Source organism: Ptychodera flava (assembly GCF_041260155.1).
Source record: "Ptychodera flava strain L36383 chromosome 3 unlocalized genomic scaffold, AS_Pfla_20210202 Scaffold_26__1_contigs__length_13983176_pilon, whole genome shotgun sequence".
In the NCBI taxonomy this organism is placed as follows: Eukaryota; Metazoa; Hemichordata; class Enteropneusta; family Ptychoderidae; genus Ptychodera; species Ptychodera flava.
The window spans coordinates 9751876-9823964 of NW_027248280.1; the positions used below are offsets into that span (position 1 = coordinate 9751876).

Sequence of the window (72089 nt, forward strand, 5' to 3'; positions counted from 1 at the left end):
TGACAATGGTCGTACTGTTACGGCATTACGATTACATTATCGATGTAGTAGCTGCAGGAATTAAATTCTATCTTACCGTACATCTGGCTTCTGAACCGTGTGTATTCGACACGAAGTCACAAGGCGAAGGCACGGCATGCAAGAGACTCAAAAATGTGTACAGGAGAAAACGCTTGTCTTAATGCCTCTTTCCCGACCCTTTCTTGTAATTTTGGCAAATACGGCTAATATGGCATCCTAAAATGCATGTTGAACTGGCAATGGCTGTGGTTAGTTCAGCCATCAAACGGGTAACTTCTCACAATGTTGGAGCCACAGAGGTAAGCACTCCATATGGCCGTGGTGAACACGCTCACTCGTACGTTGAATTAGTTACGTCATTTCCGGTGGCAATGCCCGCGAATTCCGAAACTACCCAAATGGCAGCCGTCTTCAAAATGGCACTACATATTGCATTTTTACAATATTTAACAAGTCGTTTCCTTGTGGTGATGATTTTATTCGATAAAGTGGGGATGGCAAAATCATATAGCATGGCTCATTTTAAGCAAAAATTACTTTGACTTTATGTATAGGATAAAGCCTGAGTACGAGGGCTCTTCTGGTATATAAAGCCCAACCCAACGATACAATGTCGAGGCCGCAGGCCGAGACATTTTATCGTAGGGTTGGACTTATATACCAGAAGAGCCCGAGTACGAGGGTTTTATCCGACTTAAAAACTATCGTCCCTAACTGATATATTTTCGTTTTCAATGTGTTTACATCAACCGTCCCCTTTGTCAATGTAACATGTTTAGGATATGAATTAAAACTTTTATTTGTGAAATAGCCTTCCAATGTAATGGAACATCCTATAAATGCCCTAGGGCACATTATATAAATGCCCTAGGGCACAGCAGATTTTGTGTTGCAGCTGGTTTCCGCTGTGTTACCAAATTTGAATATTAAAATGTACCAGATGTCTACAGAATATGACATGTTCACTTTTGATTGGACAGTACTTTACTACGGCGCTGTCATTCGTTTCTGGAATTTGGTGACCAAGGCTTTACAAGTAAATAAAACACCCTGAATTGAGCACTCTGATTGGTCAATCAACAGTAGATATTTTTTTAATTATGACTTAAACTTTAAAGCTGCAAGCAGCATTGATGGGGCCGAAGCAGTTGCCATAATTTCAAGTAATTGCATTGTTGATACATTGATGATACCAATTCTGAGTTGCACTGCGTTGAGGCTGCACTCCTCCCCTGCTCCGTCTTTTTACACATTTTATCAGGTTTCACTGTGCTTATTTATGTGCTTGCTTTTGTGGACTCCGTTTTGTGTGTAAGAATATCTCTGGATTTTACTAAGACTGCTTTGAAGGAATTTTGATCGTTTCTGTGAGTGCTTTTACCTGTTTTTACTGCTTCTGGTTATCAATTTTGGGCTAACTTCAGAAGTCATCGCCATGCTCCTCAATGCAACTACCAGTACATCTTTTCATGGCACATGCCTCGATTGTCATGTGACAGTGCTGTTTCGTATTAATCTTTACGGCCCTGATACGGCTTTTGCGGCCCGCTCTCGTACGGAGGAAGGGCCCGAGCGTGCGAGGGCCGTACGCCGTACGACCAAGGGCCGCAAAGGCCGTATCAGGGCCGTAAAGATTTTATCATATACCTTATTGAACGATAAATATGTAGTTTACATAATATTCATTATTGTCTAGGCGATAAAAATGCGTGCGATATCGAAATTTCATTGTAATTTGTGTCAGTTTTTTATAATATGATGGCCGCTTCCCGTCGCGGATTGACATACATAATGACGTCATTTGTTTACCTGCAGAATTCAAGAACGCACAAAGCAATATGCGTACTATTCCTTGTACCAACAGAGATCAAGGCTGAAATCGAGGTGTAAGAAGGATAAAAGCGTGATGTCATTTTCTTGTAATTTATACTGAACAGGCACGCACTTAGTATGCACGGAATTTCACTGCAACGGCTCCACTGTTGCCAAGTGCAACTACGATCTGAGCGAACAGACGTTTTCCTAATCTCGCGCTGGCTTTGTGTACGAATGGAACGTTTGCGAATAGCAACGCGTGTAGTTACCAGAATCGAGATAGTTCAGAAATGCACGCGATCGTTCATATTTGGGCACCGGGCCGGGACGTGATACGTAAAAAATTGCACGGATCTGAGGGCGCTTTCTCCCATAGCTTTACGCAGGCACTTGAATGTAGGTATATGAAAACAGATATTGTCATCAAGGACTGCTCATTGTCAAGAATCAACCTGAATATCTTGAATAGACTGAGAAGTAATAATATATGCAAGACTCCTGCAACACGAAGAGGCGGTGCCGGAGGTAAACAAACTAGGCGGTATAAAATACCTGTGAGGATCACACAGAATCGTCAGTTTGTGGCAAGCCAGCCTACTCCTTGCTACAAGAACTTTCCAATACGACATCAGAATCTAATCATCGTGTCTCTCTCCAAACGTTCGCAACCAACACGTCGAGTTGACACCATCACCTGCTGTCTTCTGAACTGTTGGTCAGTCAGGAATAAAACGAATGTCATCACTGATTTCGTTACTGAAAATGACCTAGACCTTCTTTTGGACAGAAACATGGTTATCGAGTGATGAATGTTACCACTTCACAATCAACGAAATTACTCAGGATGGCTACACATTCCTACACACCCCGAGATTAAAGCGTAAAGGTGGTGGAGTCGCAGTCCTTCATAAAAGCAGTGTGAAAGTGACTAAGGTTAAACAGCAACCATGTCATCCGTCATTTGAATCCAATGAATATGTAATCAACTCTACAAGTGATAATGTTCGGCTTTTTTGTGCTTGATCACCCTCCTACATCGCAAAAGAATAAATCAACAAACAGTACTTTTCTCGAGGATTTTGCAGACTTTTGTTCAAGACAATGTTTATCACAAGGTAAACTCTTATATCTGGCGATTTCAATTTACATCTTGATAATAGAATCAATGTAGACGTATGTAATTTTAATGATATCTCTGAGTCGGCTAATTTAGTTAAGCATGTGAATACCCCATTCATCGAAGCGGTCATGTGCTTGATTTGATTATCACTGGATCATCAGAATCATCACTGGTCAACAATATTAAGATCACTGACCCACTCATACCGGACCATTATGCAGGATTTTTAAGTTTGAGCTGGTTAAAGTATTCTCGGCTAAGGAAGAAATATACTTTCGTAAAATAGAAGACATCGACATTGACAATTTACGTCACAATTTAGAGATTTCAACACTCTTGACCAATCCTGGATCGTCACTCTTCGGAATAATTTTACAGTATTACAATGATATTATTCAATGATCTTGAACGGATTTTGAACCACCATGCACCCATACAGAATCGACCTGTCATCTTGAGACCTAATAAAAAGTGATACACAAATGAGATTCTAGCAGAAGAACAGCAGAGAAGACAAGCTGAACGAAGGTGGAGAATGACTACATTGACGATACACAGAGAATTGTATAAGACTCAGTGTGAATTGGTGAATCAGCTGATTTGAAGAGCTACGATCGAGTTATATTCGGACATCTTGAGAGACAACAGTGCAAATCAAAATAATCTGTTTAACATCGTGAATAAATTATTGAACATGTCACGGGAATCTCCACTTCCATCGCACTCTTGTCTTGATGATTTAGTCAACAAATTTCAAATTTCTTTGAGGATAAAATACAGAACATTTTGACAGATTTAATTACAGCAGCAACATGGCTATATAATCCCTTCAGTTGTTACACCTGTAATAAATTCGAACAGTGTTTCAACACAACTATCAGAATTTGAATCAGCCACGGAAGATGAATAGCGTAATATAATCATGCAGTCTCCAAACAAGCACTGTCATCTTGATCCACTGCCTACACCTGTTCTCAAGGAATGCATCAATGTCCTGCTACAAACCATTGTCAAAATTAACAACACGTCTTTGTCCATGGGTCAAGTTCATGACTCACTGAAAAACGCCATAATAACTCCTTTGTTACAGAAACCACAGTTGGAACGTGAACTAATGCAAAATTACAGAACTTTTTCAAATTTATCATTCTCATCTAAAATCCTTGAAAAGGTTGTAGCAGCTACAACCACCTTCAATCAAACAAACTAGATTAAATTCTGCAATCAAGAAATCACATAGCACTGAAGCTGCCCCAATTCGAGTTCAAAATGATTTACTCCTTGCCCCAGATGATCGTAAAGTAGTTATGTTAGTCTTGCTCGACCTTTCCGCGGCATTTTACACCGTCGACTACTATGTTCTCTTAACTCACATGTGTAGTAGATTGGGAATCACAGGTACAGCCTTGTTCTGGTTCAGATCATATCTTTCCAGTCGGAACCAATCGACGCAGATAGGTAATATTTCATCCACACCACACGTTCTTGAGTACGATGTTCCACAGGATCGGCCCTTGGACCGATTCTGTTAACTATACATACCACACCTCTTGGAGACATTACTCGGCAAAATAACACCGACCTTAAACGCCTCTACGGATGAGACACAATTGTACCTGAGTTTTAAGATGGCAAATATCGGTTACAGCTGTTCACACATGGGAACCTGAATTGCTCACGTTCATAGTTGGATGACAGATAATCTCTTGAAACTCAATGCGGATAAGACGACTGATATTGTTTAGGTCTCGTAAAAGTTGTCTGACTTGACCGTGTCATCTGTGCGTTTGCAGATTAATCGAAATGTAATTACACATCAAGCAACAACAGCAAGGGACTCTTGATATGCGAATGAACATGGAGAATCATGTGGTACAAGTCTGTAAATCAGCGTATTTTAACATATTAAACACTAGCAAAACAAGAACATATCTCACTGAGGATACAGTCAAGCTTTTGGTCCATGCATATGTTACATCAAGGCTTGACTATGGTAATAGTTCACTGTATGGCATTCCAATTAATATTTTTGTCAAAAACTTCAATGAGTACAATATACTGCGACTCGCTTGATCTCTAAAATCAGAAAGTACGATCATATAACAGAAATTTTACAGAATCTCCGTTGGCTTCCAATATCTGAACGGATTCAATACAAGTTACTACTTATTACATATAAAGCGATAAATGGACAGTCCCCTCCATATCTCAGTAAGTTGCGTCATCCATGCAAACCAACACGAAATGTCCGCTAAACTTCAAATTACTTTGTAAAGTTAGACCCAGGTTGTCCTACGGTGAACGTGCTTTTGCAAATGCTGCACCCTTATAACAGAATCAGCTCCCTCTCGATATTAGACGATGTCATAAACTGGTGACTTTTAGACACAACTGAAGACCTATCTTTTTAAGTTTTAGAGTTTAGTGTTTGAAATTTTGTATAAATGATTTTACTACATTTTTACGGGTATGTTTACTGTGATTTTTACTGTCACGTCAAGCGTCTATGAATAATTAAGGAAATGTGGCGCTCAATGAATATTTTAATAATTACTATTTATAATTATAATTATTATTATTATTATTATTATTATTATTATTATTATTATTATTATTATTATTATTACAAGTTTAGGGGCTATAAGTATTATATAGAAATCTAATAACAGTTCATTGAAGCTGTGTAGGAATTCTGAAAAAGAAGTGTTGTATATTTTAATTTTGTCAATAGGGGTGACTTCCAATTGTTTTACGTGCAGCGCAGAATTATGCATTATACTGTACGGAGAGAGGGGGATATCATTAAGCCAAGGGGTAATTAAATGCTTGTCGGAAAAGTGACACTTAGCAGTTTACGCGATACCAGCAGGCCTAGACTTTTAACTTTTGTGCGAACTTTACGGATACACGTTCAATCGGTTCAATTTAATTTTGTTTTTAGTTTTCTTCCATCAAAAGTCTCGACTATGAAAAAGATTTCCGATATAATTAACAATCTCTCTCTCTCTCTCTCTCTCTCTCTCTCTCTCTCTCTCTCTCTCTCTCTCTCTCTCTCTCTCTCTCTCTCTCTCTCTGCAGTGCTATGCTGCGACCACCGAACGAATATTCCGCCACCCCCACCCCAACTCTAACATAACGTATCCTGTACTAATTCTTTCATAAACGTATCAATGTACCAATGTACAATGGATTCATTCTGTTGTATAATTTAAAACTTATTCAGACTTACTTCGTAAGCGTCATATTGGCATTGCAGAATAAACATTTTTCTGCATTTCGCATGTTTCGCCCTGGCAGTGTAATCTGGCAGAGACCCTGCGATTCGCGTTCTTCTCTGTCGGAACACGCGCGCGCCCTTCAGAGACGCGACGCGAATCCCAGAGCATGCGCTATTGGGAGTGCGTGGCGTGACATTAGAACGTCTCCGATCTCGCGCTATCGTGTCGTTGGAATGTTGACAGAAACTGGAATTACTACAGAGAATACTTTTCAGGATATTACATGTGAGTGTCTAAGGTACCAAGAAGGACGTTTAGGAAATCCTTTCAGAAAGTTCACGCCGCCTGTAGCCATTTTGTGGAGTATAAGCTTATAAGCTTACGTAACTCAGCACTGCAGCGTATACAGTATTTCTACTGACGGTACTGTACATATTGCCGGAAGATATTCGATAGAATTTTGCGTTTCACGTCGTTCAATCATTCAGATGGAAATGCCGCCCTTCTCCAAACTTTGAAAAAACAAGGTGAAAGACTTTGGAATGCTACACTACAGTTTTCGAGAACTCATGGACCGTGGTTTTATTCAACAATCGAGAGGGCTAGGGTGAGTCGAACTTTTTCCTATGTCCATGTAGCACTTGTGCAAAAATATGCGAATCCACAGGCCTTTGGCGAATCAATAAATGCGTTTTTCACCAAGCTGAAAGGTTGAAAGATGCGTCCGTCACTTTGGGACGAGCTAGATAAATGCAGTCAAACCAGGCTGGGCACAAAAATTTGCCATAATATGACTTTGTTCTGGAAATTACGAAGACAACCGGCCGTGCGGTGGAACTTTGCAACAAAGTTTCAATATCTGAACTGGCATACTTGAATGACAGACACAGGAAACGATGGCCAATAAAAACGCATTCTCGTAGCATTTTGATAATAATGTATCAATCACAATGACACAGAAATTATGCCTCCTCCTGACAGAAGGGCCATGGCCTATTTGTAGCCCTGCTACACTATGTCTTAGTGCTGAAAAGGCCATGTTGTTGTCAGGTTGTCATGGCGACTTTTAAAATTTGCATACAACTCTGAGGGTTGAACGGGTTGTTAATGGGTCACAAAACTTTGGAGTCCCACTGTCGTCCATTATACCTGTTTCCTTGGGTATTAGAGGTGTGCAAGTATACACATCAAAAGACTAGAAAATTCACTTCATAGGCAGAATCTTGAAAATAGCCTTTTTTTTGTCTGGTTAACGAAAAAAATACCCCTGATCTAAAATATGCATGGGCTACAATCCACTGTCACTGGGCTACCAACTTCAGAAAATGGTAGCCCAAGTGGACTACCAGGGAAAAAAGTTAATTTCGAGCCCTGGGCAGTATTAAACATGAAACATTTAACTTGTAATATTTCCCCCTTGTCTTGGCCTGCTGGGTTTAAAAAATGTTTAAAGGTATACAGGCACCATGTTCAAATTTAGCCGTTGCTACCATGGAAAGGGGAGATCTAGCTAATCATAAAGTTTATGGCCAGGCCAGGTCACACAAAAAATAATGCAACACTACATGGTCATAATTTTACTTTAGTTAAACAATCAGAAATAATTTGTCTTCATTATTCTTCCTAGAATGAGGCAAAGAAATCAAATAAATTATTATAACATGAATATTAATACGTTTTTCATTATAATATATAAAATAAATAAGCACCAGTGAATTATGTTTTAAATAAAAAAACTGTGCGCTACTGTAACTGCCTGTGATAAATAATGGTACACTGGGTGATAAGGGGAATTGGGTTCATAAAATTAATTGAGATACTAGTAGAATTAATTTTAAGCACATAAAATTAATTTGAAGGCATAAACATAATTCGATGCATAATGAGTTAGTACTGTACTATATATCACTTAGCCTATTTGGGATGACTGCATTAAACAAAATAAAAAATACTTCAAAAATTATTTCTGGTCTATATAAAATTAATTCTAACACACTAAAATTAACGGAAAATATAATTTTGACCAGAATGGCCCCAATATACATTATGTTTACTATTCATCCTAGAATGAAGGCAAAGAAATTACAATTATTATTATTATAGAACAAATTTCTTAGTTGTTACTTAGAAATCCATTAAATAAATAAAAAACAGTGAATTATGTTTTAGCATAGATCCTCTCAAGGGTGTATGGTTTAAAAAAAAACAAACTGTGGTTCCAAAATGGTTACCAAGGCAACATAAAACAAAAATGAACATGGAGTTCATGCTGTGATAAATACACTAAGGAGAGCATTTGCATAGTAACTGGGATTACTTTTAATGGAATTTGGAAAAAAAAAATTGAAATTTTAAAATGCAAATAGGTTACTATGGAAACACAGGGCAGTAAAAATTGATATCATATTTTGTCTTTCTAACCCAAAATAACCCTTTGGTATAATATTTCTGTTGATTACTGGATTTTTACTCTGGATATTTGGTCTTTCTAACCCAAAATATCACTTTGATATTACACATTCTGTTGATTACTGGATTTTAGGTGAAATCTTTCAAAAACTGGTAATTTTTACTCCTGAATGGTTGCCATGGAAACATCTCACATTAAAATGAGTCTGATATTTTTTGGTGTGCAAACCAGAAAAACCCTTATGATCAAATTTTTACATCAATCGATCGTTCTTTAATAGGAATTAGGGAAAAAGTAACATTTTCAATCCCAAAATAGTTACCATGGCAACTCGAAACATTAAAATAATTCTGGTTTTTGTGTTCTCTGACCCGAACTCCCCCACTAGATAATTTTCATATAAAATCAAAGTAACTTTTCATGGGATATTAGAAAAACTGAAATTTTCAACCCCTAAAATGGTTACCATGGAAACATGGGGCAGTGAAATCGATATCATATTTGGTCTTTTCGACCCAAAATACCCTTATGGTGAAAATTTCACGGAAATTGAACCTATTATTATTCGCGTTATTATTTCTATATAATACTTATATTAATTATTATTATTATTACAAGTTTAGGGGCTATAAGTATTATATAGAAATCTAATAACAGTTCATTGAAGCTGTGGGAATTCTGAAAAAGAGGTGTTGTTTATTTTAATTTTGTCAATAGGGGTGACTTCTAATTGTCGTACGTATATTCTCTCCGCCCAGTTAGGTGTTCCTTTTGACATCACTACCCTTATGAATATTCATATACTTGCAAAAACTGACAGTCGCTGTGTCTGGCAGCGCGTGCTCACAGCTGCTGAGCTGCACAGCGTAGACTTCAAATGCAGGCCACTCGTGGCAGTCGTGGCTGTGTAGAAAACAAAGCACAGCGACTGCGGAGAGTCTATGCCAGTGTAATTGGCCTTGTAAACGTATCTTCAGTGTGGCATTTGTAGTTGTTGCGAAAACCATAAACCCTCTCCCTATGCTGACGTTGTTGGTTTAATTTTGTTCATGTGCATTAACTGTAAGCAATCAAGGAAATTTTGGGATGGAAATAGAGCAAAGGCATGAGTTTCCGCGAGATCTGTGCTAAAAATATAACTTTACGCATGCGCACCTCTTTTGCCAGTGTAGTCTGCAATATGAGCATGCGCAATTGAGTGAACGTGCGCGTGAATGTGTAGTCTGCATACTACGTCTTGTGCGATAATCATGTCGTTCAGCTTTGCATGTTGACAGAAACTGGAATTACTGCAGAGAATACTTTTCAGGACATCACATGTGAGTCTCTAAGGTAACAAGTAGGACGTTTAGGAAATCCTTTCAGAAAGTTCACGCCGCCTGTGGCCATTTTGTGGAGTATAAGCTTATAGTTATACGTACCTGGAGCGTACACTGTATTTCTACTGTACAGTGTACATATTGCCGGATAATATGCGATGGAATTTTGCGTTTCACGTCGTTCAATCATTCAGATGGAAATGCTGCCCTTCTCCAAACTTTGAAAAAAACAGGGAGGCAGATTTGGAAAGCTAACTCTTGTATATCAATAATGACGTAATTTAATGAGAATATATTTGTATTCGAACACGGCTACTGTTTTTGATTCGAGAAGTCTGATCATGGTGGACCGTGGTTGTATTCAACAATCGAGAGGGCAAGGGTGAGTCTAACTTTTTCCTATGTCCATGTAGCACTTGTGCAAAAATAAGCAAATCCACAGGCCTTGGCGAATCAATAAATGCGTTTTTCACCAAGCTGAAAGGTTGAAAGATCCGTTCGTCACTGTGGGACGAGGTAGATAAATGCAGTCAAACCCAACTTGGCACATAATGTGACTTTGTTCTGGAAATTACGAAGACGACCAGCCGTGCGGTGAAATTTTGCAACAAAGTTTCAATATCTGCACTAACGTACTTGAATGACAGGCACAGGAAACGATGGCCAATAAAAACGCATTCTCGTTGCATTTTGATAATAATGTATCAATCACAATGACACAGAAATTATGCCTCCTCCCAGCAGAAGGGCCATGGCCAATTTTTAGCCCTGCTACAGTATGTCTTAGTGCTGAAAAGGCCATGTTGTTGTCAGGTTGTCATGGCGACTTTTAAAATTTGCATACAACTCTGAGAGTGAAACGGGTTGTTAATAGGTCACAAAACTTTTGAGTCCCACTGTCGTCCATTATACCTGTTTCCTTGGGTATTAAAGGTGTGCAAGTATACACATCAAAAGACTAGAAAATTCACTTCATGGGCATAATCTCGTAATGTAGCCTTTTCTTGTCTGGTTAACGAGAAAAGATACCCTGATCCAAAATATGCATGGTTTTAAATAAAAAAAACTGTGGTTACCCAAATGGTTACTATGGCAACATGAAACAAAAATGAACATGGAGTTCATGATGTGAAAAATACACTTAGGGGAGCATTTGCATAGTATCTGGGATTACTTTTAATGGAATTTGGAAAAACTTTGAAATTTTAAGACGCAAATTGGTTACTATGAAAACACAGGGCAATAAAAATTGATATCATGTCTTATCTTTCTAACCCAAAATAACCCTTTAATATAATATTTCTGTTGGTTACTGGATTTTTACACTGGATATTCGGTCTTTGTAACCCAAAATATCCCTTTGATATAATATATTCTGTTGGTTACTGGGTTATAGGTGGAATCTTAGAAAAACTGGTAATTTTTACTCCTGAATGGTTACCATGGAAACATCTCACATTATAATGAGTGTGATTTTTTTGGTGTGCTAACAAGAAAAACCCTTATTATCAATTTTTTTACATCAATCAATAGTTCTTTAATAGGAATTAGGGAAAAGTAACGTTTTTAATCCGAAAATAGTTACCATGGCAACTCGAAACATTAAGATAAGTCTTGTTGTTGTGTTCTCTGACCCGAACTCCTCCACTAGGTAATTTTCATATCAATCAAAAGTAACATTTCATGGGATATTAGAAAAACTAAAATTTTCAACCCTTAGAATGGTTACCATGGAAACATGGGGCACTTAAATCGATATCATATTTGGTCTTTTCGACCCAACATACCTTTCTGGTGAAATTTTCATTGAAATTGAACCTGTTATTATTCGCGTTATTATTTCTATATAATACTTATATTATATTAATTCTTGTTATTATTATACTGTGGGCAAAATATGAACTTTAAAGGATCCTTTGGTTCTTGTTGTTAAGAATTTTGAACATCATATGGTTATTATTATTATACTGTGTGCAAAATATGAACTTTAAGGTGAAGCCCTACGAATTAACCTCAAAATTTATTGTGGTGTCAATTTCATGAACTTGGTATATATATTCTGTAATACAGCACCTTTCAAAAAATGAAATAAAAAATAGGGGTCACCACATCCGTTTCCATGGAAATGAAGCATGAAAAGTACTCCCTAAGAACCCGAAAAAATGTCAAGTATAGTTCATTGTAAAGTGTAAAATATCTACAATCTTCTTTATTGTTTTTAAAAATCAATCGATTGAATTTGATACTTTAAAAATATTTGCCTTTTTAGATATTTAACTGTCAATCAAAGAACAAAATGCTATTTGAAAGGGAGATGATGGAGAGTTTAGGAATCAACGATTTTAAATTTACAGCTGACTATTTTCTACTGGTGTCAAATTCATGAAAATTCATAAAATGAAACTTTACTGTATGCTAATCATAATACAAAATTAAAAATAGGGTGTCACCACGCTAGTTTTAAAGATATATTCCAATTTCTTACCGAGAATCACTGAATAAATCGCCTCTAATTGGATTTTGAATGCATGTGTCGAAAAAAACGAGTAACCTAGGGGGTCATATTCATAATGGGTCAAAGGTCAATGGGGTACTCTTTATACTAACATAGAAGTGAATCATCCACACAAAGGCACTCTCTTGAAATTTGGGGCCGAATAACTCCAAATTAGCCTAAATCTTCATTTTCCAAGGCCCCCTAGCATGGTAATTATTTGATGTGGGTTCATAGTACAGCTGCATACTATATCAGTTTTATACTGAATTTAATATGTGGTTGACTGTTGGTATCTTTACACATATTGAATGCCGTCTTTTCATGAAACATTGTCTTCTATTTAAAAAATACAGAGATATAGACACATGTACATCTTATTTTATTTTTTATTCATTTTTACTTTATATATTCACATTTCTACGCTCTAAATGATACAAAATCCAAATAATACAAAAGACACAAAAATGCCCCATCAACTGTCAAACATTACACTGATTGAACTCCTCCCTCGTCATCACAATAAAACACTCTTAGCAATAAAAACCTCCAGAAACTTAACATTTCTGATTCCCCTCTTTGAGGCAATCTCTGATAACAAGTTGTCAATCTAATTTGAAAAAAAAAGACCTAGTTTGTAGGCTTATGTACAACAAGCAACCTAACCGCTAATATAGCTCCGCTGTGTTTATGTAGAGAATAACTATTTTCGACACATGTTGATGAAGAAGCTGGAAATCTTTGATAGCTCATTTCAATTGCCAGAAAAAGTGTCTAAGATAGCTGCAAAAAATATACAATTGCCAATTTCATCATAATTTGAATATATCACATTGGATCATCCCTGAGAACATGTCAATCAAACCTATCTGACCAGTAGTTTTTTGAGAATGAAATTTTATGACCAAAAATGGCAAAAATTGCCCCAAAAGTGCAAAATTGCAGATTTCATCATAATTTCAATAAATATCATTTAGATCATCTGTAGAAACCAGTGTACCGAATTTCAAAGCTATCAGATGACTAGTTTTGGATATACACATTTTTTTGACCAAAAATGGCAAAAATTGCCCCAAAAATACAAAATTACAGATTTCATTTAATATATACTACTTACTTCATCTGTAGAATCCTGTATACCAAATTTCAAAGCTATTAGACCAGTACTTTTTGAGAAACACATTTTTTGACCAAAAATGGCAAAAATTCCCCCAAAAAATACAAAATTGCAAATTTCATCAGAAATTCAATACATATTACTTAGTTCATCTATAGAAACCTGTATACCAAATTTCAAAGCTATCAGACCAGTACTTTTTGAGAAACACATTTTTTGACCAAAAATGGCAAAAATTGCCTTAAAAATGCAAATTTGCATATTTCTGCACAATTTAAAGAAATCTGAAATAAATCATCCCTAGGGACCTATGTACCAAATATCAAAGCTATCTGACTGGTACTTTTGAAGAAGATGATTTTTAAAGATTTTTTTACAAAAAATGACAAAAATTGCCCCAAAATACAAATATGCAATTTTCACCACAATTTGAACAAACTTAAATGAGGTTAGCCTAAGTGAACTGCATATAAAATTTCAAAGCAATTTGATTTGTGGTTTCTGAGGAGAAGGCAATTGTTGACGGACGACGGCGGACAACGACGGAAAATCAACCTATTTGATAAGCTCCACGTCGCTGACAGCGGAGCTAAAAGGTGAACAAAACTACAGATAAGTTTCGGATATTTACAAATATTTACAAATCATTATGATTTTTACTAATAAAAATCTGACAGTAGTTTGTGTAAACTAATATACTTAACAACAAACTGATATAAATTATTTCTAAAGTCAATGCCTTGGTCAGCAAGCTATGCAATGACTGCTTTCATATTAGGTCATCATGGTACAGCTTCCAATTACTTTTTCTGTGAATTATATGCAATACAGAATATTATATATTGTGACTATGTATTTACATTACTTGTGACTCAATGACTGCTTTCATATTAGGTCATCATGGTACAGCTTCCAATTACTTTTACTGTGAATTATATGCAATACAGAATATTATATATTGTGACTATGTATTTACATTACTTGTGACTCTATACTTACAGTACTATTAACTTATTACAATACATTACTCCTGGCTAATCATGATCAGATAAGTTACATGGATTTCAAATAGCATGATCATTAATGTAAACTGACAGATCATAAAATGACACTGACTGGTAATAGCTGTTTTACAGTTTACAATAAATAGGTGTAATGGAACTACAGGGGCTCAACAATTATTAAAATAGTCATGAACATTTTGAATGATTTTTTCAGATTTAGTAACCCTTGTTACGCCACCACATATCTCAGTAAATAACCCCCTCAAACTTTCAAAGCCACCCCTTTTATATGCTATATGCAGATGCCTATAGGTCAAACCAGACCCTGCTACTTTCTGTGCCATAGATTTACTGAGAGTTTTATTGTTAACAAGACATATCAAGGTACTGTAATTAAAAGATTGTTGCTTTCTGTAATGAAGGTATTGTATCATCCAGTCTGATGTAAAACTGTGTTCTAGAAGAATTGACGTCAGAACATTGCAAGTTTTAAGTAATGTTTGTAACATTAATACATCAGCTGTTGCATTATGTGCTTCATACTCCTTGCCAACAAACTTGTTTGTCAGACTTTCCTGAGAATATGATCTCATCCCTGGATAAATTGACCTGAACAATGGCAAGGTGTCAACAAAACCTGCAACAGTTAAAATAAACTGGTTTATCAAAGAACAATCATGCAAAGAATTAATTAAATAGCGACAATCAAATGATCTAGAATTATGTCCAACTAAAATGGGATTGTCAAATGCCTGCAAAAAATACAAAAACTTTTGCATGCAAGTCTCTTTAGGCACACACTGGACTGCTTTGCCCTTGTAGCATAATTTCCCATTTTCAACAGTTAGGTGAGTTTTCTCAGATGCAATCCGGCATATAGGTTGGTTTGGCAAAATGTACCCTTCAAACTGTTGTTCACCACTGACAGCTGATAGCTGAATGATCTCAGCAGTTGAATCTGAAAGACAAAAAATTAGGATCTTCAAAAGAAGTGCTTTTTAAAAAAAATACTGCAATTATATGGTGTCGCTCAAATTTGATCAGACTTGGTATGTACCAGTATGGGTACCAAAGATCAACAGTAAATGTTTTTTTTTATCTGTTCAGTGGAGAAAATTCTACGTTGATTTTATGACAATGATTTCTGTACAGTACAACCTGAAAAAAAACAAGAAATATTTAAACCAGAAAAACAGGAAGGACAACAGTAAATAAGGTCTGAAACTTTAGGTATTGGAGGTCAACTTTAGCAACATGCATAGCAGAAACAGCAAGCCCCTCTTAGTTTAAGAATAGACAGTCTTCCCCCCTCTACTGAAATGACTCAAGGTCAGTGGGGTTGGCCTGTTTCTTACTGGCATGCCATAACTCCTGCACAATTGCAGGATTTCCTTTTTCTTACCTCATTTGCACATTTTTGACACTGACGTGTTCATTTGAACAATGTCACATCTTAACCCCCACACCTACCTGTACACCAAATACTGAGATGGTAGTTTTGGCAGCATGGGAGCCTTTGTGTGTGACTGACATACATCCGCACATACATACCCACATACATACATACCGACGCCACTGACTCATCATATAAGCTCTTTTTGGTATTTATATACAAAACCAAATATGAGCTATGAGAAAAGTACCCTCTCAACTGGGCAGTTATTTTCCGACAGTCCAGGACACACATTTTGAAACTATTTTTATTCTCGTTGCTACGTGCATTGCTGTCTGCATACGTTCCATTCGATAACACATCAGCGTGCGATTCAAACCGGTCTCTCTGCACCTTGCATGCAGTTATGTAGCAAGTAGTCTACAATTCAAATCTTATTCTGATCAGAACTGGTTTAACCCTTTCACCCCAGTTCTCTGTGTAGAGGTCCAACTTAACCATTGAAGACAATGGCTTTGGGACATTGTACCATGGTGTTGAAAGGGCTAAAACAATTACTTGATAAAAATTTTACAGCCTTGATATGCGTTTGTGGACCTCGGTCATATGATGTACAGGCCCCGTCCACCGTACAACCTCGGTTCGCAACACCCGTATCAGGGTCATAAAGATTAATTTCTGCATTAATACAAAAAAAAACGTAGTTGATACAAAGAACCAGAAAATACAGATAAAATAGCATAACAGTTACAGCTCATGTCCCTTTAATGCCAAGTTGTATGGCGTAGCAGTAAGCTATGGAAAACCATGCAATAATGTATGCTAAAAACAAGGCAACACAAAGTAGCACAGTTGATCTAAATCACACATTACACTTATATGCTGATGTGGTTTCAATATCAAAGACAACAGGTGTATACTCTCCACAAGAAACTGGGTTGAGCTTGGGACATAAAACTGGTTCAGGAATCTCTTCTGTCTGGTGTTCGGCTTGTGCAGATAGTGCAATAACTTTTTGATATGTTGCACCTTCCCTAACTTCAGTGGCAGCAATTTTATGAGCTCTCTTTTCTCTTTGCTGCAAACAGAAATAGATGATACAGTGATACTACCCTTTTAATGGGACAAAGTCACTCATTTTTGACATTATTTTGATTATTTTAATTCCTTTTGGGATATTATAATGATAATGTTGTTCTACACACTGAAATTGGCTCAATCTCTAATTGTCACAGCTCAGTTCACACCCTGAATATGAACATAATACCAAAATTATTTCTAGCACAATTCATGCACTATGGCCATGTCTGGGTCAGAGTTGAATGGTAAAAACTGGTTACTGAGCATATTTCTGTTAACTGGAAAATATAAAAATATTTTAAAACAAAACTAAAACAATTGAAATAATGTCAAAAATGTGTGACTTTGTCCTTTTAAAAGTATCATATGCTCGGACAGAACATCACTTTTTGATGCAATATTAAATAATCTATAATTCAAATCAATAAAAGTGTGGCATGTCTGTGTTTACAACTTATACATTTGCAATATACAAATGATTGCAGGCTTCAAAACTTGAATTTTGGAGGCAGTTACATAGTGATCCTCCAATTAGAAACACACCTTAATTCTCTTCAGCTTTCCAATTTTTGATTTAGTCTGTTCAGTCATATTCACTGTTTTCCTATCCAACATTCTTCCATAAATTTGGCAGCTTCTGCTAGGGGACAACATATTCTCCTTGTGCACCTGAGGAGAAAATGAGACATAACATTTGGTACAAATCCATTTTTTTATTTGGGATGCCATGTACTGTCCACATTCATTTATTGTTACTGGCGTTCGTGTGTGTTTATTTCATTTTCCTGTCAAAAGCCGACCTACAAGTAGACCCTTGAAAATGTAGTATTATCATAAGAAGTCTCGAACATGATACTAAGTAGAGACCATACAGAACACTAACTACAAACCTCACAGCCATTACCAACCTGACTAATGTATGTATGACCTAAGTTCTTCTGGGCTACCGCAGCAGCAACACGAAAGTTGAAGCTGGTTGAGCCACTATAGTGTTTGGCCTTTGGTGCTTTGGATGAAATGACCATGTTCATGTTTTCATTTGCTTGAGATGATCCTATCCTAGCAAGTTGTTCACCATTTGCTATGTATGATTTCATGATCTCCTCTAAATCCTCCCTGAGGTCTTCTCCACAGAGATCTTTGCCATATGGAAGACTCTTATGCTTGTAAGTACTGGGGTTTGTTAGATAGTTACACCACTCTATATCACAATGGACATGGTCTCCAAATGCATGAGGTACTATTGCCCTAAGATTTTTTTCTAAACCTCCAGGATTGCTATTATTTTGAGCTACAGCATAGTTAAAACATTTCTGAAGGTAATTAATTACTTTAGTTGACAACTGACTGTGCTTCTTTTCTTCTTTAAGTTTGTAGAGTTTGTTAGTAAATCCTTTCTTTGTATGATTATTATCTTTATTTTTTACTATATCAGGCCTGACTTCTGCATGCAATTTAGCCATTGTCGTGGTGTCATCATCCATTGTCACACTGTCTATTTTCACTATCTGTTCTACTTCATTTACTGTCTCTACAGCTATGCTAGCTTCCATAGACTTCGCGCTACCTGACCAGTTCTTATGACAATCATGCTGTCTGGCTTTCTCACCTGCTGTTCTGCTGAGTCACAGATCCTACACTGCTTGCATCTAGTGCTATATGCTACTACTTTTCCTGTCTGTCTACCTATTAGTGTTCCATGTCCTACATAGAAATGTACATACATTATCATCTAACAAACTGTAAAGCATGTGTGCTGTTGTGTGAAACTAAAACATACAGTTTATCTTCAACAAGTAATTGTGAATCCGTACACTAACATGACAATGCCGTGCCAAGTTTGTTGCTGCTGATTTAAAGAGATGACATACTACAGAATAGAAGCAAAAGCGTGGAAAATTCAGTTATCTGCGTCAGTCACTTGTTGCATTGAAAGCCACATCTTAAACAGAACACTATTTTACATTCTATGATTTTTGGAATTTTATTCTCAATGTTTGTAGATCTCCAAGCTACTTACCAGACAAACTTTTATAATCTCGTCCGCTACCCCTCTTCTGCCATCCTCCATCAAAAGAAACATCAATTCTGATGAGAAAAAAAAGATACACATATGAGATGTGATATGACAGACTAACCCTAAGAAGTACAGTGACTGGTCAAGCTAACTGTGATTCAGAGATACTTTTTGTTATGAGGTTAGATAAAGCAGGGGCAAATTTGGTGAATGATTTGCTTATTAAAATATCAATATACCTTGTATTGCTAAGATATATAATGAATAAAGTCACTCACACCTGTTTTGATTTCGACTTGTTCCAGTTTACTAGTTTCAAACAATAGCAATAATAGCTCTCAGACATTAAACACAACAGGCCCCCCTCAAGATAGGAGCAGGTAGTCAAACCCATGCCCCTACACAAGACCTCTCTAGCTAACATAGGTTGGCTAACAAGTCAACTAATTCAGCTGAATGAAACAGATGATGAACTAATTCGGAGTTTTTCAACGATCTGATTGGTACTTATGGGTTTTTGGGTGGGTGCCCTTGTCACCTTTGTTTCCAAAACTCTTATTTTGTGTTTACACCATAGACAGTATCTCTACTGTCTAATGTTTACACTTACCTTGCCTTCTTAGAATTTGAAATTTCACCTCTCAAAGCATGCTCACAAGATCTCTTTGCAACCTTAGTAATTGCTTCCCCGGCTGCTCTCTCCTTTCGTTTCAGTGTCTTCTCGTGAATAGTTGGAAGTGATATTGATGAAAACAGGCTGTTGACATGTCTCTCACCTATGCCTGCATGGATCATACCTGGTGTAAAATGATGTGAAATCAATACATGAGAAAAAAACCGACATAAGATTCATTTGTGTACACATTTCAACAAATACTTGCACCAAAATTGAAAATGATTATATTGTTAAAGAACAAAAACAGAACATTTTAGTTCCCGTTTCCTAAGACAGGCGGATGACAGGGAATGGATATGTGAAACCATGGAGGTACCTCCATGGTGAAACCATTACAGTAATTGTTACCCAACTGGTCATGGCAAAATGCCATTGAACAATATGAAAATATATTCGTACAATTACAATAAGTTGAGAATAATTACATGGCATACCTGTGGCTATCTTTGTGTTTATATCGAATGCTGACATTCCGTACTTCTTTCCAGCTGTCCGGCTAGTTTTACTTGTGTATACGTTGTTGAAAGTGCCGCAATGTTTACACGGAACGTGCAAAATGCTGCCTCCCCCGTATTTAGTCTCGCCTTCACAATTTACCAGACGCAGATGGTTTCGGCACAAACTGCAAGAGTCGAGTCCTTTGGCAAGCACCCCAAGATTGACGAGCCTCACACCTTCATCCCATGGAATTTCTCTGTTCATAGTCGGAGGCGTTGTTACATCATCGTCGCCTGTACTCGTCGTACTCGCATAAACAGACGTACTGGGAGTCACATTGAACGTCCCTGGAGCCTCTCGATTTTGGTACTGACTGGCCACTAGTGTTTCTGAAGCCTTATCGCGCCGTGATTTTTCACCTCGAGACAAAAAATTTCCGCTTTTACAAGATTTTGGTCTCATACTTATCGTAAATGACGTACACATACCATTCTACAAATGGCTGACCTGAAACATATTTCTGTCAAGCTAGGGAGTTTACTTGCGCAGAAACGTACGCGCAAGAGAATTCGGCGTGCTTAACCTTAAAGGATCCTTTGGTTCTTGTTGTTAAGAATTTTGAACATCATATGCATTCCATAGGAATAGGCATTCCCATGGGCACAAACTGCGCCCCACTTCTTGCAGACTTATTTTTATATTCGTATGAAGCAGAGTTCATGCAATCACTTCAGAAATCTGAGTGTAAAAGGATTGCCAAGCGATTTCACAACACCCACAGATACATTGATGATCTCATCAGTTTTAAACAATCCAGGTATATCCAATTATCTACACCACATCTACCCAGATGATTTAGAAATAAAAGAAACAAGTGAAAGTGTGGACTCGGCATCATACCTAGATGTATTGTTTGAAATTAGACATAATACACTATATACTAAGCTGTATGACAAAAGAGACGATTTCAATTTTGAAATCATAAACTTTCCCTTTTTGTCGAGCAATATACCATCATCTCCAGCTTATGGTGTGTATATTTCACAACTCCTAAGATACAGTAGAGCATGCCATTCATATGAAGACTTTCGAGTTAGACACAGCCTATTAGCTCAAAAGTTAGTGAGGCAAGGATTCTCAGAAAGTAGATTAGTGAAATCATTTAAGAAGTTCTACGGTAGATACGGAGATGTTGTATCCAAATATGACCTGTCTGTTTCTCGGATGATGAGTGACAGCATACCAAATTTTGACTCACAAAAGTAATTTTGTGAATTCACCAAATAACAATGAATTTGTCGCTTTTGGTCAATCTTGACGGGTGCGGCTAGCTGGCAGGGTACGCTTACCCATTCCGGACACCTGGTACCACCACTATTTCGTGGTTCAAGATGGCCCCATTGCCTTTGTCATCATCTATATGTTCCTTGGACCTGGTAAATTTCATAGTTTACCTTGAATGATAACGATTATTGGACCTGATTTGATGTCTATGGTTACTGTAGATTTCGATGGTAATCGTGGTTTTTCGCAACATCAAAAATAGCCGCCAAAACCACGTGACCGATCCAAATGCCTTTAACTTACCTTAAAGGACTCACACTTCGGATGACACATGTGACATTTAAATTCAAATGGTCTCTTGGTACAGGAGTTCAAAATTTTTATAGATTAATCGGTTTTTTTGAAAATCCATATGGCGGCCAAGGTCACGTGACCGTTTGGATATCATATGAAATTTGGAAGACCAAGGTTCATGCCTTTTACACAACTAATTTCCGATTGACCTGACACCTAGGTCACAAGGAGAAACCACTTAAAATTTTTGAGAAAATCCAAGATTGCTGCCGGGTCACATGATTCATTAAACATTCATGGGTTAGTTGCACCACCTCTCATTGGCCCTGAAGTTTGGGAAGTGTACTTGCAGCGGTTTTCCAGATCTAGGCTGGCAAATTATAGATGAAAGAAGAAGAAGCAGGAGAAGAAGAAGATGTTTTGTTATTTTTAAAATTAACGTTTATTACTAATATTAAACTCCTGTACAGAAAAAGAACATATCAAATCATTTCAACTTTTTAGACGAAAACCATAATTGAAATCAGACAAATGTGTAATGGCAAATAATGATCAATTACTGAAAAATCTAAGCAAAGTTGGGTACTATAAACACATCAAAAACTACAAAATGGCTTTGACACTGAAACAGAAGCGAGACGGAGATAACTGGTGAAAAGGCAAACGGGTAGGTATACATCACAGTAACATGAGGAAAGGTACCAATTAAATCTGAAAAAGCGCAATTTTGTCATTGACAGAAGGCAAGATGCGAGGTGCATGAAAATCTCAATTTTATAGGAGAAAGCAAAATAAACTTCCGAAACAAAAAAGAGCGACAGAAATTTGATAAGAACTTGAACAAGAACACCTTACATCTTGTAGGAAAATGCCGCCTAACCTCCAAAGAGAAGGGATATGCCGACCAAGAATCTTCTCAACTGTCTACCACCTCTCATTCCTAGGAGTACCATGGCCAGGACGAGTTAGGTGTTGGCAAAAAAGGAGTGTGCTCAGAGGTGGTATGCACACAAAGGAAAGAAGTGTTCACAACAATATTGAATAAATAGTAATTGTTCAAACAATGACTGCAGAAGCAATGATGTCACTAACACACCGAATGTTTTTGAAAGCACCCATGTGAATTCAACGTGAAGTAATTGTTTTCTTCTAAGATGCGAGCAATAACTCGCCTTTAAAAAAAGAAACAAGCATTTTACCGGTGAGGGATCATGATCATTAATTGCATTTCGTCTCGTCACATGACTTGACATTTTAGCTGTAAAAGCCCAAAGTATTCTTGTCCATGTACAATTTATCAGAAGTGGGTCTTAAACAAACCACCAGTATAAAACCTGCTTTCCTGTTTAAGAAAACGGTGACAGAATTTACGAAGGAGAATGAACAAAGGAGAAAGACGAGGCATTTTAAAAATAAGTGTAAATGGTAATGGCAGTACAGAACACACAATCAGAGGATGAGCTATACCCAGAATAGAACATAAACGATCCGTTTGCATACGCGCCATGGAGAAGACGCCATTGAAGATCTCTTCTTTTTTTGAATTGGACTCAGATAACAAGAAGTTAACAAAGGTTTGGCATTTTCATGAAGTGAAGGCAGACTTCTCCAAACTGTATCTTGACGTTTATTGTTCCCGTGAAAATTAGACATAATCAAGAATTTATATATGCTACCCTTTTAAAATTTCCACAAGGGCAAATCAAAATAATATGGTCATCAATGCCTTAACAAATAGGTTGGAAAGAATCCGAAGGACGATGATAAGAATGAACGGCACCCAAATCAACTTCCTCTTCAAAATAACTTTGGATATTGTTTTTGCAATCACAGGGAATAGAATCATCCAACGTCTTAACACTATTTGATAAAATTCTATCTGCGTGAATAGAAACCATGTTTCTAAAATGGGGAGCGCCAAGTTTTTTGGAAAGGGTCAAAAGATCACCAACTTTTGTAATGCCAGCACTGATAAAGTAATTAACAAGAGTGTTATCAAGATAATTTGAAAAACTAACAAAATCATTGTAAAAAGGGATTTATGGAAAATGTCTTTGATTGAGAGGGATCCACCTTTTCTTAGGAAAATACACGACTTCGAGACTCTCAAAAGCTCAAGAAAATGTTTATGCACATATTCGGAACAGACTGAAAATTGACTGTAAAAAGCTGAGAGGCGTAATTTAAATTATGAACACTTCTAAAATCAATGAACAAAAATTAAGGATGATACAGACCTGAATACAGATATCTTTAATTAAGGTAATTTAACCTGAAAGTTTCAAGCGTGAAAAAGAGATCGATACGATAACTTCCATGGAGAAAAAAACTAATTGACTTGGCAACCATTGTTTTCCTTGCCTGAAGAAATCAAGAAATTTGTGCTAAATTTAATCACTGATAAAAGCAGGATGCGAGAGGCAAATTAAACGATGGAAGAGTTTGGCTGAAGCGAGTTGATTAATAACGGTAACACGGCGTTAGAATGGCGTAGCAGGAGCATATCTATCACACAAAGATTACCTAATGTCAATCTTGGTAAGACACTCACTTATTTTTTTTGAAAAAAAAATCATTACTGTTACCCAATAAGTATCAAGGACTTTGAGACCAATACTAGAATTTCAAGCGGATGATCACGCCCATGTCCCACGCCATGTGCCGACCAAAAGACCTTGAGACTTACAATCGTAATTTTTTGCATTACTAGAACGCTCATAGACAGAAAACCAATATTTAAACCTCAAAAAATCAGTATTACAAGTAACAAAAGTGTTACGTCATCAGCATAAGCTGAAAATTTACATTTACGATCAACTGAGTTATGAAATCATAACACCTTGAATACTGTCATCTTGTCTAATTATGTGTAAAAGAAGTTGGATTGCGATTGACTATCAGTTTCTGTATACAGATGAAATTTCCCCAAACCAGAACGCATGCAGAGTTGAAAAAGATAATGATGCGTGACACGATCAAAGCCTTTTCCCGATCCAAAGAAAGAATATCAAGAGGAAAATACATTTTATTATGAAAATGAAAGCAATTTCTGATTAAATGAATATAATGAAAATCTGTCTGCCTGGAAGAGTATAACTTTGATCTACGTTAATGTTATCTTGCAAAACTTTTTTCAAGGAAAGCGATAAATTTTTAGTGAAAATTTTATAATCAGAGCAAAGCAAACTGATAGGTCTTCATTTCTTGAGAAGAGAGTTATCACTTTGTTTCAGAAGAAGTGTGATAACAGCTCTACGACAGGACGCTGTAAGAAGGCCATTGGAAACTGAATGTTTAAAAAACTAGTGGAAATCTTTCTCTAGAAAAGACCAGAAATGTTTTTTATAAAATTTACAAGGTACAGCATCAACACCAGGCGCTTTACCATTTGCAACGTTCTTGAGTGCAAACGTGTACTCATCAACACAAACAGGTTCATCAAGTAGAGTAAATTTGCCAGTGGGTACTTGAGGGAGATCATGAAGCAATGTATTTTTGCTTCAGGTGAAACTGGCTCAGCAGTAGAAAGATTTTGATAAAACTGGCGAGTAAGTTGACGAATATTTCTCTGAATTTCTGTTGTTGTCTGATCTTCACGTTGAAGATGGGTAATCGATTAACGACATCCTTTGTATTTTTCGAGAGATAAGAAAAAAATGTCAGAAAAATGGGAATACCCAGAAAAGGACAAAAGCAGAGAAATCATTCCCACAACAACCGATCATCGAAAACAAAAGAATACCAAACATACGCAATGCACTGGTAGTGCATTTCCACGAAAATGGGTATTTTTGGTTGTGGCAAAGCCGCAAACCAAAATACACAAAACGATCCAAACATAATATTTTACTTTCCCTGATAGGAGGACAAGATATCAACAACATGGTTCGACACACATCAAAATATAAGAGAGATATATACTTATATCTATAGGCAACTGAGGAAGAAACCAAACGGCTCAGTTACAGTCAGGGTGCTCTAGAGTGTTTCACTTTTGTCAAAATTTTATCTTATAGATACATATCTAAATTCACAAAGCTTGAGGTGTGGTACATATTTGCTTGAAAAGTTGTGAACCAAACTTTCTTCGTATTTCCATGACAGTCGTTTCTTGTTTCTTTATTGTGTTGGCACACCGTCACGGGCACTACAAAATATTATGATTTGATGGAGAAATAACATAGTAAACTGTACAACATTTGTAAAACTATCGTTTTTGACAGTTTAACCAGAAAGTACATGCATCTGTTGTGGAAAATAAGGTGAATGTACAATGATTTTACCAAGTGTTGCATGATTTCTTGCAAAATGATTTGTTACAAAAAATAAAGCATTTTTCATTTTGTTCTTCCCATGAGTTAACGATTCCTCTAGTTTACAGATTTGACCTTTCATACATTCGAGTTATTTTTTACTACAATTGTTGAAGTCTTTAGAAAACATAAAAAGCACTTTCAGCAAAATGATGCTTATTTTTTGTTAGTTTTCTAGTCCTTTTTGTAGTATGGTAAAAGCGTCACGGACACTACACGTTCAGGAATATGTATGTGGAACAAACTATTGTTTATTACAACAAGTAAAGCTGTAAAAATAGTAGAAACATAACAGGAATTCATCACAAACAAATTTAAAAATATTATTGAGGAAAGATTGACATCAATACTATTTGTAGTCCTGGTATTTTTCAATATCCAGGAAATTTTATGAGAAATACAACACTAAATGCAAAAACTATTGAGATTACTGGTATGTAAACAATGATAACTCGTATGTAGGAACTACTACACAATGCAAAACTATCCTAGTAACACTACAAAGTGAACAATAAATGATTTACTAAATATTTTGTTTCCAACACATTAATTGTGATCTCTATTCAGTAGCGTCACGGACACAACACACATGAATATAAAAGAGGCATAACAGGGAATCAGCTTTAACAGGGAATATTAAACACAAATGCTCTTCACAACCATATCGTCATATTAAACAAACTTGGTTGAGCAGATGTGTGGAGTTGCCCTCATTTTTCTTTATGTTGATTGCTTTCTTAGGTCATGTTACAAGCACGGACACTCCACTTTATGAAAAGACCATGTGTGATCTAAGTCGAGGGCTAACAAACACGAGAATACCATCAGGGGTATCCATCGACTACCTCATATGTAACGCAGTAAAAAACCAGCAAAAACATGGAACATCTTTGTGTAAAAATATATATACATATTTTAACCATGGCTCTTACACGGAAACCAAGGGGACAAAATAAACTTCATCAAAGTGTAGTGCCTGAAACCAATTAACTTTTAAATAACTGTCCACTTTGACGTTTACGTAATGTACATATACTCAAACCAGTAATCACATCTTGCCTTGCTACAAATAGAACAAGCTCAAAGTCTCATCAAACTAATCTGAGACGATCACAGATAGAGATGTCTCCGTATGTACGGTCTGCTCGCTTAAACTGAGCACATAAGGGAGGACTCTATCAACACAGGAGAGTGACTGAGAATCACTGCAGCTGAGCTTACTTCTGGGATCAACCCTCGAGTCATTTTCGAACGACGCTCCTCATGGTTTATAAAACGAGCATCTACATCTAAAACAATCCTTCTTACAAAATCAAAGCTCGTTATGTAACTTTGACCAACATTTGAAGGAGTGAGCATTCCGTCGATATCCGGAACGACAACAGAAAAATCCGGTGAGTTAATTCTAACACACTTTGTCCACATCGCTCAAACAGTTAAAAGGTTTCACGATAGCGGTTTTAACAACGGGGACTCTGATTTTTTTGCTTAATTTGTCTCCATTTTATGCCACAACTTATCGTATAAACCAAGATGCAATCTGTCATCGAATTGGTACTACAATCAACCAAACTAAAAAGATTGCTGAGCAATACAAAAAACATCATCTGGCAAAGAAAATAAAAAAACTGAGAAAGCTGCCATATAACTAATCAACGTTGGCGGCATAAAATAAATTAACCAATACTCTCCTCAGACCAAACCGATTTCAAAGGCCATTTAAAGCAAATATTGTTAACGAAACCATGAAACGTGGGAAAGACTGAAAACAGAGAAATAAGATGAAGTATTCCTCGAAACAGCCTTTCACAACATTCTTTTCAAACAGCGGAAAGCAGTCACCAATATCGACCCAAAATCTATTACAAAGTCCATAAAAAATTGACACAAAACCGAAAGTTCGGATAATTGATTTGAATGCCTAAAATAACTAATCGTTGACAGATAAGTACAGTATTTACTGTTAACATAACGAGCACTAGCAACGCTCAAAATATTCCCTAAATCAAAAACTTTGATAAGCGTTCAGAAACTCCGGTCGATGCTCGGTTATGTTAATTATAATATGACACCGCACTCCGGATCGCTCACTATAGAATCAGTCTATAGTGGGTAACTCTCTCAATAACGAATCTGGCTTCTCCTCTTCAAATACGAAGATGACTTTATCACACAACCAAAAATAGGGGACACAAAATAAGAGAGCGACTGATGAAGGAACCCCATTTTTGGTTCAGAAACATCGTTAAGACGAATCACTCAATCAACAAACCGTTTCCGGGGACCAAGATCACACGACTAGGGGCAAAGCACTGTCGATTCACCGGTGTCTCGCAATGTGTTCCACACAAAATAAATGCAATGGTCCTTTTATTCACCATATCGTAATATTAAACAAATTTGGTACAGCCGATGTGCGGAGTTGCCCTCATTTTCCTTTATATTTTCTTTTGTTTTTGAAAGGCTTTAGCATGGTCTATGAAGTTTACTTTAGATGTCAGGTGCATATATATGTAAATGCAGTAAAAACTGTTTAACCACTTGTGAGGCGTAGTGTCCGTGACGTAGAGCTAGTTGCAAATGGAAAGAGGTTTAATATGAAAGTAAATCAGTTTATTAAGTGTTATACTTTAATTTCACCATAAATAACATTTCTACTTTAATATTTTATTGGGAAACAACTGATAACACTATTTCTGTTCATTTTTTTTTACCCATATACCGTTATTTCATAGGACAGTTTTTTAACATTACAATCTCAAAAGGTAGCATAAACATCTTTCTCAGGTTTAAGATATTTTATTTGATGTCTTACTCTAAAACTGAGTTACTCTGTTATAAAAATGAAACTTCAGCAAGTAAACGATAGAATTACCTACTTAAATCGCTGTAACAAGCAGTGTCTGGATTTAGTGTCACGGACACTACAGCTGTCACTACATTTGGCCACTTTTTGATATATTAAAACAATACAAGTGGTAAATGGATTATATTTTTATACCATGTAAGGAAGGCAAACAGGGCCATTTTGGCTAATGACATCAGATCTCTACTATCTTATGTGGCTGAAAGTTATAGGGGTGTCACAGACACTACAAAATTTTTGGACAAAAAATGTGGACAATTTCATGATTTGTCATTCATAAGCAATACGTTGACCCTATAAAAGTTTAGTATCAACTAATCACAGTTGGTCTTCCAATCAAATAGATGTTTTAGGAAACAATATAGGGTAATGTTTTTAAGGTGATAATAGAGAGATAAATCAATGCTGTTGTCAAAATATAAAAAGCGTATCGAAATACCAAATTCACTTGTTATCACGCCCTTTCCATTCAAATCCATGTATTAAGATGAAATAACTTGCAAAAGAAAGATGAAATGTTATGTGATACTTTTAATATTCTGAATAATTGAAAAAATTAATCTAACAATTTCAAAAGTGAGTTGAAAAATAAGCTTTTCAGATGAAACAGCGTAACGCCCATTTTCACAAATTTTTAGGGAACTTTTTTCACTACCCAGCTCAAAGTCATCAAAAAACTTCATTTGTTCGATGAGGCCTGTTAGGTTCTACTGGTTGTTTCATATTGAGAACAATGTTTCAAAAATTTTGCTCAACATTTTTTATATTAGAGGGTACCATATCGAAATCTGTCTAGAGCACCTTGATTGTGACTGACCCGAAACTGGTTTTAAAATGTGGCGTCAAGGGTAACTGTTGTCTTAGACATACTCGACCATACCCACGTCTTGCCATGGCTTATCTAAAAGTTAACAACATGTTTGTTAATTTTCACAGTGACGGACAAGGATACAAGATAGACGCAACACACTTTAAAGCATATACAAGACGAGATTGGCGATGTGTGAAGCCACTTTCCCTTTATTACAAAACAATTCATGAGTGTGGTTCTTTGCATATGAGTTGTACCCTGGCACCCGTGTGTCGGTAAAATCTCACTCGTGTTTCACTAGCATACCTTCTCCTCGATATGAATGCCCCCCCCCCCCCCGTTCGGCCCGTCACTCGTGTTTGAACTAACTGATGTGTATGAGAATCTCACTCATTTTCATCGCTGTTTCAACGCATGGATATTCAATCTCAATGATATAAGTATATTTTTTGTTTCACTTGTGTAAATGATTATCACTTGAAGATCGTGTACTAAACAGGCAACACTTATATATAATCCCTCGTATTCTGAACGAGTGTGGTTACGTCACGGACGAGTGATTCCCCGAGTAGCGGCCATATCCCTCTGAGCCGTATAGACATTTGTCACACGCATGGACCAAGTTTTCCATGAATAAACCTTTAAGGAATGATAATTACCGGGAACGAAGGAGAGGGAGTATTTTACAAGAGTTCATACGCTTGTGTTATGCTGTCCTGGTGGGTCACAGCTGACTTGATAGCGCTCAGCTGTACGTATGTATGTATGCATGCATGGATGCATGCATGCATGCATGTATGTATGTATGTATGTATGTATGTATGTATGTATGTATGTATGTATATATGTATGTATTTATGTACTTATGTATGTATTTATGTACTTATGTATGTACGTAGGTATGTATGACTTTCGGAGAGCATCTAGTACAAACAATGTACTAGCATCTCCAACTCGTCAAACCTTTTTCTGTAACGCCGACAGTTGCAGCCGCATCTTTATGCCCATACACAGAAAGGTAGTCTCAGAGTAACACACCTCAAATATCTATAAGATTCCTCACGGAAACTGCAACTTTGACATCACATGCACCACCTTACTATACATTCCATCCCTCACAGGAAGAAATTCGTCCAACGTGGCCGTGGTCGTGATTACAGTCACAACATTTTCAATTCCCTCACAGGGAAGACATGGACACAAGTGTGTCGGTAGACATTGCATGAACCACCTTCACAGTCAAATTCGTCCTGCCTGGCCGTGGTCGTGACCATAGTCACTACATTTTCCATTCTCACATTCCTGGCCGCCGGGAATGTGAGATCAACGGTGTGGGAAAAATCTATCCCACAATCTCCGAAATCGTCCCACACTCTGCAGCCAATATTACACGAGCTCTGATTGGGTGATAATCAGCCTATTTCGTTCCGCGCTAAAATATCCAATGGCATGACGAGTAACACACGAGCCGGAACTACAAAGTAAGCAGGTCAAAGTACAGTGGCAGACGACAGAGTTGTCGCGATTTTAGATAATTTTGTACGTGCCCAATGTAAATATAACGCATTTTGTGGTCATGTGAGAAAAATAATCAAGCACACTAATGACCAGGGATCAGATTTCTCACACTCGTTGGGGATATTTTGTCTCACACTCGCCTGCGGCTCGTGTAAGACAAAATATCCTCAATTCGTGTGACAAATCTGATCCCAGGTTCTTGGGGGTGTGAGATTCTATTATTCCCTCGCAGGGAAGACAGGGTGGGCATCGCATGTACCACCTTACTATACATTCCATCGCTCACGGGGACACATTCGTCCAACTTGGCCGTGGTTGTTACCACAGTCACTACATTTTCAATTCCCTCGCAGGGAAGTCATTGACGCAAGTGTGTCAGTAGGCATTGCATGCACTACCTTACTATACATCTCATCCCTCACAAGCAAAAATTCGTCCCGTGTGGATGGTGTAAGAAACACTTCGACTTCCATTTACTAACTTGAGTTGATAATATAATCGCTGCATTTCCGATTCTCTTGCAGGAGAGACAGAAGCACACCTGTTTCCTTCATGAACTAAAACAATAAAAGTATAGCTTGCTTTACGACTAAAATAAAAAGCCCATTGCCACACACAAATTATAATTATGAAGAGGTATGTCGCGGTCTCTGTAATGTCTTTAATATACCCAAAAATACATCGAGAAGACGCGACTCAGTCTGAAAATACACATAGCTGAAAATACACATAGCTGATCATTTTCTTTGCTCGAGGTTAGGACATGCCCGCTAATGTTGGTGGATGCCGTTTCCACAAAGGCACATGGCGCGATAGGGGGATTTGGGGACCGGCAACTCTTGTTCTTCCAGGTTGAATGCATGTGCGGCCACGAACGTGACGACTGCTAGAGCTTGTTTTGGAGTCTAAATCTCTCCGTGAGCAGAAGTGGCTGGGCAGTCGCCGATGTTGCACTACTGGTATAATGGGTGGAAGCTGAAACCATCCTAAGCTCAATGTCGCCCGCGTCATGGCAGTTTGAGGAATGACATCGTGTGTTCCCTAGGCACTCTTTTATACTCAATTGAACTCATGAATATTTATAAGTTCACACCCAGCGGTGATTAGGCTTTGATATGTGCACTTAACGTTTTAAAATGTGTAAACTAATTATTTTACATTCTGCGCGTCATAGGCACCCACCTTAAAAATACACAGGTATGTCATGTACGTCTTAGTGAAAACAAGAGATAAATTGTGTTCTCCTAAAGGAAAGACCCGCAAGGGGTCCAGTTAAAAGTCAATGGGTTTTTTTTTTTTTTACTTGGAATCGTTTCATCTTGAATACGTAAGTGTTAACACTCAACCCGATTTAAAGTCGGTGTACTGATGTGCTTCTTTGTTACCCATTGTACATATTATATTCGTGAACATTTTCCGTTTGGTTACAAACAAAATAATGAGATCCTATTTTATTGTTAACGTGAGAGTGTCAAATGGAAAGGGAGGCTATCTTAATAAGTAGAAATGAACAGAATCATTAGAATAGATTATTGAACCACACTAATGTTCGGTCGTTCAGAGCCACCCTTTGGCTGTTCACAGTAACCATAAGTTAATAGTGGTCTAGTTTCTTCCCTCATACACAGGTGAAAATTGTTAAAAATATTAAGATGGAAAGAGGGAAGGTTACTTAAAGATCTTCTTATATTAAATTGTGTACACTGAAATGAGGTTAAGCCCAAAGAAGTATTTTTGTTTTTCTTCGAGAAAGGACTTTCTTACGTTATTGGGCTACCGATGTTAATACGGTATAAATCAAAGATCAGATACAGAATTTTAATGTAGTAACACATACATTACCGAGTTCTTTCACACCACGTGCTACATTATGTCTTTAATCGATCATTCACCAAGCAATACTCAACCCAAAAATACTGCATATAACTCATTAGTCGATGAAATAGTAATAAGCAATTCTCCAGGACAATATTACATTTCTGAGTCTCGGGTTAACCGTTACTTAATGCCGGGTCTAAACATAGCGTTCTGAAATTGGAACTAACTTTCTTTTGCAAGAAATAAGGAAGCGATTTCAAACATATGTAATGCATTGTGTAATGTATTCTTCTACTTTTACGATAACCTATGATGTTACAATAGTCACCAACAGAGAGAGAGAGAGAGAGAGAGAGAGAGAGAGAGAGAGAGAGAGAGAGAGAGAGAGAGAGAGAGAGAGACAGACAGACAGACAGACAGATAGACAGACAGACAGACAGAGAGTTTGATACAAGCTAACTTCTTCCTTATTTTCAATAAATGACGTTTATAACCAGGTACATTTCATCGGTTCAAAATACTTTGCAACGACGACATACCTCGTCAGAGATTGGAAAACATCAAATTGTCGGACGAGCTAATATTAGAGCTGCGCCGCATCGGAAAAATATCGAACACTGATGTTCAATATCTCATTGATATCTTCAAGAGATTAAAAGATAAAGATATTGTCCGGACGTTGGAGAAGTATCAACAGTGCAAGCGAGGTAAGTCGTCGCATCAGTGGCTTCTTGTAACTTTGCAATGTTTGCGAGCACTTTTAGAGTTGTTGCAAATGGATTCAATTGCTGGTGGTAACACTAGCCTAGGATTACTTTTTGATCAGTCCTTTTAGTCGTTGAATATCTTTTTAAAAATTATTTAAGGTGAATCGCCGCACAGTCTTTGTGAGAGCAATGGTACTGATACACTGCAATAGTAAAAAATCCTTATACATATCCACAGGCATATATTGTAGTGTCAGTTAAAAGCACAGGGAAATTGAATTGCAATTTTCATAAAGAGATTTTGAGATATCATCATGGATAAAATTATATGAATGACTTGTGTAAAAATATTCCATGTCATGTCGCTCATTTCGCAAGTAAAACTGAAAGATCAATAGCTTTAAGATACGTCAATCACTCCTTGAAATGAGCACCCTCTGGACATTCGTTCTCCTACCTGTTTATTTTGATTGAGTTGATCAGTAATGTGACCATGCTTTCATATATCTTTTAAGGTTTAAGTCATTAAAGGATCACAATGGAAATAAGTTTTCAACTTTTTTTTGCAATCCTCGACAACCAATTTCAGTTGCGTTTCTTTACTTAAACAGTATTGTTGTGCTTGGTGTTATTTTATGTAATATTTTTGTATTATTTAATATTTATATTTTTACGTTTTCCTGAATATTTGCCGAATTAAAGCAAATCAAATCAAACTCAGGGGTAGGAGATGTAAAAGTCAACCAGACACTAATGATGTTCTTTGAAGGGGAAATTTCGGTAACTGTATGCATTATTCAGGGGGCCGTCCAGGAATTTGTAGAAGGAATTTCTACGAAAGAGTTATGGCAGTCATTCGGAATAATAAACACCAAGGAAAGGAGATTGCTAAACAAAGTGGGATGAAAAAACGGAAGATAATCTTTCACAAACAAATTGTATACATACTCACATGAGGTAAAAAAAATCAATCGGCTTGCTAGAATTCGCAGTGAAGTTTACATCCAGCAGCCTGTCGACAAAGTTTATAGATCTATCTTGACTCTTTGTTCTTGTCGTGCATTAAATCCCATGAATCATTACAGTCCATTGTTTATATAAAATTAGTAAACTTTAATTCATATGTAAAGACTTACACCTAACACATTTCTATAAAATGTTTAGCATATCCTAAATAATTGCGTCGATCTAAACAAGAATAAAAGCGTAGCTGTTTGCTTATCCGGATCCGTATATGAATAATTTATGGACTATAGATATATTTGATTGTCTAAAATTTGCTTTGGATGTAAGCAACTATATACCTATTCGACGATCGAGTGAATGCGTGAAACTCTAGTTAAGGTACCAGACATACTTGATGTGTTCTCATCTTCACTGTAATCTTGTTCTGCAATCATATACCGGTATATACATTATATACCTTTAACGACACTTCTATATACTCCGGGCAATAAGGTTGGACCAGCTGAGTTCTTGGTCAAGTCTTAAACCTAAACAGGTGACAGAAGGAGATGCTTTGATTGTAGTACTTTGATTGGAAAGAACTTTTATGTGATTTGGTATTTACTAGAGTTATTGCCTAGTACCGAATAGCATGGATTGATATTTCGAAATGTTGGATTTCAGAGAATTGGAATGGAACCAAGAAGTTAAATATTGAATTTCATGATCCAGATCATCGTGAAGGATGTCAATATCAGAAATTGTGGATGGTTTGAGGATGTTTATGTCATCGGCAAAACCATAAATTGGTGTTGTGGATTGAAGCCATGTGGGGAGATCGTTAGTATAAAGTGAGAATAAAATCGGTCCACAAACACTACCTTGAGGTACACCCGTTTTGACTTGAATAAAGTTGGATGAAATGTTACCAATTTGATTTTGATTGATTCTACTGGTAGCGATATATTGACTACCCATATTTTCATTTAGAGTTATTCTCCTGGTAATGATATATTTACTGTGTATCCACCGCATATCATGTCGGATGTGAATGACCTTATGTATTAGCTCGGTGAGATTTTCGAAGAGTACATACTTTGACATTAACTGGACATTAAAATCTCCTAAAAGACGCTGAAAGACACCTCTCTCGGCCACTTCCGCCAGAGGTGAGCCATCATCCAGTGGCGATCCCGGTCTACATGAGGTTTGAGGACCAGTCAAACGACCTGAATTTCCAGATGCCCAGCCGATTGGGGCTCCCAGCCAATGCGAGGGATGAGCAGCGTCCATACGACCTTGATAGCATGATCCGAATCCCGCGAGACTCCCAAACGACGAAGAATGGGTTTTTGCTATTGTCGATGTCAAAGCAGATTTTGGGGTCGATGGTGCCACCACATTTGTCTCTACCTGGTGAGTTGGTTCAGGAGACCAGGACCGCATTTAAATTGAAGATAGAAGATATGTCAATTGGCACAGAGGAACTGAACGCTAGCATGGCAGACCAAAGGGCTGCACAGCTCTATGCCACTATTCCAGAGGGTGAGTTCATTTTGAATATTAAGTTTTTCCACAAAGATAAAGCAAGGTAACTGGTCTGTCGGAGACATATTTAACCCAGTCCTTGCTGAATGCAAGAGTGGGTGAGCCATCATCGTTGTCACTCAGGGCAAAAAGGTTGGTACACGGACTGGGAACAATAAGTGTAGTATCAGCAAGTGTACCAACAACCCCTCACAGACACAGACTTTGCCAACCTGGCCCCCTCTACGAGTTGGTGACTAAACTGTGTGGCCCAGTGAGTCTTGGAGCACTGTTAAGGTGCCCAGGGGAGCCAGGGGCTCACGCCTATAAAGCGCAAGAAAATACAGGAGTTGGGAGCAGAAAGTTCATATGACTAGTGCCTCTGTGTGTGATGTAGCCACACTGTTAAATATTCTTGAGAGGGCAGTCATTTTGCATTACATTGCTGATGATGACATCTACAACAGAGGGAAGAATGGTAGTGTGAAAATTGCAACCATCGCCCATAGAGCTCATCTGCAACAACAGCCACGCCTACTCCAAGAACAACACTCTCCTCAAAGCAGAGAGTTCCATATCTATAAAGGCGTTGTCTGGCAGGCCAACCGAGAAGCTACCCAGGGTGAGCTGTTAGCTCTTGGGAAATGGTCAAGATAGGCGAATTTCTTTCGACCAGTTTGTACTCAAACACGGCTGCATCTCCTGGACAAAGGAAGCAAATGAGAGGCTTCAAGAGGGTTTGTGAAGGCCTATGTGACACCGCAATGTACAAGAAAGCTTTTGGCGAGAACCATGTAGCCTGCATTGTGGACAAGGAAAAGAATAGCTCAAAACTGACCCGGCCAGCTTTCTTCAAGAATCTACAAGGCTTGCATTGGCCATGGTCATTGCAGGCTCTGGAACTTGATGGACAATAACAATAGGGACATTGCTAGCATCGACATGAAGACCTGCTACACAGCTTTCTTTCAGGGCCTTGGCGAAGCAAAACTCTATTTCAAGCATTTAGGCAGCCCACCCACTGCATTAATCATGTAGCCATCGACGATCCTCTTCCCAAAGACATCAGCAATGGCTTTACGAAGGTCAAGGAATGAAAGTTCACAAAGACGCCTAACCTTGCATCCCTGAATTTTATGGAAAGCACATTGCCAAGAACGACTGAGCCCCAACACAGCTTCTCGCCTTCCTGACAGAGTCTGACCTTATTATCACTCACAAAGTCTGTTAAGCCGTCGTTGCCTTTCAGAAAAGACTGAGAACTGCACGGCGTGAAAAGGCTAAAATACAGAATGCATTGACCCTGTATTTTGGCTGTATTTGCTGCAAATTCAGACAGATACAGGGAAATTCAGCCTGTATATGCACTATTGATACATGGTAATACATCTCCTGTATTTGCCTATATTTACTGTGAATAAAAGGCAACATTTGCCTGTATTTACGTGTATTTCCAGCCAATGTGCTTGCAGCGCTTCCTGCTTATTTTTCACGATTTACATAAATTCAGATTAATACAGTTCTGTATTAATATATACGAAAGTTACCATATATGGCATCTGTAATTATTCATATTTGAGCTTCTTAAAAGTTAGAATGCTGGCAGTAAACAATACTGGATTTTCACTGATAAATTTTAGCCCCTGAATCAATGAAAGCCCACTAAGAGGCGTGTACCAATCTACTAGGCACATGATATCATATCACCAGCTCAGGACAGTAACTGAGTAACTGCTACAAATAAAACATTGCATCCGATTTTAAACTGGGGATCGCCGTTTTGATTTTATATTCAAATTATTTTAGGGCAAGATAAACTCATCTGGGTTAAAAGTTGTCTATATTTCTATAGACCTTTTACCAACATAATGACATGATATTGTCTCTTCTAATCACTAAATTGCCAGAAGCAGTGTCACTTATCACACACATTCAACAAATGTTTTACACAGTAAATAATCGCCAAGAAAAAATTAAAATTTTATTTCCAAACTATAATTTATCAGAGTTTTAAAAATCAATACGCAATGGATTAAAAGAGCAACTAAAACTGTATACAATACTTCAAAATAGTTGTATGTTGCACAGATTTTGGAATTACTGCACTGACCTTTTGGAAATTTTCCTTATCTAGCATAGCACATGTCCTTTTTGTTTGGAAAGAAAACAAGCAATGTTGCAGCTGAGGGGATCCCCTTCGTGATATTGGCATGCATACAGCACATCTGTGGGGTGAACATATATCAGAAGACAACGTACTCAGATCGCATGTTGCAACATGAGTGCAATATTTGAAAGCAATCAGTCTAGTGGCAGTTTCTCGGAAGATATTTTTGCCATTTAAGGGCAAAACTTTCACCGAAATACAATTAATGTAAACTTCACCGTAATTTGATTAAATCTTTTCCTTAAGGAACCTGCCTAATAAATCTCCAAGCAAATTGACAAGTGGTCTGAGAGAAAATTTCCTATATACCAAAGTTCACAACAGGTTAATTGACAAGTGGTTTTAAGGAAGTCAACTGTGGAGGGACAGGTGGACGGCTAAGAGATAATCAGCTATTTGAAAACTTTGGGTCAACTGTGTCGGTGAAAACTTGGCAATCATCATGCGTTGATGAGATGAGATCTGCTGAGTATTTCCTCACTCTTTTCAGGTGCAATGAGTAGAATGAATGCCTTCCTCTTAGCATTCTAAAATACACTTTTTTTCTGTTAGACAGGCATCTAATATACATAAAAGTTCATTCAACAGGTTTGCTCTTCAATCAGGAGACCATAAGATGACAAATTTAGCCTCCTCTTCTTCATCTTCAATCAGTTCAGGAGTAAACCCGTCAAAAGAGTCATGTTGTCATCATTCAGAAGCACACGTCGAATCGTCTTCATAGCCTGCGTGACAAAATAAATTGAAAACAGATAAGTAAAAAGGAAAACTAATCACAGAGGCGGTAATTGAATAAATAAGAGATAAGGGTCATCGCGTTACTGAATAACAGCCTTATTTAAATTTGTCTTTGCAATTATTTATGAAAATTGTGTGATATTTTTGTCTCTTGATTCTTCATTTTCAGCTCCTTAAAATTGCTAAAAAAGATGGCTATCGCTGAATGGCAACTGAGTGCATGGAGATGCATATGCCTCTCAGAATACTACCAAAAGACCCCCAAAATTGAATGAGGCTCTTCTCATCATGGAACCATGATACATAGTACATAAATAAGAGATATAAGAATTAAGAGTCTGGTCAGATTACTACAAAATCATCGCAACACATGACTGCAATTTGAGAGGAAAACAACAGACAGAAACGCATAGTCTTCTCGAGACTTCAGTTTCACAATCCCCTGACCTTTTTAAGTCGGGGTTTAACAAACGGTAGAACGTAAACCATTCATGTTACTTTGTCTTTTTAGGGTCTATGCGTGTATATTTGCCTACAAGAGATTTACACTCTCCCCTGGTTCTGATGTACGGCATGACATGAAAAGGTCATATTAGCATAAAAAGCTTGGGAACATGAAGCAAGGAATTTGGTGCTCATTTGTACATAGAGTTACCAAAGGTAGCTCCATGATTTGCAACAGTCAGGAACATTGATGAATGAAAACATATAATGTTCGATACTTGTACCTGATAAAGACATTTCTATACAGAGTTATACAGGAAACACGATAATGATACATACCTGGATTACACAGCTGTCCAGCTGATGTTGTGTAATTATGAAAACGGCGATTTAGGTACTTGTCGACATGTCGCTATTGTTGAAAAGATTGCTCTCTTCCGTCCAAGTTTCGAAAATGCGTTGTGTAGTTTTGCCCTGGTTAAACTAGGGTTGAACTAAGAATAAAACGTGTTGCTTGTCGAAGTATAAGGCTCCTAACTGCATGACGACCCAGTCCGGAGACCAAGTACAACTTTAAACACAGGTACATCATAGTCATCAAGGTGGCGCTTTACTGTTTACGACCCCTTAAGTGCTAAGATATTCACAGGAAGCATTCACTTACAAGTTATTATTAGTTATGTTCAATTACGACAAAATGCAATTTTTGTCACTCTCGTACGACAAATATATTACAGAGTGCACCACCATTTCTGTATCAGCAGATTAATTAAGTGACAAGGTCAACCTTATCTACGAGGAAAAGGCTAGGTGGTCAATTTTTTATATACAGACATGCCTGTCCCGTCCGTCTAATTACAGATTCACTGTTTCGTTCTTGCTATTTTGGTCAATCGATAAAAGCATTTTCATCTTCAATATTAATTTGACCGATATAGTATCCTAAATTACTGCTGCAGGTTCCGTGTGAAATTAAACAGATGTTAAACAGATGAAAGTTGACGAGATCTTTGGCAAAACAACCATGTGTTGGCCTGAGTGAGTAATACGACGGAGGCTAAAACTTCATACTGACTGAGGACAGATTATTCACACATGGAAATGGAGATGTCAAGGAAAGGCGAAGTTTACTTTTTAGAGGAATAAAACGTTTATTCTCGTTATGCCAGTCAATAAATCGATATATTTTCGTTTCCTATTTGATGAAATCCTAGAAGTCTCACGTCTTGGGACGGCCGACTGTGATTAGATATTTTACACATGCTTTGATAAAAAGTATTTTTATCTTCAATATTATATTCTTATTTGACCGAAATAATATCCCAATCTAACATTACAAAGACGTAACCCTTGCTTCAAAGTTGATACTTTATGAGATGTTTTGCAAAGCGGCTAAGAAATGTATTTGTAAGCACAGCCGCGCCCTGAACCAGGTCTATCTACTATGCGTGTGCACAGACAAGGAGAAGTATCTGTGCGTGAGAGAGAAATATATTTCACAACAAGCATGTGTGTCTCGGAAAATGCGATAAATCAGTTCAGTTGAATAAAACAAAACTTTTTTAGTCGGGAGAAAATGAACTATACATTCATTATTTATGCAATCCATCATCTCGTCCACAACCTCGCCTTCACATGCAGGACTAAGCTAGGAATTCTTGGCCACTTGACGTGGGATTCGATTGAGAAACTAGAAAATAAAATTTCTTTCACCGCTGTTGGACAAAGTCGCGATGTCTTTAAGTAATTGAATGAGCATTTTTACTTTGAAAAACGTAGTACCCTAAGTTTATAGTTTTGATTCGACATGAGAGGAAATGCCCAGAAGATTTGACCGTTAAGAAGGGCTTGACACCGCGATTTCTGCGTAGTGAAGCTTCATTACGTATTCATGGTGACCCTGGCCAACTGTCAATACCTTTGGGGCTTTTGTCTTTTGGCCAGCTTTGCATATGACGTCGTTGGACACGACCTGCAAATCACCTAGGTAGTCAATTAAACTATTAATTGACTGTTTACCGACCAATTAACACTATCTAGCAGTATCAGTCATATTTTAATCGTATGGCCCTGGTAGGCACAACGTAGGAACGCGTGTATTTCCATGTGTACGTTTCACTTGTGGTGTTGTTTGTACCATCGTGCGTTTGAAGTCCTTGTTTCACCTACAGTATTACCTTCAAGGTGACAGGCTTACTATGAAAGTTCGGTATCATGGCACCGAGTTCTGCCCACGGTGGAAACCACCTGTTTTGCCTACTAATTACTGCCCGTCGCTGCCCGTCCTGAATGTAAGCCTATCTATAGCTACAGTAATCAGTCAATATATAATACCCCGCGCCTTATACTTTTTATATAAACTTATAAAATCATAGTCCGAGCCGCAAATTGTTGACTTTCAATCCGATAAACAGGCTGATCGTTGAGTCGCACCGGCGCATCCGTGTTTACTTGCCCCATAAGCTTACTACTCTACAATGAGTGGGTAGATGGAATTCAAGGGCCAAAAATGAACACCGGGGCGAAACTTTTTTGTGAATCCATGTGAAAACATAAATCATTTATCAGTTTTGATATATACTCCTAAATTGTAAGTTTGATCAAAATCAAGACCACATTCGAGGGCTATGCAGACTGCCCATGTACGAACACACAGTGACAAGAAGGCGGCAAACGTACACCTACTCACCAAGCACATCGAATCGGCGAAAAGAAGCATAAAAAAGCAAGGCTCGTCGCCAAAACAAACGCGCCAAGCTCTAACAAAAACCCATACCAAGCGGCCCTTTTCAGGGCCACCAAATACTCCAAAAAGAGAACTACCAAAAGAAACCATAAAATGACATAGAACACATAAACACTGAAAAGAAGTAACAAAAACCGTACACATAACAAACAACTGAAACACAACATTAAATACAAAATAAACAATCACCGTAACGTAACAGAAAAATGTCCGTGGAAATAAGTCAGCTATTTCAAAAGAAAAGCTGACAACAACATGAAATTCAGCAAGAACCTATCATCGCTCAAACTATGAAACTCCGAAAAATAGCACTAGGCAAAAGCCTTAAAATTCATTCGGACACCAACAAAACCAAACAGAATAAAACCACCTCAGGATTTCAACAAATACAGTCGTAAAATGTGACTACGCTACATCGTGAGACACAAACAATAGCAACAACACCAAACACCGAACAACAACAAAAAACACAAAAACTTGAAAGCTATCTGAAGCTGCTAAACTTGCACTTCTAGAGGTATCCTTTCAACAAGGAAACAAAACATGTCGCGTGCCAAAATAATCGCGATAAACCAACTTGCAAACAATAGACAAATTTCGGGAAAAAACCTTCGACAAGGGTTGGGTTTTCGTCATTGTCAACACAAACGCTTACGTACTCGAATGCGAAAGGCAATTACACAACACTCAGTATTATACACAACAAGCCAGAACAAACAGTAAACAAAGTAAAGGAACTATTAATCAAAATGGGCGAGAACAAGCACATCAACCAGGATACTTGTAAGTATCTTGATCCAATAAACATAAAATCCATACCCCGCAGTGGTACTTATTGCCTAAAACTTCACAAACCTCCGCAAAAATCTAAAAGATACACCAGTCAAAACAAAATTACCTAAGTAAAGAAACAAAGAACAAACAAACAGAACTACCAAACGGACTCACAACGTGACCAAAATTAATATACTTGCCTCGCTACTCGAAGAGCAAGACCACTAAAATGCATTAAAATAAATTTTCACAAACACAAACTAAGGAAAGAATCTACACTGCGACTGATAAGAAACCACACTCGGGTTTCGCCGCAAGCGTCAAAGGGCCACTCTATCAACTTTGTAACACCATGGAGCTAGCACCATAGGCCGGCTGCGTCTCGCCATAAGCTTTCCCCACACAAACAAAACATTACCGTACACACTAATCCAAACTTCCCTACAAATATCCAAAGCGAAACAAACATTTCATTAACACAAACAATCGGATAAGAATGTAGGAACACATTTTCGAAACGAATCAAACACAAACTCGACACAAAAACATTTAGGATAGTTAGGTGGGGAGCCTCTTTCACATTTTTTACATCTTGCTATACTGTCTATGATTCTTAAAATAAAGTCATCTGCCACTTTGAAATTTCTGTATACGCGGTTTGGCAAAACTCATCTCTTCAATCGAAAGTCGGGCGATTTCATGGTTCTTTGGGGCACTTAAGTGTACGTCGAGCTTAAGGAATGTGGTTACATTCGCGATGTTTTATTCGAAATTATTTCTTCTAGGGCAAATGCACATAATTTATGCTGTTGGAAATACTGGCCGCTCATAAACAAGACAATTAACTCAATATGTATGCATCTTTACTTTTATTGTTAAAGTACCACGGACACTCACAAAAAACAAAATGGTTCAGTCCAGGTATTTGCAACTCTGCCATCCGACTGGTCAAAAGGAAATCAACCATAGGTGTCTTTTGGCACGCGTATGCGCCAGTCACCCATCCGCACCACTTATTACCATCGAGAAGGTACTCCTCCCCCTATACCACTGGCGATCCGGCCCTCAAGGCACTGCGTCATTCGACCAAGCATTGTTATTGTAATTTCCTGCATAAAATTAACAGCGAGGTTAACCGGTCACATCCTCTTGGCATTTCCTGGCATGATGTGCGACTGTACTACGGTATACTGTCTGATGAACGGATATATCAGACGTATTATATGTTCTCAAAACCAATATAAATTACACCACAGACACGTCACTTGTGTCTCTTCCTGAACGTCCTTCGAATTCGATCCGTGACTGCGACACCTTGTGTTTGATGCATTCGGTAGTTGAGTATTATAATTGATTAATTTTAAGATTCGCGTGACTGAACGAGCCTGTTGATGTGTAGGAGCGAGACGGCAAAAGTACAAGCCAAAAGGGGGCAGTAAGTAATACATCGCATGTTTTCTGAGAAAACCACCGGTTTCCATAGCTACCATGCAAAGTCCGGGCTTGGTCAATGTTACTGTCTTGTTTCCGACAACAAATTTCGGGCGTGCAGTGAAGGTAGTTATATCGAGGTTCAGATATTCGAATGTTTTATTTTCAAATTAATAGCAATCATACCCATCTGTAATCCAAAAATCGTTGGCGAAACTCATGTTAAACAGTTATTGTACAGCTCAAACACAGAACAGCACAGCAACATTATCAACCAAAGTACTGGCATACATGTTGGTCAAAGTCATGAGAGAAAGATATGTGGACCTTCAGTAAACAGTCCCGAAATGACGCCACGTGCGTCTTGATTATATAGAGAGTATAGTACCTATACTGTTGTTAGTTTTGACATAGACCCTAGAGAAATGTCTCGAGGGTCTATGGTTTTCGATGACCAAACAATCCTCAAGGTTGTACATTTTCTAAAACTATCGCCTGCTGTTGCGATGTAAAACAATAACGCTGTTTCTCTGAAGTCGATCTCATTTCTCCGTCATGTTTCATTCCACGGTCCATGCCATGCTGTCATACACATTCTCAGCGGTAAAGTTCATATTGCTATTCAATATGAACTTGCTCGTGCGTTAAAGTTTATTAACTTTAATGGTGATAACTTGCTCCATGCCTTTACATGTCATCAGTTACGAATTCGACCGGCTTTGAAGACTAAAGACGCAATATTACCAGCGTTGTTCCTGTTCTGAGTGTCTGATATTGAACACGGCAGGAATACCCTTTCAGAAATTGACATCAACATTGAGTTGTGACAGCAAACCCGAATTAAATGTCGACAAATCAAAACATCAAACGGCTAGACTGAGAGAGAGAGAGAAGAGAGAGAGAGAGAGAGAGAAGAGAGAGAGAGAGAGATTTTACGCTTCCACGAACTGATCATGTTCTTTCGGAAATCGCCGTCGGGTTGGACGATTACTCCGTACGATTACGAAAATGTACGATACTTTACTGACACTTGACTCACATTAAAACATGTGGAACACAGCAAAAGAGTTAAAGTCTTCTGATGTTGGTTTCGCAAGTTTGCAAACTTAGAACACACACAGGAAAATGGTCGCCATGGTCTTTTCAGACTGTTCAAATATTCTTCAACATCGTGTTTCTTACAATAGGTGATGTCAATTATAATTATTTGATCGACGTAGATAATGCACTACACGTGTCGATCATATTACCTGCCTGCCACAAGTAAACTGTTTATTTTCTATTTACTATTTATTTTGAAAGGCCGACACAACTTACGCGACGTCCGCCGATCGGCCGGTCGCTATGTGTCTTGAAACAGCGGCCACTTTGATTTTGACAAGCCCCTGTATCCAATTTGTTTCGTTTGTGAGGTAGATCATAGAACTACTAAATGACGATCATTTGTCGATGTCGGGCACCAAAATATCCACCCATTCTTTGAAGTTATCTCCAATACAAACATGTTTCATGTAAAATTTCACAATCGTTATTAATTCGACCATTTATTTCGGCGGTGTTAGTTAACTATTAAATTCGATCCGACGATTTAAAATCATAATCATTTTTGTGCTCGAATTACATAGGTTTTTACGATGATATCAAGATCCCGTACACATTGACAACACTGGCTTTTTACCCGCAATTGGGCAATTAAGTGAATAACTGAATTGCGTCCAGCACATGCCCAATTTTCAGTCTTGAGACAGGAAGCTGAACAAGCGCACGGTCCGACAAACAAAACTGGCATGAAATGGCTGTGCATGTGGCTTCGAAACCTGCCTTTATCACGACTCGACACTCCCTGCGGACTAACCGCCGTGTGCTAACAACATCGAAACTACAATTTGTATATTGCGTTGATTTGGGTCACCTTAGCCTTTACAGTGGACGGTGTGAGGGTAATAGCACCAAACTCATGACCTGTGACATTTTTGCCAGGGGCGTTAATAAAAGTTGGGTTGGTCACTGTTGTCTATGCTGTGGGTTGGTGTTGACCTGGTTGGTTAGGCAAAAAAATGAATTGTGCTGTTCCGATAACATGGTTTTCAAAAATAGGGTAGGTAGGTCGGCAGGATTTTTTTTCCAAAACATTTTTAATTTTAAATATGCATTTTCAGGGGTTCAGGGCGGTCAAACACTGGCCACAAAATTTCCAAAAAAATGTATCATACATATAAAAGGAAAACAAAACATAAAAACATCTTTGTTCAAGCAAAAATCAAATGCCAAGTAACGAATGCGTGATTTTATAGATTTTTTCTTTCTTTTTTTACTTCCGTGTTTACGTAGCTCTAAAAACTTTAGGGTCGGCAGTAAAAAATACGGTAAGTCGGGCTATCGGAACAGCACATTTTTTTTGTTCGGCCTCATCCATTGACAAAAAGTGGTTAGTGACAGGGCCTGTACGGAGGCTGCGGGCTTGTCAAACACCTACTAGTGTCAACAGATTAGTCAATTAGCGAGCGTTGTCTATTGACAGGTAGCTGTTGAATAAAAACAATACATTGATTATAATAGGAAGAATGGTAAAGTAGGTGGTAAGGTGGTTTTCACACTGAGCACAAATCCGTGATGGAGGGAGTCTGCACACAGTGCAGACTGCATTTCCATAGGCATATCAAAATATGGTCTGAGGTTGACAAAGTATAAACACATTACAACAATAGAATACAAATCTGTATTAGAAAATGTGTATTTTCTCTCCAATACAGCCTTAAAAAAATTCTGGTTAGCGTGTTCACTTTTTTACCTCCATACACACGGGACCATGACGTACACTCAGTGTATCGTGCCTGGTTGAACAATTTCCCTGGGCTGCCAGTGAATCCCTGTCCTGCCAAACGAGATATATTCTCTTTGTTTTTTAATGACTAACTTCTCTCAGTACACGTGGAAAAATGGTGAAATAATTTGACAGAGTGAATAGATTGTGGCAGGGACCTTGTGGCGTTACATTTCTCATTCATAATACCGACAATGGCTCTGTAAACATGTAAAAACTATAAGAGTATAAACCGATTATATTACATATTTATTTACATACTATATTTACCTGTATATGCACTGTTGATACATGATAAATACATCTCCTTTATTTGCCTATATTTACTGTAAATAAAGGACTACATTTGCCTGTATTTTTTGTCTTTCCAGCCAAAGTGCTGGCAGCGCTTCCTATTTATTTTTCGGAATTTACATAAATTCCGGTTATTATAGTTCTGTATCTATATACCAACGTTACCATATATGGCATCTGTAATTATTCATATTGAGCTTCTCAAAAGTTATAATGTTGGCAGTGAACAATACTAGATTTTCACTGAATAATTTTAGTCACTGAATCAATGAAAGCCCACTGAGAGGCGCGTACCAATCTACCAGGCACATGATTTCGTATCACCAGATTAGGACAATTACTGAATCGCTGCTACAAATAAAAACATTGAATCCGATTTTAAACTGGGGAATCGCCATTATGATTTGATATTTAAATGATGTTAGGGCAATACGAACTCATCTGGGTTAAAAGTTGTTATATTTCTTATGACCCCTTACAAACACAATGACAAAGTCATGATATTGTCTCTTCTAATCACTATATGACCAGAAGCAGTGTCACTCATCACACACACTCAACAAATATTTTACACAGCAAATATTTACCAAGAATTTTTTTTTATTTCCAAACAAGAATTTAATCAGAGTTTTAAAAATAAATACACAATGGAATAAAAAGAGCCACTACAACTGTAAAGAATACTTCAAAATAGTTGTATGTTGCACAGATTTTGGAATTACTGCACTGATCTTTTGGAAATTTTTCTAGTATAGCACATGTTCTTTTTGTTTGGAAAGAAAACAAGCAATGTTGCAGCTGATAGATCCCCTTCATGATATTGGCATGCGTACAACACATCTGTGGAGATAAACATATATTAGAAGACAACTTACACAGATCACACTTGGCAACCTGGGTGCAAAACTTGAAAGCAATCAGTCGAGTGGCAGTTTCTCAGAAGATATTTTTTCCGTTAAAACGGCAAAATTTTCACCAAAATACAATTAGATGCAAACTTCATAATTTGATTTAATCTTACTGGGTTGTTTTGCTTCAGGAACCTGTTTAATAAATCTCATGTGTATTTTTTCTCCAATACCGCCTTTAAACATTTCTGGTAAGCGCGATCGCTTTTTACCTCCATACACACAAGACCGTGACGTACACTCAGTGTATCGTACCTGGTTAAACAATTTTCCTGGGCTGCCAGTGAATCCCTGTCCTGCCAAACAGATATATTCTCTTCTTTTTTATGACAAGATTCTTTCAGTACATGTGGAAACATGGTGAAATAATTTGACAGAGTGTATAGATTGTGGCATTGCCATGTGGCGTTACATTTCTCAATTATAATACCGTCAACGGCTCTGTAAAATGTAAAAACTATGAGAGTATAAACCTGTGAACTATTACAGCCAATGATGATCACAGAAACAAGGCTTGGTCACATTCCGTGAGTGGAGGGACTGTGACTTGGTACATTGGTTTGGGACAAGGTGACCGAGCTACAGTCATCTCGACCACAAACATCTCTTTTTTTACATCCATTCCAAAGTCAATCCTCATTTTTACGTCCATGATAAGATCTCCAATCACTGAACAGATTATTTGCTTCTCTTTCCATGTTCAAATATACCTCATTCTGCCGATCTATGCCCCAAATTCAAAGACGGACTGCCTCAAAAATGTAATGTGATGAACAATGCAAGCTATGAGTTTACATTGAACACGATTGGAACTAATTTGGGAAAATTGGATGAGAGTAATTATTAGGAAAATGTAACGAAATCGAAATTTTTACAGCTGAAATTTTACAAAATGATAGAATAGTGTAAAATTTGAAACATTGTTCTTATCGGACAAAACAACGAAAACACAACGATTATTGCATACCTCTTTCATCGGATTCATTCTTATGAAAATAAGTTTATTTTTGTGTAAATGTACTGAAGAAACGAGACAAAACGCTTAAAATTTCTCTAATTGACGAATTTTGAGTCAGGGCACTTTTGAAATGCCCCTGACTTTTTCATGAATTTAAGGCTTCATAAACATTAAATTGAGTCAGGGCACATTTTAAATGACCCTGACTGACTTAATTGTAAATCAATCGAAAAGCTTCATTTTGGTCGAGGAAAAATGACAAACTAACATTATTACTAGTGTTTCAGTAATGAAGAAACTATAGACAAACTCTCATATTTTCATTCAAATGTGAATATTGTTCATATGTTTTAAACAATATTGCATTAGATACTATCATGCACTGATTCTTACTCAACGATTTCAACAGCATCGTAAATTGTGTATAACATTTTAAAGATGGTAAGTAAATATGGTGTAAAATTAGAAAAATTTCTAAAATTCATGAGAAATTCTACCAATCCAATTATCCAATTTAGTTCCGATCGTGTTATTGTGAAAAATGACGGCTGGCATGCAGCCGGACGTACCCCTAAACAGTGATAACGAGTGAAGCCAATTTACGGTCTGATTTGTGGTGTATAGGGATAACTTAGCATTACAATTTTTTTTGACAAAATGTCATGTGACCTCGATGACCTTTGACCTTAAATATGAGTATATGTCCATAATTCAGTAACCACAAGTGCTACAGCCTTCATATTTGGTATGATGGGAGACCTTATGACACACATCCTGTACCTCATTAATTATGCGCATATCTAATTCTGAGCCAGCATATAGAGCTAGAGGTCTGATTTTTTGTATTTAGGGGTAACTTAGCAATACAATTTTTTTTGACAAAATATCACGTGACCTCGATGACCTTTGACCTTAAATATACGTAAATGTCCATAACTCAGTAACCACAAGTGCTACAGCCTTCATATTTGGTATGATGGGAGAGCTTATGACACCACATCCTGTACCTCATCGGTCATGTGATCTGGCCGCCATATTGGATTTTCGAAAAAATACCAATTTAATCTTCAAAAATCTTCTTCTGCAGAACTAAAACACCGATTGAGCTGAAATTTTACTTATGTCATCCTTAGAGTTATCTCTTTCAAGGTTGCGAAAGATATTTGGATCGGTGAGGTGACTTGTCCGCCATATTGGATTTTCGAAAAATACCAATGTTATCTTCAAAAATCTACTTTTCCAAAACTAAACCACCGATTGAGTCGAAATTTTACTCATGTCATCCTTGAAGTGATACATGACGAGTTCTATAAGATAAAATCTTTCTCAAATACCCGATTTCAAGGTCAATTTTTGTGTGTTTATGTCATATTAGGCTTGGGCACTACCAACGCCACTTGCAGCTTTAATTCTCTTCTTCTTCTTCTCTTCTTCTTCCGTCACTTTTTTGTCGTGGTTGATCTTAGGAACCACTTAACATAAACTTTTCAAACTTAAATTGAAAATAGGTAGTTATGGGAATTAGTGCATATTATCCTTAAAATTTCGATTGGTCACGTAACCTGGAGGCCATATTGGATTTTTCAAAAAGCTAAAAATGGCTTTTCCTGCTTACATAGGGGTCTAGTCGGTTTGAATTTTTTGTATAGCAAGCATGACCTAAGACCTTAAGAATTGGCAAATAAAATAACATGTGGTCACATGACCTTGGCCGCAATATTAGATTTTTTAAAAATACGATTTTAATATTTAAAAATCTTCTTCTCCAGAACAACGCAACAATTAATATGAAATATTACATGTATTATATTAAGTATTATCTGATTCAAGTTTGCAAACAACATTTGGATCGGCCACATGATTTGGCCGCCATCTTGTACTTTCGAAAAATACTAATTTTATCTTCATAATCTTCTTCTCCATAACCAAACACAAATTGAACTGAAATTTTACTCATGTCTTGAGAGTGATCTCTTTCGAGTTTGAAAGAGACATTTGGATCGGTCACGTGATTTGCCCGCCATGTTTGGCCGAAATATTGGATTTTCGAAAATACCAATTTAATCTTCAAAAACCTTCATCTCCAGAACCAACACACTGATTGAGCTGAAATTTTACACATATAATCCTTCGAGTGATCTCCTTCACGTTAGCAAACGACATTTAGATCGGTCACGTGATTTGGCTGCAATATTGGATCTTCGAAAAATAGCAATTTCATCTTCAAAAATCTTCTTCTCCAGAAGTAAAACACCGATTGAGCAGAAACTTTACTCATGTCATCCTTAGAATGATCTCTTTCAAGTTTGCAAGACGCATTTTGATCTGTCACGTAATTTGGCTGCAATATTGGATCTTCGAAAAATAGCAATTTCATCTTCAAAAATCTTCTTCTCCAGAAGTAAAACACCGATTGAGCAAAAATTTTACTCATGTCATCCTTAGAGTGGTCCCTTCCAAGTTTGCAAAAAGCATTTTGATCGGTAATGTAATTTGGCTACCATATTTGATTTTGCATAAAAGATATGATTACCAGTTAAACCTACAGCAACTATGAGATGATGTTCAAAATCCTTCTTTAGGTAAAAGATATAAAAAACTTTTCCAAGCTCAAATTTTGCACATAATGTCATAAGTGCAAGAATCTGAAACCATGTTAACTGCTTAGGCCCTGCCAACGCTGCTATGCTATGTTAATTCTATGCAAGTCTTGATCCTGAAAACCGCTGTGTGTACACTTTTCAAACTTGGCACACTGATCAGGGCCAATAAGAAGTGGTGCACCTAACCATTGAATTTTTAATTCGTCACGTGACCTGGCGGCCATATTGGATATCATGCAATTCATTAAATCACTGCTTCTCATAAACCACAGGGCAAATCATCTCCAAATTTGGTGTGTAGTATGTGTGCCGATAAATACCATTTTAATATTTACAAATCTTTTTCTCCAGAAGCTACTAACCAATGGAGCTGAAATGTTTCATGTAACATCTTAAGTTCGACGTCTTTCAAGTTTGTGAAAGTAATTTGGATTAGTCACATGGTTTGGCCACCATATTGGATTTTCTAAAAATCCCAAGTTAATGTTTAAAAATCATCTTCTTAAGAACAAACGCACAGATTCAACTGAAATTTTACATGTATCTCCTGTAGTTTGATCTCTTTCAAGTTTCTCAAAGGCATTTGGATCGGTCACGTGGTTTGGCCATATTGGATTTGTGTGGAAAAATAACATTTTAATCTTGAAAAATCTTCTTCTCCACAACCAAAACACTGATTCAACTGAAATTTTACATACATCATCAAACGTGCGATCTCTTTCAAGTTTGTGGAGGCATTAGGATCAATGACGTGGTTCGGCCGCCATATTGGATTTTGCGAAAATCGTGATTTAATCTTTAAAAATCTTCTACTCCAGAAAAAACATACTGATTGTGCTGAAATTTGACATATATCATCTAAAGTGTGACCTTTTTCAACTTTGCAAAGGGCATTTGGATCGGTCACGTGGTTAGGCCGCAATATTGGATTTTTCGAAAAACATGATTTAATCTTTAAAAAATTTTCTTCTCGAGAACGGACGCACTGATTCAACTGTTATTTTACATACATCATCTAACGTGTGATCTCTTTCAAGTTTGTGAAGGGCATTTAGATCGGTGATGTGGTTTGGCCGCCATATTGGATTTTGCGATTTAATCTTTAAAAATCTTCTTCTCCAGAACCAACATACCGATTCGACTGAAATTTTTACATGTACCATAATGAGTTTGATCTCTTTCAAGCTTGCAAGCGCCGTTTTGATTGGTCATGTGGTTGTGGCCACCATATTGGATTTTGCGAACATCGTGATTTCATTTTTTTAGAAGATTTTAAAATCTTCTTTTCCAGAACCAACGCACCGATTCGACTGAAATTGTACATGTAACATCTTAAGTATGATCTCTTTCAAGTTTGCGAAAGGCATTTGAGTCGGTCAGTTGGTTTGGCCGCCATATTGGATTTTGTGAAAATCATGATTTAATCTTTAAGAATCTTCTTCTCAAGAACCAACACACCGATTCAACTGAAATTTTTAATGTAACATGTTAAGTGTGATCTCTTCCAAGATTGAGAGAGGCGTTTTGATCGGTCACTTGGTTTGGCCGCCATATTTGCTTTTGCGAAAATCGTAATTTAACCATTACAAGACTTCTTCTCTACAAGCAAAACACTGATTGAACTGAAATAATAGCTATAATTTCATTCATCTTTGACCTAATTCAGCATATTTTAGACTGTGCAACATCAAAACACCTGGACTTATCTGCATATCTACAGCAGATCAACTGGGCCTCACCAAGGCTGCTTGCAGCTTTAATTTATTCTTGATTTTCTATTGTCTGATTTTTCTGGCCCCAGAAAATACTTATTCGTCTTTTCTCCCTTTTCTACCATGTTGCCCCTGACCTGATAATAAACTCTTAATATTATAATCATAATATTGTTCGACGTCATTTTTCAGATCCTCCAAATTATTAAAATCATTAAAATTTGGTTATTGGAGTACGTTTGTTCTGCTATTTTTATTCTTTTTTCTAAATCTACCAATTTATGTCTCCTTTCTTTTGCCTTTAGTATACTAAAATGTGTGGTGAATTCCCTAATCTTGTATTGAAAAATACCTCACCTAAACTCTTGGCTTTATGTCCACCATTTCTTAAAGGCAATTATTTTTTTTTTGAATATATTGTCCCCGAGGTTATCGTTCGCCCAATTAAAGCGATGAAATTCGTTTCTTCACTTCGATAAAGTGTGTATGTGCGATGTATGATAGTGAGCATGCGTGCGTGAGTGCTTCATGAACTCTACAACGTGTTGAGCGGTCTCAGTCAGAAAAATGTAACAACTTAGCCGGCTATTTAACCACTCTTTTTTGGGAGTGGAGATTTAGCCGAGCGGTTCTGTCTGTGGCCTCTCAGCTAGGCGACTGATGCCGTGTGTTGTGGGTTCGAATCCGATTATAAACTAGCCGTATTTTCTACCCTGGGTTGGTAACACTGCTGGTGGAAAGAATTGTCCCCGAGGTTATCGTTCGCCCAACTAAAGCAATGAAATTCGTTTCTTCCGCTTCGATAAAGTGTGTATGTGCGATGTATGATAGTGAGCATGCGTGCGTGAGTGCTTCACGAACTCTACAACGTGTTGAGCGGTCTCAGTCAGAAAAATGTAACAACTTAGCCGGCTATTGAACCACTCTTTTTTGGGAGTGGAGATTTAGCCGAGCGGTTCTGTCTGTGGCCTCTCAGCTAGGCGACTGATGCCGTGTGTTGTGGGTTCGAATCCGATTGAAAACTAGCCGTATTTTCTACCCTGGGTCGGTAACACTGCTGGTTGACAGAATTGTCCCCGAGGTTATCGTTCGCCCAGTTAAAGCGATGAAATTCGTTTCTTCGCTTCGATAAAGTGTGTATGTGCGATGTATGATAGTGAGCATGCGTGCGTGAGTGCTTCACGAACTCTACAACGTGTTGAGCAGTCTCAGTCAGAAAAATGTAACAACTTAGCCGGCTATTGAACCACTCTTTTTTGGGAGTGGAGATTTAGCCGAGCGGTTCTGTCTGTGGCCTCTCAGCTAGGCGACTGATGCCGTGTGTTGTGGGTTCGAATCCGATTGAAAACTAGCTGTATTGCAGTAATTGTTATCTTTCACTCAGACAGAGTGAAATCTCCAGTGAGATTGGCCATGAATATAATTGGGAAAACTTAAAAGAAGCTAACCTTGGAATGGTCCGACGTAAAACCAAGGATAATCTCAGCCTTCTTAGGAAAAGTTTGTAACTCACGCGAAATAACAAAGTAATTTAGTCTTCTTTGTTGTACAAAGGACGCTGTCTTCTTCAGCAAAAATTGCTTTTTTCTATTATGACACATTCTCCATATATCTACCAACATGGAAATGATTACCAATACCATTAGAAACATCTAATGATTTTTTCCATGATTTTGCATTGCTCTCCATACTATCTAAGGTATTGTCAATTGTGAAGTTCAAATGCCCGACCCATATTATTGTACAACGTGGATCTGGGTAATGGTCGACTAGAACAGTTTTAAATTGTCTTAAAAATATGGTGATCTACTTTATTATTAAGTGCACAGGTATTCAAAAGAAGACATGGGGAATCGTCGATTTTTGAAAGAATAAGTAGGAATCTCCCACCATGATCTTGGTAAATTTTACTTGATTTAATTGCTGTATTTTGGACAATCACCATCACGCTCTTACTTTGATTGGTATCATGAAAAAACAAACAAAGCCCTTTAAATTGGGAGGACCAGTAACGGTCGTCTGCAATAGTTCTATTAGTTTCTTGTAGAAAAGAAATATCAATTTTCTTATCTGATAACCATTTTGCATCTTTTTCCTCTTTTTAAAATCTCGTAAGCCCTTTGTATTAGATGTCAAAATTGACAGTTGAACACGATTTTACTTTGATTTAAACACAAAACTATTAGATAAATATTGGAATCGAATTAGTAAGTTTAAACTTCGTATACCACTACACAAAACTGAAAACACAGTTGCAAACAAAACATAATCAAATACAAAAGACGGGACGATAGTAACCAAACTCTGAACCCTTCAACGAAAAACAAATCACTTCTCTTTTCTTACAGTTGATTCCCCTTTACTAGCGGCATTTTTACTTGTCTTTGTCTGCCTTGGTGGCATGGTCTACAGTCAGGACTATTATTTTTATGACAATATCACAGAGGTTCTGCGGACCTGTGTACCACGTTGTTACTACAACAAACGTATGCACAGGGATGTTGATGGAACAAACTTAAGTAGTTTTATTTCTTCTACATAAAATTATCTGTGTCATTGTTTATAATGCTCTGCTTTCCAAATGGAGCACTATAATTTCCCAAAGAACAATATATTTTATATATATATATATATATATATATATATATATATATATATATATATATATATATATATATATATATATATAAGTGTTTAACCACCATACCTTTGTGTGTGTGTGTGTGTGTGTTTTGAGTGTGTGTGTTTGTGTATGCGTCTGTGTCTGTGTATTCACATCAAGAACAATAGAATTTTGCTGCGCTAAAAAGCCGTACGGAACGCCCATTCCGTAATATGTACGGTTTCCAGGCACCCTATCCTGGCTATATCCATGCATTTACTATAATGTAAAACGATTTCAAGGAAATTATTGGACGTGTGCCAGAACATGCCTCGCGCACAATCTGTACGTAAGTAAAGTGTTTAACCACTATCCAGAACTTGAAGAAACGCATCTGAGATAGCATTCCACATTTGCGCTAGAAATCCGTAGAAAAATTGTTGATATTACACAAAAACGGCCAATACTCGAAAAATGTAATGCCCTTGTCACAAATGTATAATGCATACTAATAAAGTTTATCACGAAAATACAGCAGGGGATATGTATATATATATATATATATATATATATATATTATATATATATATATATATAGAAGTTACAACAGTAAGGAATTTTATCTCCTGCAAACGTTCATACAGCGCCACCTGTGGTGGGGTCAAGAGGTCATTGTGTAAGCTTATCCTATCCTCTTTTGCCATGAGAGGGTAATCCAGGCAAGATTGCCACTTCGGCAGCTGGACCTCATCTGAACCTATAACAACGGTAACGTTATTAATATAATTCTTTCTTCACAAGACACCATGCCCTCTATCCGTGTACTACTTTTGGGGCATTCAATATACGCCGTCTAGGACAATATACGCGCAGAAACTCACTCAGTTTTTTTCTGTTTGTCCGAAGTGCGTGTCTTGGAGAGGGGTATCAGCGGAGGCACCTTTCTCTGAGGACATCGTACGTGGGAGACGTATCGCCGGATTTAGTATTTCCAGGCATCCGTACAAACGATCTCTGCAGTATGCATGGTTCACCCGAGGATATTGCTTAGGGGTTATTTTTTCTAGTGCAGAATCTCCCTCCGCATTTCAACGTTCGAGTTTTAGTTGTTAGGACTGAAGAACTGTGACCTCTGCCACAGATGGCGCTGTAGGGTGAAATTTGCATAGGTAAAATTCCTTACAGTGTAGTGTAACTTCTTTTATCCCTTGCAAATGCCATTAATTTTGCCCATGCAGCTCCTCCCTGCAGGTAATGAGCCGCCTGGGAAAAATGTTGACGACCATATAACACTCTCTTGGAAGAAAAACGGGCCGCCCAATGGGTGACTTTTTAATTATAAACCGTAAATACCAAGCTATTCATCCAATTGTTAATCCATAATACGCAGCACAAAATGTGCGCTTTACAATACTCAATCTGCTTATAACTGTAAAGTACAATAATTGTGGCACATATTGTTGGTCTTTTAACAGTACAACAAAAAAATGAACTCTAGAAAAATCGGTGTAACCTTGTGGGGTCCCAAATACGCCATGAGACACATCTTTTGTCGGCCCCACAAGATAAAACCCTATGACTGACACATGTGAAAAAATGTGTTACTGATAAAAATACACGGTAACACACACAATATCACAACAGAACCCTGATGCTTGAAAGGTGCTGCAGTCCTGCGAACAGCCACCCTCCAAACCCAAGGTCTATTTTTGATAGCTAGCTGTGTGGTTTTGAGCATTTGTCCAAAGGCCTGGTACACGCATGTATGACTTAAAGGCATTTGACTTCAAGCGACCCAGACACCTGATTTGACTGTCTGAGAAGCCTGCCATGGAGGTAGTGGTAGCTGCACCATTACGAAAACTGTCTATTTTATAAAACTTCGTATCTAGGTAACATAAATGAAGGCAACCGTTTAGCTTTTCTGTGAACAACTGAACAGGTATGGGGCTCAAAGTTTGATGACAAAACTACGGGCCTGGCCCTTGGCCTCGTCTAAAAATGTAATTGTACAGTGTTGTCACTGGACAGTAATTTGATGGTTGCATGACCGTGATAACAACCTTGTTACCGGGACTACATCTTAAATAATTGTATGATGTAAATGCCACCCCATACTAGAAATTATCCCTTTGTGACCTTAAAAGAGACTGCTTCCAGTGGACGTATGTGGTGGCTGCAGTCTTCTATTGTGAATGCTATTCCGCTGATGCGAGTGCAGGCATCAAATGCAAACAAAATCATGAATCTGAAAAGTAAGCACTGTAATTACTGCCTAAGAGCTTGTCGAGTGCGTCCACAAGCTGATGTAGGAATGGAGGGTAATGGGATGCTGAGAGTCTACAACCGGTGACTGCTTCTTGTAGGAATCCAATAGCTTGTGTATTAAGAAGCTATCTGATGGATTTTTAAATTCAGAAGCTTGTGAACGTAGCTGATAGCCGATACATAAGTTGCAACTGTCGAGAATTACATGCCCTTCATTTGCAGGTGGGAAATTAACATGGCTAATATTTTCTTCGAAATTGGCAAGGCTAATGCCGGTGGATTGAAACAATGTGACTGAAAATTGGAAAATGCCGTCCACGCTCTGGCATAGACTCTTTTTGTGGCAGGAGACAATAACTGATCTACAATTTGTCGAGGTTATGGAAGACTGGGGCCGCAGGTGTTTGGGAATGTCCGTTGCCAGCAAACCCATACCAGGTGGAGCCTGTGACCTGAACTTGGAAACCTGTAACCGTGATAAACAATCAGCAAGAGTGTTATTTGTGCCAGGAAGGTGTTTTGCTCGAAACATGATGCTGCACCAAAGACATGTCAACACAAGCCTACGTACCAATCCATGATAGTATTGTCCTTTGAGGACAGCCGGTCAATGATTTCTGCTACCACAATGTTATCTATCATGTGCCTAGTTTTCTTGTTTTAGCTCGTAGGCATGGCTCGAAGCAAAAACAGTAACAGTGGGTGGGGAAATGATGAAGGCCAAATAATATTGTACAACCTGTGCAGTGCACAGTCAACTGCATTGTAGGTGGCATTGCACAGCCCCCTGATAGGACTTTAAGTTTGCTTGCAGTAAATTTCATCGCTGTGGTCGAACTTTTGCTGCAACAAAGTGGCGTCAGACTGAGACATGCGAATTATGTATGGCAGTTCTGCTCATTGCTTCCCATTAAGCTGGATTTTGTTGGGCTTACAGCCCATTATAGGTTCTCAAAGTGGGGTGTTGCTGTGTACTTCACGTTTAACCTTTGTGGAATTTAGTGTGTTTTTCAGCTGGGTTTTCCCCTCATGGTTTGATTCGGCTGTGCTGGTCGACTGTGTTGGGTGTTGCTCTATGTACAGCTTTAATTTTTCACTTGTGGAATTTCTCCTCATGGTTGGATTCGGTTGTGCTGGTCCACTATGTAGGGTGTTGCTGTTCGTACAGCATTTCCCTCTGTGGAATTTGTTTTCCAGTTGTGCGTTTCCCCGACATTGTTGGATCGGCTTGGTCAGTAGCAGTGTCATTTTATCCGCGCGTCATATGTGGGAGGTTGTGTCAGCATGGTACTGCCCAGGCTCCTTTGATGAATTTCCCATGTTTGGTTCTGTCTACCATTCAACGTATTAGCTATGTAATAGGTATAATACAACCACTTTATCGAGACTCTATCGAATTCTTTTGCTGCCTAGTTTTCCCTTTGTTTTCACCAACAGGCATGGCTCATGGATACAAACACTGTACAAAAAGAAGAAGGCAGCTAACTTTATTGCCACTTGACATTCAGCATATTCAAATGCTGCACCAGACACTAGGCTACAAGGCAACAATCAACAACATCAACTTTATAAAGTGTACATACGAATTTTGTTTTCGGTTATTCTTTAGGATATATGAGTTTGTCCTCTATAGATCAATATGAAGCTGTATTCTTGTACATAGGACTTCCAAGTGATAGTGATGGTCCCTCTATCCTGCTATGTCTTGCACATATGTTTACGAGGGCTGACCTTCAAATAACAAATAAGATGTTTCAGATTTTTGTAATCTACTTACCAGTTGAAGACCCAGATTGAGTGCAACGTGCATGGTATAGAGTCAAATGTTGTAAGCCAGGTCCCCTTTTAAGTAGGCTCAATTTATCGGGAAATCAGTATTTTCTAGTTCGGCAGGGTGACAATTTTTTGAACCTTCCTTTATCAATCCCAGTGCATTACTGCTTCTTTAAAAAATAGGCTCTCCAGTAATCATCTAGAGGTTTTTGATGTATAAAGGTTATTTGCCTAAATGGCCTTTGGGTACAATCGATTAAGTTGTAAACAAAGTATACATATAGGCCATCAATTTTAGGCCAAGTTAAGCATAGTAACATTCACAGGGGCTGCAGTAAGTTGTGCGGTTCTAGCTTATTATCTGATGTCCCAAAAAATGTTCCTCAAGTGACAACATATAAGGAGAGAGTAATGTTTTGTTAGGTTAGGAGGACGCTGTTTAGAAATATGTTTATGAAGTACAGAAAGTTTTTAGGGTTACACTATGTGCTTCCTCCAGACTAGCAGATTCCGATTCACATTGCTAACAATTTTTATGCTATCTTTGCATTCCACGCATTGTGATTCTATATGGTAGTCTATGCTTTTTCATAGAGAATTTGTCCTTCCAAAAGGTTTTTTAATCTCTGTTTTTAGAGCAAGTCTCTCTTTGGTTTGTGTTGAGCCACAGTAGGAAATACAGGTTCTCAATGTTAGATTTGTTCCGTGTTTCCCAAGGTAGTAATGAGAAGAGTGAGGTCAACCGGACTCGTTTCCCAGGGTAGTAATAAGAAGAGGGGTCAACAAGACTCGTTTGTAGATATAGTACAAAACGTAGTTTTCAGACTTTACTATTGTAACGGCTTTATCTCTATTTGTGCAATAAAACAGCTAAGCACACAGTATATAAGTAGGATGGCTAAGTTATTGCTAGATAGACACTGTTACCGTCCTAGTATAAATGTAGCATACATCTGTGCAACATGCATCTGTCACAGTTCATTTGCCAATTTCTCAACAGAGCACAAGTCAACATAGCGATCAAGACAAGCCACTGATCGCAGGGGCTGCAGTGACGTGAATTTTCTGCTTGTGGGGCTGACACAGGTGTGTCTTTGGCGTGTTTGGGCCCCATAAGACTGGGGCAAGATTAAATGAGTTACCTATGCACGTGAACACTTTGTTAGACTGTTAATTTGTCACCAATTTTGTGGCCCACTTAATGTATTTCACAGTTGTGAGCATATTAATCATTGTTAGGAACTTTGTTTGCCTGTCAGTTTATTGACAATAAAGATAGTAGAGATCTATTCGACATGACGACAGCACACTTTTTGAAAAAAACTTGCTAGTTTATTGAAGATACAATAATGTTATCATGGTAATGGTGGTCGTTTAATAAGTGACGCAAGACTGAACGAACTATAGCAAAAATAACGAAATTTACCGTGCATGTTTGATGATAATGTTATTTATCCGTTTGTAAATCCCAACAGCTTATTGTTATTTTGCACGTGTAATGACCTTTACAAGTTAATGAATTTTGCCTGGAGTCAAAAGTTCTGGAAAGTTACTTAGTTCATAGACAATTATACTATTGTATTAGTGAAAGACATTTTGCATTTTCAATACAGCTTCATTTGGTGATTTGCATGTTGAATAAACTTTCCAAATTAGGTATATCAGTCTAAAATTATTTAAATAAATTTCATAAAGTCGCTCTATATACCGAATACAAAAAATTCATTACAAACACTGAAATTACAGACAATTTGTAATTTGAATAACGAATGAATTTTCCCAATATGAGATAACTTGATGGACCCGGCCAAACCAGATTAAGTGTTATTAATACTGATGATAAAACTGTAAAATCGAAGTAAAATTTTTTTCTCGTTTTCATGTCAGCAAATTTGAATGTTTAATGACCTTTTACAGTTAAGCATATATAACTTGAATCACTTAAATTTCTAACTAAAGTGGTGATACAATGATATAGTTATCTTCTGAAACTCAGAACAATGTAAACTAGATTTCCACATGTGTATTACACAACCAGGATGCCTGAGTTGTATGCAGGTGCTGTGTGACCTCCAGGCCAAGACATCGGGCTATTTTACAAGATAAATCTTTGTAAAATCAAAAAGAAATTCAGAACAAGCGACCTAGCGGCCGATAAAGCTCCGCTGTGTTTATGTAGACACATGTTGATGAAGAAGGTGGAAATCTTTGATAGCTCAATGCAGTGGCCAACTAACGTGGCTAAAATAAGCTGCAGAAATACACAATTGAAGATTTAATCATACTTTGAAAATGTCACATCGGATCACCCCTAAGAACATGTCAACCAAAGCTATCTGATGAATAGTTTTTTGAGAATAAAATTTTCTGACCAAAAAGGCAACAATTGCCCCAAAAAATAAAAATTGCAGATTTTATCATATATATCATCTATAAAAACCTGTATACCATATATATCATCTATAGTAACCTGTATACCAAATTTCAGCTGTTAGACCAGTACTTTTTGAGAAACGCATTTTTTGACCAAAAAATGGGAAAAATTGCCCCAAAAATTCAAAGTTACAGATCTCATCATTATTTCAATTAATACCATTCAGTTCATCTATGGAAACCTGTATACCAGATTTCAAAGCTATCAGATGAGTAGTTTTGGAAATACACATTTTTTGACCAAAAATGGCAAAAATTGCCCCCAAAATACAAAACTACAGATTTCAACAGGAATTCAATATATTACTTAGCTCATCTGTAGAAACCTGTATACCAATTGCAAAGCTATAAGACCAGTACTTTTTGAGAAATACATTTTTGACCAAAAATGGCAAAAATTGCCCCAAAATTACAAAAGTACAAATTGCAGATTTCATCATAATTTCAAAAACTATCATTTAGTTTATTTGAAGGAACCTGTATACCAAATTTCAAAGCTATCAGATGAGTAGTTTTGGAAATACACATTTTTTGACCAAAAATTGCCCCAAAAATACAAAATTACAGATTTCATCAGAAATTCAATATATTACTTAGCTCATCTGTAGAAACCTGTATACCAAATTGCAAAGCTATCAGACCAGTACTTTTTGAGAAACACATTTTTTGACCTAAAATGGTAAAAATTGCCCAAAATTACAAAATTGCAGATTTCATCATAATTTCAATATATATATTAGTTCATCTGTAGGAACCTTTATACCAAATTTCAAAGATATCAGATGAGTAGTTATGGAAATTCATATTTTTTTACCAAAAAATGGCAAAAATTGCCCAAAAATATAAAATTACTGATTTCATCAGAAATTAAATATATATTACTTAGTTCATCTATAGAAACCTGTATACCAAATTTAAAAACTATCAGACCAGTTCTTTTTGAAAAATACATTTTTTGACCAAAAATAGCAAAATTTGCCTTAAAAATGAAAATTTGCATATTTCTGCACAATTTGAACAAATCTGAAATATATCATCCCCAAGAATATATGTACCAAATATCAAAGCTATCTAACTATTATTTTTGAAGAGGAGGTTTTTAAAGATTTTTTTACAAAAAAAATTACAAAAATTGCCTTAAAAATACAAATATGCATTTTTCACCACAATTTGAACAAATCTGACTGAAGTCACCCTAAGTAAATTGCATATCAAATTTCAAATCACTCGGACAAGCGATTTCAGAGAAGATTTTTTTACTTAAAACACAAAAAAATGCCCCCAAAATACAAATATGCAAATTTCACCACATTTGAATAAACTAGAGTGAGGTCATCCCAGGGGAGCTGCCTATAAAATTTTACAGCAATTGGACTTGCTGTTTCAGAGGAGAAGGCAATTGTTGAAGGACGATGACGGACGACGGACGACGACAACGATGGATGACGGACGACGACGGAAAATCAACCTATCTGATAAGCTCCGCGTGACTGACAGCAGAGCTAAAAAGTGCAAATTTGCATTTCCCCTTTCAGAACTTCGAGTGAACCTGGATATTTCCCTGAGTAGTGTTTAGTGACTGCGGTGCGAAAGCAATGTTGCTAGCTGTGGTTCAGAGCATACTAGCGAAAAACTGCAAGGACCCCGCCAGCAATTAGATAACGTGTTCAGGACCAACCAAGTCTACATTTAATAAATCATAATTAGTGTCTCTTGTTGAATTCAGGTGCAAGAGTTGGTCAGTTTTGAATTGCTTTAAGGAAGATGTCAAATCTGGTTTTCTTGGCAACTTAGGGAGTCGTCATTATTTAAGGCCTGGGCGTCGGAGGAATGTAAGGGGTCATTAAAAAATGAAAACTTCCCGAAGGGTTGCTCAAAATGTGAAGAGAAAGAATTGGGTTACTGATTTTTTTACTTTTTTGCACAAATAAATTGAAAATCCTCTCAGATTATACCATTGCACTCTATTTATTTCTCATATATTCGATGGGAGATGTGGCGATCCCCCTCTCATGCTTTTCTCTTTTGAAGTGGTCTAAAATTGAAATTAAAGCTGCAAGCAGCATTGACGGGGCCCAAGCGCATAACATGGTGTAAAGTTCTTGCACTGATGATATTATGTGCACAATTTGAGTTTGGAAAAGATGGATTTTGAAAATCATCTCATAGTTACTATATATTTCATTGGCAAATGCATGTTGTTCGCAAAATCCTTTATGGCGGCCAAATCACATGACCGATCCAAATGTTGTTTGAAAACTTGAAAGAAATCCCTGTAAGGATGACATGAGTAAAATTTCAGCTCAATCGGTGTGTTGGTTCCAGAGGAGAAGATTTTTAAAGATTAAATTGTGATTTTCGCAAATCAAATATGGCGACAAAACAGCGTTACCAATCCAAATGTCTTTCGCAAACTTGAAAGAGATCACTGTAAGGATGACATGAGTAAAATTTCAGTTCAATCGGTGTGTTGGTTCTAGAGGAGAAGATTTTTAAAGATTAAATTGCTATTTTTCGAAAATCCAAGATGGCGGCCAAATCATGTGACAAATCCAAATGTCTTTCGCAAACTTGAAAGAGATCACTCTAAGGATGACATAAGTATATATTCAGCTTGATCGATGTGTTGGTTCTAGAGGAGAAGATTTTTAAAGATTAAATTGTGATTTTTGCAAAAACCAATATGGCGGCCAAACCACGCAACCAATCAAAACGCCTTTCCCAAATTTGAAAGACATCACACCTAAGATGTTACATGTCAAATTTCAGTCGAATCGTCGTGTTGGCTCTGTAGAAGAAGATTTTTAGAGATTAAATCATGGTTTTCGCAAAAATGCAATATGGCGGCCAGACCATGTGACCGATCAAAACGCCTTTCGCAAACTTGAAAGAGATCACACTTAAGATACTACATGTCAAATTTCAGTGGAATCGGTATGTTGGTTCTGGAGAAGAAGATTTTTGAAGATTAAATTCCGATTTTCTCAAAATCCAATATGGCGGCCAAACCATGAAACCGATTAATACGCCTTTCGCACACTTGAAAGATATTACATTTAAGATGTTACATATCAAATTTCAGTTGAATCGGTGTTTTGGTTCTGGAGAAGAAGATTTTTAAAGATTAAATGGGTATTTTTCAAAAATCCAATATGGCGGCCACGTGACCGCATGCGATTTTATTTGCAAATTCTTAAGACCTTAGGCCATGCTTGCTTTACAAATAAATTTGAAATCGTCTTGACCCCTGGGTATTCTTGAGAAGCCATTTTTTGGTTTTTGGAAAATCCAATATGGCCACTAGGTCACGTGACCAATCGTAATTTGTAGGGTCAGGTGCACGAGTACTAACTTACACCCTTTAGCCCTGCAAGTTTGAGAAGTTTCTGTTGAGCCGTTTAAGAGAGCAAGGTGGACAGATGTCTTTTGCAAACTTGAAAGAGATCACTGTAAGGATAATGTGAATAAAATTTTAGTTCAATCGGTGTGTTGGTTCTGGAGGAGAAGATTTTTAAAGATTAAATGGTATTTTTCAAAATTCAAAAATTCAATATGGCAGCCAAGGCCAAGTGACTGCATGCGATTTTATTGGAAATTCTTAAGACCTTAGACCATGCTTGTTACAAATAAAAATTTCAAATCGACTAGACCCCTTGGTATTCTGGAGAAGCCATTTTTAGGTTTTTGGAAAATCCAATATGGCCGCCAGGTCACATGACCAATCGAAATTTGTAGGATCAGGTGCAGGAGTACTAACTAACACCTTTAAGCTCTGCAAGTTTGAGAAGTTTTCGTTCACCCGTTTACGAGATATAGGTGGACAAAGAAACGGCATAAGAAGAAGAGGAGGAGAAGAAGAAACGGAAATAGTAGAACTCGAGCAATAACAATAGGGGCCCAGCCGGTCGGCTTGGGCCCCTAAAGAGGAAATGGAAATAGTAGAACTCGAGCAATAACAATAGGGGCCCCAGCCGGTCGGCTTGAGCCCCCTAAATACCTGTCAGATTGCACCAGACTGCACCATTGCACATATAAATTTCTCAATTTTTACACACAAACTTGGATAAAACTGTTGTGAATTCACCACAGAAACATATGTTCTAATTGACTTTAATTCAATAACCATTTTGACATTTACCGTACCATATTCAGGCTTTTCAATAGAAACTGACAGCTGGAGAAATAACACAAGGTCTTAAAAGCTCACAGATTTCCATTCCTGCATATTCTTTTGTCTTCAATCTCAGACGTACTGATAACTGTCTTTTACAAAATGTAATGTCATTGTTTGGTTGTTGAATATTGTGACTCAAACGCTGATTATGCCAAAACAATAACAATTAAAGCTGCAAGCAGCGTTGTAGGGGCCGAGCAGCTCGCATAGTTGATGAGAAACATAAGGCGTCACCTTGAGATCTGCAATTATACCAAACATGAAGGTTTTTGTACTACTTGTTGTTCACGTTTAGGTACATACGTATATTTGAGGTTGAAGGGTATAGCACTGTTGGTTACTGAGTTATGGACAAATATGTATTTTTGAGGTCAAAGGTCATCAAGGTCACGTGATATTTTGTCAAAAAAATTGTATCCCATACTTATCCCCATATACCAAAAATCAGACTTCTAGCTATATTGGCTTGCCCAGAATTAGATATGTGCATATTTAATGAGGTTTATGATGTGGCGTCATAAGGTCTCCCATCCTACCAAATATGAAGGATGAAGTACTTGTGGTTACTGAGTTATGGACATTTATGCATATTTGAGGTCAAAGGTCATCGAGGTCACTTGACATTTTGTCAAAAAAATTGTGTCCCATACTTATCCCAATATACCAAAAATCAGACCTCTAGCTCTTTTTTCTTGCCGAGAATTAGATATGTGCATATTTAATAAGGTTTATGATGTGGCGTCATAAGGTCTCCTATCCTACCAAATATGAAGGGTGTAGCACATGTTGTTACTGAATTATGGACATATATGTATATTTGAGGTCAAAGGTCATTGAGGTCATGTGACATTTGTCAAAAAAATAGTATCCCATACTTATCCCTATACACACAAAATCAGACCTCTAGCTCTATTCGCTTGCCGAGAATTAGATATGTGCATATTTAATGAGGTATGGGATATGGCAACATATGGTCTCCCATCATACCAAGTATGCAGGATGTAGCACTTGTGATTCCTGAGTTATGGACGTGTATGTATATTTGAGGTCAAAGGTCATTGAGGTCACATGATATTTAGTCAAAAAAATTGTATCCCATACTTATCCCTTTATACCAAAAATCAGACCTCTATATGTGTTTGCTTGCCCAAAATTAGATATGTGCTTATTTAATGAGGTACGGGATATGGCACCATATGGTCTCCTATCATACCAAGTATGAAGGATGTAGCACTTGTGGTTCCTGAGTTATGGACGTATATGTATATTTGAGGTCAAAGGTCATTGAGGTCACATGATATTTAGTCAAAAATTGTATCCCATACTTATCCCTTTATACCAAAAACCAGACCTCTGTAAGTGTTTGCTTGCCCAAAATTAGATATGTGCATATTTAATGAGGTACGGGATATGGCACCATATGGTCTCCCATCATACCAAATATGAAGGATGTAGCACATGTTGTTACTGAGTTATGGACGTATATGTATATTTGAGGTCAAAGGTCATTGAGGTCATGTGACATTTTGTTGAAAAAAATTGTATTCCATACTTATCCCCATATACCAAAAATCAGACCTCCAGCACTATTGGATTGCCCAAAATTAGATATGTGCATATTTAATGAGGTGCATGATGTGTCATCATAAGGTCTCTGATCATGCTATATATGAATGATGTAGCTCTTGTGGTTACTGAGTTACGGACATAAATGTATATTTGAGGTCAAAGGTCATCGAAGTCATGTGACATTTTAATTTAAAAAATGTTTTCCATAGTTATCCCTATATACCAAAAATCAGACCTCTGGCTCTATTGGATTGCTAAGAATTAGATATGATTCTAAAATAGGCCAGAAAAAGCCATTGGTATAGCTTAGCTGCAGAGGTATAGGGGAGGTCAAAGGTCATTGAAAAATCAGAAAAGTAATACTTTAAAAATCTTCTTCTCAAAAACTGCCAGGTCAATTTCCTTGAAATTTTGGACTGGTGAAATTATACAGAAATGGGACGGTAAAAAACATTTATTTCAAAATTTTAGCCAGGTCACATGACTAATTAAAATTCAAGACTAACATGCAGTACCTCTCACAGATCTTAAACATTGTATCAAGTTTCAAAAAATTTCATGGAGCAATTTCTGAGATTAGGAAGGACAAAAAACGGCAGAAGAATAAGAAGGAGAAGAAGAAAAAGAAGAAGATTTGATTTTTCAAATAAACGTTTATTACTAAAAATAGTCTCCTGTACAGACAAGTACATATCAAAACAATTCAAATTTTGAGACAAAAAGCAAAAATGAAATCTGACAAATGCTTTATAGCAAATGATGGTCAATTACTGAAAATACTAAACAAAATTGGACTGTAAAAAATCAGCAAAAACTGCAAAATGGCTATGATACTGATGCTGGAGCGAGAGGGGGAGAACTGGTGAAAAGGCAAACAGGTAGCTATATCACTTGCAACATGGGAAAGGAAACCAATTAAATCTGAAAAAAGCACAATTTTGTTAATGACAAAAGGCAAGATGCGAGGTGCATGAAAAATCTCCACTGAATAGGAGAAAGCAAAACAAACATCCGAAACAAGAAAAAGCGACAGAAATTTGCAAGGAAATGGGACAGTAAACACCTTACATCTTGCAGAAAAAAGCCACTTAACCGCCAATGAGAAGGGGTATATTGAGAAAACCTTTCGTTTGCATGTACATGCCAATGAAGAATCCTCCCAACTGACTACCCCCTTCCATTCCGTGAGGAGTACGGTGCCCAGGACGAGATAGGAATTGGCAAAAGGGAAAGTGTGCTTAGAGGTGAAAGCATTTTCTTTACAACAAAATTGAATCAATAGTAAATGTTCCATCAATGTCTACAGAAACAATGACGTCATTAATACACCAAATGTTTTTGAAAGCACTTATGTTTGAATTGAGCGTGAAGTAATTATATTCTTCTAAAATGCGAGCACAAACTCGCCTTTTAAAAACAGAAACAAGCATATTACTGATTGAGGGATCATGACCATTAATTGCATTTTGTCTTGTTACATGAATTGTAATTTTAGCATTCGTAAAAAGAAAATTTAAAAGCGCAAAAGTATTCTTGTCCATGTATGATTTATCAAAGGGTGGGCCTGAAACAAACCACCAGAATAAAATCTTGCATTCCTGACCAAGAAAACGGTGACAGAGTTTACGAAGGAGAATGAACAAGGGAGAAAGACGAGGGCATTCTAAAAATATGTGTAAGAGGTCATCTCTGGCACTACAGAAAATACAATCAGAGGATGAGCTATACCCAGAATGGAACATAAACGAGCCAGTTGCGTATGCACCGTGGAGAAGACGCCATTGAAGATCTCCTTCTTTTTTGGGAATTGGACTGAGATAACAAGAAGTGAACAAAGGTTTGATATTTTCAGTAAGTGAAAGCAGATCTCTCCAAACTGTATCTTGACGTTTATTGTTCCTATGAAAATTGGACATAATCAAGAATTTATAAATGCTACCCTTTTCAAATTTATACAAGGGACAATTCAAAATAATATGGTCATCAGTGCCTTTACAAATAAGTTCGAAAGAGTACGAAGGACGATGACAAGAATGAACGTCATCCAAATCAACTTCCTCTTCAAAATAACTTTGGATTTTGTTTTTCCAATCACTAGGAATAGAGTCGATCAACGTCTTGACAGTATTTGTTAATATTCTATCCGAATGAATAGAAACAATGTTTTTACAGTGGCTTGGGGAGCGCCAAGATTTTTGGAAAAGGTCAAAAAGATCTCCAACTTTTGTAATGCCAGCACTGATAAAGTGATTAACAAGAGTACTATCAAGAGGATTAGTAAAACTAACACAATCGTTGAAAAAAGGGCTTCTTGGAAAATGTCTTTGATTGAAAGGGGTCCATCTTTTCTCAGGAAAATACATGACTTCCATACTCTCAAAAGCTCAAGATAAAATTTAGGAAGAAATTATGGAACAGACTGAAAACTGACTGTAAAAAGTTGAGAGATGTAATTTAGATTATCAACTCTAGTATAATAAAAATCAGCGAACAAAAACAAAGGGTGATCCAGACCTGAATACAAGTATCTTTGAAGATAATTTAACCTGAAAGCTTTTAAACGTGAAGAGAGATCGATGGGATTTTGCCCTCCTAACTTCAATGGAGCAAAACTGTACGACTTGGCAACCAATGTTTTCCTTGCCAGAAGAAATCAAGAAATTTGTGCTGAATTTCATCAATGATAAAAGCAGGAGGACAGAGGCAAATTAAACGGTGAAAGAGTTTAGTTGCAGCAAGTTGATTAATAACAATAACACGGCCTTGGAATGACATAGCAGGAGCATATCTATTCCACCAAGATAACTTATTGTCAATCTTTGTAACACACTCACTCCAGTTTTTTGAAAAATATTCGTTACTGTTACCCAAATAAGTACCAAGGACTTTGAGACCGATACTATTCCAAAGAATTTCAAGCGGATGATCAGCACGCCCACGCCATGAGCCGACCCAAAGACCTTGGGACTTACGATAGTTAATTTTTGCATTACTGGCATGCTCATAGACAGAAAACCAATATTTAAACCTCAAAAAATCAGAATCACAAGTTACAAGAGTATTAACGTCATCAGCATAAGCTGAAAGTTTACATTTACGATCACTTGAATTTGGAATCATAACACCTTGAATACTGTCGTCTTGTCTTATTCTGTGTAAAAGAGGTTCAATAACAATTGCATACAGTTGCCCCGATAATGAGCAACTTGCCTTATACCACGTGAAAACTGAACTGGAGCAGTAAGGGAACTGTTAACACGAACAAGACTATCAGTTTGAGCATACAGAAGTTTAATAAAATTGATGAAATTTTCACCAAACCCGAACGCATGCAGAGTTTGAAAAAGATAATGATGACTGACACGATCAAAAGCTTTTTCCTGATCTAAAGAAAGAATACAAGAGGAAGATTCATGTCATTATGAAAATGAATGCAATCCCTAATTAAATGAGTATTGTCAAAAAT

General features: G+C 37.3%; 1 protein-coding gene across 1 annotated transcript; it reads right to left on the bottom strand.

Moving 5' to 3' along the window:
- Positions 1–16779: 16779 nt before the first annotated feature.
- Positions 16780–20704, bottom strand: LOC139125808 (uncharacterized). Its single transcript, XM_070691898.1, has 5 exons — positions 20119–20704; positions 19619–19805; positions 19012–19079; positions 17535–17660; positions 16780–16989 (listed from the first exon to the last, which is right to left on the bottom strand). The coding sequence occupies exons 1-4, from the start codon at positions 20606–20608 to the stop codon at positions 17632–17634; spliced, it is 774 nt and encodes a 257-aa protein (XP_070547999.1). The 5' UTR covers positions 20609–20704; the 3' UTR covers positions 16780–16989; positions 17535–17631.
- Positions 20705–72089: the final 51385 nt, after the last annotated feature.

Excerpts from the sequence above, each read along its gene's own strand:
- LOC139125808 (XM_070691898.1), bottom strand. The coding sequence starts at position 20,608 with ATGTGTACGTCATTTACGATAAGTATGAGACCAAAATCTTGTAAAAGC. Across the intron at positions 19,080-19,618 it reads TCAAATTCTAAGAAGGCAAG|AATTGATGTTTCTTTTGATG; the intron begins GTAAGTGTAAAC and ends TTTTCTCATCAG. Across the intron at positions 17,661-19,011 it reads AGATTATAAAAGTTTGTCTG|GTGCACAAGGAGAATATGTT; the intron begins GTAAGTAGCTTG and ends TTTTCTCCTCAG.